The sequence below is a fragment of the Rhopalosiphum maidis genome, chromosome 2, assembly GCF_003676215.2.
Source record: "Rhopalosiphum maidis isolate BTI-1 chromosome 2, ASM367621v3, whole genome shotgun sequence".
Lineage (NCBI taxonomy): Eukaryota > Metazoa > Arthropoda > Insecta > Hemiptera > Aphididae > Rhopalosiphum > Rhopalosiphum maidis.
The window spans coordinates 48,394,178-48,466,266 of record NC_040878.1 but is presented as its reverse complement, the minus strand read 5'-3'; the positions used below and the strand labels follow the sequence as shown (position 1 = coordinate 48,466,266).

At 26.4% G+C, this 72,089-nt stretch overlaps 9 protein-coding genes across 12 annotated transcripts in view; 4 read left to right on the top strand and 5 right to left on the bottom strand.

Annotated features, from left to right (window-relative positions):
* The window catches only part of LOC113553002 (acyl-CoA synthetase short-chain family member 3, mitochondrial), a 14,478-nt gene extending 11,155 nt beyond the window's left edge, over nucleotides 1-3,323 (bottom strand). Inside the window, exons 1-2 of the mRNA XM_026956097.1 lie at nucleotides 3,203-3,323; nucleotides 440-456 (exon numbers count right to left, since the gene is read on the bottom strand). The gene's annotated coding sequence lies outside the window, so the exon portion shown is untranslated. The remainder of the gene's footprint in view (nucleotides 1-439; nucleotides 457-3,202) is intronic.
* An 11,005-nt stretch (nucleotides 3,324-14,328) lies between these two features.
* LOC113553128 (cleavage and polyadenylation specificity factor subunit 4) lies at nucleotides 14,329-18,141 on the bottom strand. The gene is given in 6 exon segments (XM_026956294.1): nucleotides 14,329-14,850; nucleotides 15,417-15,660; nucleotides 16,703-16,892; nucleotides 16,981-17,145; nucleotides 17,148-17,183; nucleotides 17,918-18,141. Coding segments are annotated over 6 exon segments (840 nt in total). The 5' UTR covers nucleotides 18,021-18,141; the 3' UTR covers nucleotides 14,329-14,748.
* Nucleotides 18,142-18,343: 202 nt separating this feature from the next.
* Nucleotides 18,344-21,079, top strand: LOC113554310 (conserved oligomeric Golgi complex subunit 8-like). Its single transcript, XM_026958094.1, has 3 exons — nucleotides 18,344-18,922; nucleotides 20,531-20,649; nucleotides 20,719-21,079. The coding sequence occupies exons 1-3, from the start codon at nucleotides 18,512-18,514 to the stop codon at nucleotides 21,005-21,007; spliced, it is 819 nt and encodes a 272-aa protein (XP_026813895.1). The 5' UTR covers nucleotides 18,344-18,511; the 3' UTR covers nucleotides 21,008-21,079.
* Nucleotides 21,080-30,213: 9,134 nt separating this feature from the next.
* On the bottom strand, nucleotides 30,214-31,877 carry LOC113554385 (small ubiquitin-related modifier-like). The gene is made up of 2 exons (XM_026958205.1): nucleotides 31,524-31,877; nucleotides 30,214-31,413 (listed from the first exon to the last, which is right to left on the bottom strand). Exon 2 carries the CDS (start codon nucleotides 31,408-31,410, stop codon nucleotides 30,991-30,993), a length of 420 nt encoding a protein of 139 aa, XP_026814006.1. The 5' UTR covers nucleotides 31,411-31,413; nucleotides 31,524-31,877; the 3' UTR covers nucleotides 30,214-30,990.
* Nucleotides 31,878-34,533: 2,656 nt separating this feature from the next.
* On the top strand, nucleotides 34,534-43,275 carry LOC113551599 (PTS-dependent dihydroxyacetone kinase 1, dihydroxyacetone-binding subunit DhaK-like). Of its 2 annotated transcripts, none has more exons than XM_026953930.1 (13): nucleotides 34,534-34,895; nucleotides 36,728-36,896; nucleotides 36,975-37,038; nucleotides 38,469-38,576; nucleotides 38,675-38,772; nucleotides 38,840-38,929; nucleotides 39,301-39,504; nucleotides 40,320-40,479; nucleotides 40,794-41,029; nucleotides 42,050-42,206; nucleotides 42,282-42,520; nucleotides 42,890-43,026; nucleotides 43,094-43,275. In XM_026953930.1, exons 2-13 carry the CDS (start codon nucleotides 36,750-36,752, stop codon nucleotides 43,212-43,214), a joined length of 1,761 nt encoding a protein of 586 aa, XP_026809731.1. In that variant the 5' UTR covers nucleotides 34,534-34,895; nucleotides 36,728-36,749; the 3' UTR covers nucleotides 43,215-43,275. The 2 variants fall into 2 exon arrangements, with proteins under 2 accessions (XP_026809731.1, XP_026809732.1); XM_026953931.1 differs by lacking the exon at nucleotides 34,534-34,895 and adding an exon at nucleotides 36,399-36,516.
* A 124-nt stretch (nucleotides 43,276-43,399) lies between these two features.
* Nucleotides 43,400-44,947, bottom strand: LOC113553490 (small ubiquitin-related modifier-like). Its single transcript, XM_026956845.1, has 2 exons — nucleotides 44,663-44,947; nucleotides 43,400-44,581 (listed from the first exon to the last, which is right to left on the bottom strand). The coding sequence occupies exon 2, from the start codon at nucleotides 44,575-44,577 to the stop codon at nucleotides 44,185-44,187; it is 393 nt and encodes a 130-aa protein (XP_026812646.1). The 5' UTR covers nucleotides 44,578-44,581; nucleotides 44,663-44,947; the 3' UTR covers nucleotides 43,400-44,184.
* A 1,483-nt stretch (nucleotides 44,948-46,430) lies between these two features.
* On the top strand, nucleotides 46,431-47,842 carry LOC113553718 (iron-sulfur cluster assembly scaffold protein IscU). Its single transcript, XM_026957203.1, has 4 exons — nucleotides 46,431-46,752; nucleotides 47,047-47,271; nucleotides 47,350-47,428; nucleotides 47,599-47,842. Exons 1-4 carry the CDS (start codon nucleotides 46,678-46,680, stop codon nucleotides 47,679-47,681), a joined length of 462 nt encoding a protein of 153 aa, XP_026813004.1. The 5' UTR covers nucleotides 46,431-46,677; the 3' UTR covers nucleotides 47,682-47,842.
* Nucleotides 47,843-50,160: 2,318 nt separating this feature from the next.
* Nucleotides 50,161-56,144, bottom strand: LOC113551234 (zinc finger C4H2 domain-containing protein). Of its 2 annotated transcripts, XM_026953357.1 has the most exons (6): nucleotides 55,604-56,144; nucleotides 54,898-55,069; nucleotides 54,646-54,824; nucleotides 52,000-52,251; nucleotides 51,448-51,525; nucleotides 50,161-50,600 (listed from the first exon to the last, which is right to left on the bottom strand). In XM_026953357.1, exons 1-6 carry the CDS (start codon nucleotides 55,675-55,677, stop codon nucleotides 50,471-50,473), a joined length of 885 nt encoding a protein of 294 aa, XP_026809158.1. In that variant the 5' UTR covers nucleotides 55,678-56,144; the 3' UTR covers nucleotides 50,161-50,470. The 2 variants fall into 2 exon arrangements, with proteins under 2 accessions (XP_026809158.1, XP_026809159.1); XM_026953358.1 differs by lacking the exon at nucleotides 51,448-51,525 and having other exon boundaries at nucleotides 55,604-56,130.
* Nucleotides 56,145-56,361: 217 nt separating this feature from the next.
* On the top strand, nucleotides 56,362-62,716 carry LOC113551235 (threonine-rich protein-like). 2 transcript variants are annotated; one of them, XM_026953359.1, is made up of 4 exons: nucleotides 56,362-56,517; nucleotides 56,646-56,963; nucleotides 61,940-62,278; nucleotides 62,354-62,716. In XM_026953359.1, exons 2-4 carry the CDS (start codon nucleotides 56,849-56,851, stop codon nucleotides 62,446-62,448), a joined length of 549 nt encoding a protein of 182 aa, XP_026809160.1. In that variant the 5' UTR covers nucleotides 56,362-56,517; nucleotides 56,646-56,848; the 3' UTR covers nucleotides 62,449-62,716. The 2 variants fall into 2 exon arrangements, with proteins under 2 accessions (XP_026809160.1, XP_026809161.1); XM_026953360.1 differs by lacking the exon at nucleotides 56,362-56,517 and having other exon boundaries at nucleotides 56,566-56,963.
* Nucleotides 62,717-72,089: the final 9,373 nt, after the last annotated feature.

Here is a 72,089-nt window from a genome sequence, read left to right as displayed (position 1 = left end):
TTTTAAATTAACAGCTTATAAGAATCTTTGTATTACATTTGAGTATTTTTGCTCAGCAAATAATTTTTCATCAACATATTTTATAAAGAAAAATTTTTTAAAAATATTGGAAAATTCCAAATGTCTATTAATAGTTTAAAGAGATTCAAAATGTTTTGAAAATTATAATATCTATAGAAAATAATAATACAAACATTTTGTGAAAATTTCAAGTACCAACAATTATTCGTTTTCTAATTACACCAAACAAACAAAATCGGATTTTTTTTATTACCGGATTTGGGTAAAATTTCCGTTTTCCTTAATTTTTTGTTTGTTTTTCCCGATTATTTTGATAAATACTAGGAATATTTTACCTCGCTTAAGCACAAACTATATCCAATTTCCTATCCGCAATCACCTTCAAAGTTTAAAATAAAAGCATTTTTCGATTACTTACCGGTCTTATCGTGTACACTGAAACAAAAAAACACACATCATCATTGTAAAATCAATACATTCATCGCTCAGCTTAAAATCTAAAATAATTTAAGAATTTGACTTGATTAATATTAAATAAATAAAAATAATTTCCAAAAATATTCTGCTAAAAAACGTGCGGTAACAAATAAATATAAAATACAAATATATAGAAATTATAATTATAACTTTAGAAAAATAATCTGTAATATTGTAGAATATTATAGAATTTAATAAGCGGATAGTCCACCTTACATAAGATTACTTTATATACAGAAAACGGTTGAAAAAGCCACGAATAAACGAATCTAATCAGCTCTCAATGGTTTATCAGATATAAATAATTATTATGACGAAGACAGTGTAATATCCATTTTTTCGATTTTAGTACAGGTGTACCTAGCTGTATGCGAACGTGTATATTGTATAAGTAACGTTAACGCCACATAATTATCTATATAATAATGCCACATACATTCATAAAATTCCAAAAAGGCATAAATATGCTTATAAATAAAGGTTTTTTTATATAATATTCATGATGAGTATACGAAACAAAAGTAGTATGGTGTTGTATCGAGTATAAAAAGTTGTTATGTAAAAGTTGATGTCACACAACAACAAAATATGAAACGGGTATGTGCTTAAATTAGTATAACAAATTAATAGAAGCAGGAACAGGGTCTCCAAGAAGCAAAACTCAAAATTAATATTCTAGGTGAAAATAACCCTACAAAAATAAAATATAAAAACATAGACCAACGTCTAAAAAATATAGCAGAAAACTATGAAACTAAAAATATCAATACATATTTGAAGGGTATCGCTCATAATTTTAATAACTAAATATTTGTATTCTATATAACTTTTATAATTCCACTACATTATTTTTTATTATTACTCCTTAAACAATAATTCATAATTTATTTATTAACTGATAATTATTTTTTTTACCTGACGTTTTTATAAATTATGAAAATAAAATAATAATTATAATTTCTAAATATTTATATTTTATATTTATTTGTTATCCGACGTTTTTAGCGGGATATTTTGAATTTCCATGTTCATTTTAAGAAAGTTTGTAGGTAAACGAATATACAACACAACAAAAAATGTGAAAACAAAATGTGATTACCTATACAAAACTTATTACAATAGTTATAATAATAATTAACCATGTAGTTTGCGACTAAACGGTAGGAACAACTAGCTGTTAAAATAACCTGGAGGATTAGACAAAAAATCTATAGGTTACTATTAAAAATTTTTTGGTAAGAAATGTATATTCTAAACCTATAGATTTATTATATATTAACCTAAGGATATATTTTAACCGTGAGATGGTAAGAACGGCCCTTAAATAATCACTTATGTTAAATGTACATAAAAGTAAAGTTTATTTAAAAAAAAAAATTATTAAAATGTATTAAAATATTGAAGTATTTCATGAAATTTTCAAATACTTCTCCTAATTTATTTACAGTCGAAAGGTCAAATTTTCCGCTTGTTATGTGCTCATAGTTTGTAATTTTTGAATAAACGAACCATAGTGACATCAAATCGGATATAATAATATATTCTTTATTATTATATAAAAATGTAAATCGTACGTTTTACATCTTTATTGTTATCATCGTTTTTCAATTTTACAACCCGAATCTACATGTAGATATGAAATATCGCCAAGTATTAAATGTATTATGTCAAAACATAATGTAAACGTTTCGAATAGAAGTAAGAGTATATATACATCTACGTTTAAGAAATACCGAGAATTGAATCCGGTAATTTTATAGTGATTTAAAACAATTATTATCAAAGAAATATTAATTATTGACAATTTCACCAATATATAACTGCTAATAAGGAGCGGCATGTATTTTTATTTTGCATCTCAAATTTCTTCTGCATCTTAATATAATAAGCTACCATACAATTTACAAGCACACGATGGCTAATGCATAAAAGTTAAGTTATATTGTGATAACACTGATAACCATAGAACTTAAGTACAATACAATACAATATGTACGTATGTCCTATAGATATTGTTGGCATTTGGTATACATGACAAAAGCTATTTCTAACTTTAAGCTTTTATAATTTTTTAATTAATTAAAATATTAAATGCATAACAGTATAACCATTCAGCACCGTACGTGCGCCACACATACATAAGATACATGTATCTATTGTACCTACTTAGTATGATTAGAAAAAGTGGTCTGATAATAACAAAAAAATGGTCTACTAAAAATTTGGGAACCCCTATGAAAATATATCCAAATGACAGCACTACTGATGATGCTATACACCGTTAAATCTGCGTAAAAACAGGAAAAATTTAGTTTAAAATCATTTAAAATTATAAATTCAATAATACCTATGTAATATATAATCTTATAGTTTTAATTAGTATATACCCATAAAAATCTATGCCAAATTTCGTATACGTGCTAAAAAAATCTGGGCCTCAATAATTGGTACGTACTCCAAAAATCTGGAGCCGCAATTCGAAAGAAAATTTTACCACGGGATACAACTAATAGCTACACCTAATTACGCCAATATCCGAAATGATAAAAAAAAAAATTAATCGTTATAAATAACTTTTTGTATTTGACCATTAGCAATACTGAAGTGCTTTACAACAAATCCGGATTTAGGATTTCTAATTATTTCTACTAAATTATGTACCTACCGCCTTTGTTTTTATTTATATAGTCATAAATATACTTACATTTAGACTTTAACTTTTCCGTATAAACAGATACAAATAAGTAATAACTAATACGCTTGTTACCGTAGAAGATAAAATATTTCAGTGTACGATTTGAACTTATAATCACCGACAAGGTAACAAATGCAATTGAACGAAACAATTTGTTCCGTAAACTAACCGAAAAATAATAAACCACATTATACGTTGCAAATTGACTTTTATACATTTCAGGAGGCCAAAATATAGAACATACAATATTTTGATATCTATTTACGTTAGACGAGTTTGACGAGTAACTAGTAAAATTATAATATAAACGTTAATTTAATGATATAATTTAATTAATGTATGGTGAGGTACGTTCTGTTTTAGATTCGGAGTGGATGCTATGAATTTACAGATTTTACAATGATATATGCATTTACTTTTTTTTATGTTAACTGCACGGTGCCGCGGTGTATTAGTGTTTATTAAGGACCTGCATGGGCCGGGCCGCGCTGGACCTATAAAATTCTAAGCCGGGCCGGACCTATAAAATTCTAGACCGGGCAATGCCGGACATTTTTTTGGACAAAAATTAACGAGCCGGACCGGCCCGGACTTCTATGAAAAATGGAGAATTGTTCTTTAAATTTATTTATAATATATATTATTTAATTTTTTATTCAAAGGACTTAAAGTATAAATAATAAAGTAATATTTGATAGTGAATTTATATATCAATTACCTATATTAAATGATTTTATTATAAATATGTTGTTATAAGTAAATTATAGTTATTGTTTATGAATACAATATTAAAAAAAAATAAACCATAAAAAATTGACTTATCCGGGCCGGGCTAAAAATTATTGGCCTGTGCAGATCCCTAGTGTTTATACTAGAAAAAGTGTTATGATCTTAAACTCTTAAAGTGGTTTCTGATACCAAAATGGATCTATAGTTGGTACATTTGGAAGGTCAAATTTAAAAATTCTAAGTACCAACTTTTCAAAATAATTGAAAAAAATTAAAAAACAATTAAGAAAAATAGAAATTTTTACTCAAAACCAGTATTCAACAAAACTGATTTTGTTTTTATTATTCAAAATTTAAGATTTGAAAAAATTATAAGCACAATCGTTTTTTAGATTTGGAAGTTCAAATTTGGACAAAATTGATATTTTAATAAAAAATAACGATTCTAGTTATTTTATTGTAATTCAAAAATTGTATTGATAGAGACTTGAAACTTTTACGTATATTTCTTTTATAATCAAAAAAGAAGAATAATTGATAATATTCTTTTCACTCGTGTTATAACTCATGCCTCAATTTTATCATTAACATAATATTATTATTTTTTAACAAAATATGATCTTAATATGAGTGAATGCAGCTTAAAGGAGTTATTGTACACACATAAATAAATGATTTAAATTCATAATCTGATAGAATATCAACGTAATCTCATTATTAATTACGTATATTTTATTTATTTTATTTTATACAAAGTATACACAATATACACTGTACACCAAATATACATTCTACTTTACTATAAAACACATAGCCATATATAAGTATTTTACGGTACAGTATATTAAAGTATATACCAATATGTATATTGTATATATATTATATTATAATATTTATGATATAATTATTATCAGTACCGAATTTATAGGTACAGAGACCATAGGCTCTTTTCTAATGTTGGCTATTATTTTACATAGATCAAACATTGGTACTTTCTTGTTATAATATTGTATAGTACCTCTATTATTTTACTACAAAATAATATTTTATTCAAAAGTAAATATTATATTATATTAAAATAATAAATACAATTATAAAGAATAAAATATATATTTGAATAAGTTATTATATTAAATAATATTTAGATTTTTTTAAATTTTATGAAACTACTTACAATTGTATTTTCTATATCATATCAAAAAACCAATTATATTCAATTACTTAACCTAACCTTAATTTTTTAATTTATTTTTCAATAATATTAAAATAAATTACCTTAATAACTATTTAAAATATACATAATGAAATGTATTTAATATTATAGGCTAACCACTGATAGATTGCGGACTTTACTCGGAATCATTTTTCATAATTATAATGAGTTCTCATTTAGAGAATTCAAATTTAACATATATATTATTTCTCCATGGCTCAATGGCAGTTATTTTAGTATTAATTGATTTTTGACGATGTGGGTAATTGGATATACTTGCATTCCAAATTAAATTTTTTTTTCATATATTTTTGAAGATATATGATAATGAACCATTTGTTTCAACAGTTACAAATATAATATAGATATTATACATTAAATTAGGTAATTCATAATTATAAGTATTATTATAGTAATTAATTTTAATTAAAACTACAAGGTGTATTTATTATTACATAAAAAAATATCATTGGAATTTATCGATAAATTATACCTGTAAATGCATGAAAATGCGATAATAACAAATTACCTAATTAAAAATTTTCGACTGTTCTAAAAATGTCAATTTTGAGGATATCAAAAAACTATGAAGATCAAAGTTGCTCAGAAAAAATAATTCAATCTAAATCCAGTATTAAAAATAGTGGTTCATATTTAAAAAAAATTTATTTTACTGCGCATGCGCTGATAAAAATAGTTAAAAATTATAATTTATCAAAAACAGATGTATTTATATGTCCTGTACGAATTAAAATAACTCCGAATCAAGCTCAACGTCATACGTTCGAAATATTTCTTGTTACCTTTAAAATTTATCACACGGTATACATAATAATTTATGTTGTAGTGTATTCTATATTGTGATAAAAAATTTAATTATTTGGATTGTACAGGACGCCCCTTATATAGGTAAATCTATCCATGATTATTTTATAACTATTAATAATATTATTGTACCTATAATAGGCAATATGTTGTTTAATTAGTTTCTAAAATTAAACGGAAATTAATTAACTTTATGTTATTATTTATAACTGTTTTTTTTTATTATTAACTAGTCATTTTTTTTACGGCCAATAATTTATTATTATTTTTTTCTGAATTCTACGTATTTAATTTATAAATATAATAATTATATATGAATAATAATTTTAATATTTTATTACCAAATATTTTTATTTTATTTAAAATAATATTTACAATTTATACTAAAAGTTGCATAACAAATAAATTAGATGATACGAAAAAATGAAAAATCTTATATAAGTATATAATATGTATGAACTATAATAAAGATATGATTAAGGAGTCAACCCATTAGGTATATAGTTATACATTACAGTAGTATAATATACCTACATTTTCTTTTTGTCAAATAGTAATTTTCAAATCTTATTCGATTAATGCTAAAATTCTGGCTTGTGTCAGTTTTAGTTATCGTCAACTTTTTATATGAAAATTCTCAACCTATAATAAGGTTGTTCGTAACTATGATGAAATCAATATACCATTCAACCACCAATTTTGTCTAAAAATAATAATACAATGTATTCAAGTTCTTTATTTACTTGTTTAAAAAGAATTACCTAAAAATATTATAAGAAATCTTCTTTTATGTACATCAATTATTATTTTTTATGTATTATTTAACAATAAAATTATGAATTTAATTCAATTTCAAATAACTATAACTATACGCTTAACAAAATCAAATGGAAAACTCCCAAATCGTTTATTTGATCAAATAAATCATAAATAAAAAATTTTATCGAAAAATCTTCTAATGGGTATTACGTAATATACGATATAGTTACGGGGTCTATTATAGTCATTTTCACCGGGGTATATATAAGTACCTATAATTATAACTACAGATTTCCGTCTAGAAATTTCTAAAAATTTTGTATCTAAAAGCTAAAACATTAGTGGAAAAATGAGCCTACTTAAAACCTACTTAAAATATATCAAAAATAATCCCCATACAATAAAACGAAAATAAACCATGTATGTCAAACATAAAAAGCTTTATTTATATATTTATAATTTAAAAAGCTGCTCACTAACCACAGAGGTACAAGATGTGCCAGATGTAGCACTAAAAAAACGAGGTTCGTTGGTTCGTATTAAATGGATGTGCTCCACATGTTATGTTCCATTGCTTTTGTGAAAAAATAAAAACTACTTTAAACTCTATCATAATACACACCACACAGAAAGGGTAAGATACTTTTAGTAAGAAAGTATAAGTATTTACATATACATATATGTACATATAATCGTTATTATTTAAAATTTTTCTATTCCAGATTTTGTTCAAATTATTCATAGACCCTAATATAATAGTACCAATAGTGGTTTTAGAAGGTATTAAGGTCATCTGACCTACAATTAATATTTATTGATGAAATTGAACACTTTTTAGTTTTTAGGTCCATGAAATAATTAGCCATCATTATTCGTTATTCAATTGAAAATTAATTATAATTTTTGATTATAAATGTAGGAAGATACTATATTATATTATTTATACAATTAAATTATAACTATAATATATAATACTTATTATTTATATATTATATATAATGGCCCCTGTTCTTAGATTACCTTTTCGTAAATAATCATCATAATAATATTAACTTTCGCAAAATCAAAAACCCATTAAGTTTATTAATATATATAAAAAACATACATATAATATCAAATATATATCATATATTTATTAGAAATAAGTTTAAGTTCTGTCACAGAACTTCTGTGTTATAAAAAAGTAAATATTTGGATGTTAAAAATAAAATAAGGTAATAACTTACAGTTTAACCATTTAAACACACTAAAAATAAACCAATCTTTTTTACTGACTATAAAAAATTATCTATTTATAAATTAATTATTAAATTCGGTTAACAAATTAAAATACAATTTTCTTGGAAAACAATTTTTTTATCGATTTAAATTGTATTTTACTATTTTTAATTATTTTTTATAAGTATATAAAAATACATATTACTTATATAGTAAATGTTACCTAATAAATAATATATATAATAGATTTAATCATAAAATAAAAGTTGTTTATAACAAAATGTTATATACATTTTATTTCCTTATTAGAACATAAAGACACACGCCACACCTCCCATCTAAAAGCTAAAATAAATTTATTTCAAAAAATATTTGATTTTTTTCTTAAAAAAGGGGGGTGGAGGTAACTATATTATCGCAGCACAACTCGCTCAACTGTTAAATATTCGTTAGACCTCTAACTATATACTAGAAAGAGACCTACTAGAATGCAGGCTTAATTGTAAAATAAAAAATTGAGTTATACATTTTTGCCCAAGCACAATCTAAATACTATATATAATGAAGAAAGTATAATACTTTTCCCAAATCGGCCAAATAATGCGCGACTATTAACTACACTATATTCGTCGCACCTGCAAATCATGAAAACTATTTTCCCAGTTTTAAAATACACGGTGATACTCGTTTGCTTACAGTACACAATTTTTACTTATAAACTAACAACTCGTTTTCGTAGAACATAAAACGTGAAAGCCCGCTAATACAAATTTTAGTAGTACTAGTAGGTACAACTAATATCATTTCCAATTTAGACTAATATTGTGACTCGCAGTACTTAATGCTATTTAATGATAATATTTATTTTAAACATTTCGATATAAGATACACGTATTAATTGAATTGAGTAGGTTAGGTAATAATCTATTCAATTCCTATAATCAAGTTACAATTTTTACCAATTATAATTTGGCTACGATTTGAGTTATTATACAGAAATATATACCTATTTTAATTTAACGTATGATGTCAACAAAACACGAACGCCAATGCTCTTTAATAAGTTTTTTGAGTTTTGCTAGACATTTTCTATTGTTGATTTACGCAAACGAGTTCTACGTTTTGGTCATTTAAATGCATGTATTAAAAATTTGTGTGCGCAATTGAGTTGTACATTTGTACTCAAACGAGTCTTAAAATAGAGAAATGTACGCAAACGGGTATAATCCAAAAAAAAAAACATCAAGTCAACAACAAACTTACGCTTTTAACGCCAAACAGTCCTATTCAATAATTGTAAATTCCAGTGTCGCATTTATCGGGAGTGTTGGGTGTGCAATTCACAGCGGCCCCAGGTTTTGAGGGGCCCCTAAATTAAAATTTCATGTACGATATTTCTACTATGATCTGTAATATACACATATTATATTATTTGTTTTAATATAATAAATAATTATATCTTTACTCTTTTGAATTTAGAGAATAATTCAAATTATGATTACCTATGTGGGAAACCAGTTAAGAGGATGTCAGCGCACTGTTTGTTTCCTCTCTCTAGCCCACGAGCAACATAAACAAAACGCGTTTATGCAGTCTGAGTAGAACTCACTCAATTTTGGTTCTAGAGTAAATATACTTATTATAAAATTAAATGTTGATAATATTTCTTAGTACGAAACGATGAGTTTTTTACAAAAAATTAAAATTTTGAAAATTTAAAGGTTATTTAAAAATGTTGTAATTTATAGCTATTTCTAAACTATATAACTAACGTTGTATTGGGAATAATGGAAAAAACTCATCGTCTTGTACTCAGAAATATTATCAACATTTAATTTTATAATAGGTATATTTACTCTAGAACCAAAATTGAGCGAGTTCTACTTAGACTGCATAAACGCGTTTTGTTTATGTTGCTCGTGGGTTAGAGAGAGAAAACAAACAGTGCGCTGACATTCTCTTAACTGGTTTCCCACATAGGTAATCATAATTTGAATTATTCTCTAAATTCAAAAGAGTAAAGATATAATTATTTATTATATTAAAACAAATAATTTAATATGTTGCGCGTAAGCTTGAGAGAGAAAACAAACAGTGTGTGACATCCTCTTAAGTGAATCGTAACACATACAATACACTAATATAGCAATATAGGTGCCAGAATGAGAGTATAGCGTATAGAAAATAATTGAAAATTTAAAACTTCTTTTATTATTATACATAATAATTATGTTGGTATGTGTACTCGTGTACTATGTAGTGAGTAAGTCTCGTGACAATATTATGTGTCTGGCGATAATAAGACATAAAATATTATCTATCTATATTTTATATAATTCAATAATTGTTGTATTACTATCTGATAATAATGAACTGGATACAAACAAAATCATTAATGACTAAAACAAAAAAAGTTAATTTGTATGTTTAATTTTATAAAAAAAATTAAATTTAAGTAATAACTATTACATTTGAAAAAACAATATTTTTTAAAGTTATAATAAGGTATAACTGTTTTTAATTTTTATTAGTAGGTAAGGGCCCCGGGTCTGGAAATTTTCACATGGGCCCCTTATTATCGATTTGCGCCACTGAAGAGTTCATTGATATTCTTAGCAGTTTTTCTAAGCAAATGAAAATGAATAGTTTAAAATTACCTAGGTACTTATAAAATATACCTAACAATGTTTTAGCAAAATTAAATCTTTTATTGTCATTAAAAATGTTATAATCTTAATTTCTATACATATATATTTTCAAATTATTAACTGAAGAATAATCATAATGAACAGGTTTTATCAGTTATCGTGTAGTCTTCAAATACAGAAAATATTTCATTGTTTGTAAAAACCAATATAATATACCGTAAAACGGGGTGAATTGCAACAATCTTTAAGTTTTATTTAACTTTGAACTTAATTTAAAAATCAGTCATTTATACTACTATTAAGAAAAACACTTTTTTAGAATTCTTTTTACCTTGTTTATCATTATAAGTATAATTCAGAAATATAACTTGTTAACTTTTTTTTATTGTGTTTTTTTATATGACTGTTGCAATTAACCTTTGAATGGGGTGAATTGAAACATTGGTTTAAAAATCATGTTTTATTCATTTAAATCAATTCATGGGTGAAATATTTGAAACAGTAAATAATTTTGTTTTTTAAAAATAGTCAATTTTTCGAATTCATTGGTATAATTTTCAATTTTTTCTGATTATTTTAGACAACATAATAAATTAATAAGTATCTCAAGTATTATTAACTTAAAAATATCACAAACAAAATTTCCGTCTTTGAAATCACTTTATTATTTAATAAATTATAACAGATCAAGCACGTATACAGGGGTGGTTTGGTGTTCAGCCCCCCCCCCTACTGAAATTTTTTTTTTATACGTGCCTGTAACAGATGTACCTCCTAATCACCATATATATATGAAAGTAAGTAATATAACAAAATTACATCTAAACATCATAATACGACAAATTTAACAAATTTCAGTCCTTGAATTTACTTAATTATTATATAAATTGAAAAATGCATTTAAGCTGTTGTTCTGTAAATTTCAGAAAAATTGGAATATTTTCTATACAGAAAAAAAAATTATTATGATAGTGACATTTTAACAATATTAATGGAGCTATAGGATTTTGGAGGTAATAAAATGAGTAAATTTATAAGCGTGGACAAAATATTTTTCTGGAGAGGTAGAAATAATCCGATCATAATGATTTTTTTTTCAATTGATAACATTTATTAGGTACTATGAATTTAATTCTTATTATATCAAGTTGATAACATTAAAATTGAATATTCATCAACTATAATAAACAGAATACTTGTTTCCATTCGCCTACCAATTGCAATTCACCCCATTTTACGATAGTAGTTAACTACTGGTTAATTGTAAAATGTAATCGCTAAATGACGTAATCAATAAATGACATTATATATCAATAACATTAGAACAAAAAAACGTCCGGTATTAAAAACTAGCTACTAAAATAAATAAACTTATATAACTACTATAAATTTCGAAATTTCTAATTGAATCTTTAAATTTAAATCAGTGATTTCAATTTAATACATTTAAATATTAGTAGGTGAATTACAGTTTAGTTTGATTACGTTTCAAATTAATTATTGCAAATATCATATTTTTATAAAATTGAAACTTTTTAAGACTGATAGATATAAGTGATATATTATTATGTTTGATGAAATAAATTATTGTTTTAGGTATTATTATTTACTTTCGTAGTTTCGTATGTTACTCGTAAATCATAACTCATAAGCAATGCTCAACTAAATATGCCTACCTAAATTTGCATATTTCTTATTAGGAACTTGCACATTCAAAATATAATACGACTCAACGTTATCAACGAGCCAACTATTTCTTTTTTTAAAGAACAGTATCAAATAAGTAATGGTCTTTAGTTCGGGGTACGTGGAACCGCATCGCCTATGCTCAGATTTTCAAAAATAAAATTACTAGAATTAAAAAGAAATGTATCTTAACTGAAATGTGTGACATGCTTTAATATTATACATCAACATTTATGTTCCTAATATTTTATCAAATTATGCAAATTACTAAATTAGCATCTTATCTTTTCTTTTAATATTAATCTAGACCACAGACTCCTAACCAAAGTGCCACGAAATTTATTTAGGTTGCCGCAAAATTATTTGAAATATATTTTAGTCTATAGGCCATAGGGCATAGGGTGCCTTCGGATTTTTTAAAAAATGACTAAGGGTGCCGCGAGTCAAAAAAGGTTGGGAACCTCTGATCTAGGCTGCCATATTTAAAAATAAATAGTATTTTAAGATTAAGTACTTCATATTATATATTATGTGATATACTTTAATTGTTTGTATTGTATAACGTTAAATTGTTATCTATATTTTAAATTTGGTAACAACTTACTACCTGAATATTTATACCGTGTCATGTTGACACCTCGACCGTCGATGTTAACAAAATTAATTTCTCTCTATAACCGATTCAAACAAATATACCAATATATTTAATAGGTATCTATATGGCTATATAACTTACTAAATTTAAAACAACTAAAACGAGTAGTGACTTTTTGCAAAAAAATATCATGAAGGTGATATATTACTTAGTTATAAAAATAAAAGTTTTAATCCTAATAAATGTTGGTACACAACTAAGGAAAAACATAATGGCGACAAACCATTTTGCTTAAATTGTATATTTTTTTTAATAATAATCATATATTAATATCAATCTATATAGCTATCTATTAATATAGTTATATAAACCACAAAAATTAAATAAACTAATAATGACTCAAACTAAAGTAAGTACTTATTTATTAATATAAGTAAATGTACAATAATCATTCAAATTAATTATAAATTGATTCTTTATAGTTTATAGTGTTTATACAAAAAAAATATACATATAATAAAAAATTTTAAATTTATAAAATATTATACATTAATAATTCAATAATATATTTTAATAACTACAGCATAATTCTTTAGTCTATTTTTATCATTATAAAAATAAAGAAAAAATTTAATTAGTTTTAATAGCTTTTAAATACATTTTGGTGACCTTTAAAATGTATAGTGTGGACTCCACAGTTAAAACTAATGTAATTGCTGTAATTACTATTGTAATTTCATTTTTTTTATTTGTGTATTTTAACTAGACCTACCAAAATGTATAGTGTGATGGAGCTTAATAAGATATTGCATGTCTTTCTATCTAACTCACATGTCATACAGTGTACCTATATACATACCAGATTCCTACTATAGCTTATTTATAGTTAATATAAAAGTAAATTGATATATTATCAAATCTATGAAGAATATAAACTGCTTAAGAAAAAAGTTTATTTTTCATAATTTTATTTTAAAATAAGAAATATGAATTTGTAATTAAAAAAAAAATTAATGTATTAGACTACATTTTAAATTAAAAATATAAAAATATACTGTTATCTCAAACACAGTTTATACTCTGTTTTATAAATTTAATATTGAGAAAATTGTATTTAATATTAACTGTAAATAAAGTGTAGTAAGAATTTCATATAAATATATATATAATAGATACGTTATCTTACGCAAGAGCAAGATAGACAAAATGCATTTCTAAATTGTTAATACTTTTTAAAATAATCTTATTTTTACTATATTGGAGCAAACTAAAATTCTATTGTAATATTACACATTTTTAAGTTATATTAGTTAAATTACTTTAATTAAAAACAGATTCTAAGTGAGTTTAACGATTAATTGTAGATTATAATGAGTGTAATTTTATAGATAATCTGATCATTTACAATCAATAATAAAAAAAAAAAAAGAGGAAGAAAAAATAAACTCAGTTATTTAAATACTATTGTACTGTAAAATGTATAAAGTATGTAACTATTACGAGTATTTTTTTTCAGCCAGTTCTATTAAATCACACAAATACATGTCAGTTGAAATTAGTCATATTTTTTAGATTGTATAGAATAAAAATATCAGTTAACAAACCAATGAATTGTGATTTCATAAAATTATCACATATTCGTGTATTGAGGAGTAGGTTCAACATTTATAAAAATTAATTTAAAAAAAAAAACAATCTTAATATTTTTCTTTTTATCTCAGAATCGTCTTTTATAAATGCTAAGGATCTAAATAAAATTATCTTAATTCTTAAAATCATACTTTAATTAACTAAGTCCCTTAAAAAACAAAAAATATACACAAATAATATGTAATCACATTAATTACAACTTTATTAAAGTTTTAAAGTTCACTTTTTTTTATCATGCACCTTGGTTGTTTTGAAGTGCTTGATTCTGTTGCAAAGACAAAAAAGCTAAATGCCCCTTTGGACACTTGTTTGCATAATGACCTTTAAATCCACACTGAAAAAAAAATTGTTTGTCAATTAAATGAAATAATGTTAATTTATTGTTTCTATTATAAATTAATTTCTGATAAAATTTAAAAATTGTATTATTACCTGGTATTATAACATTAATCAAACACTTACATTTTATTACAACATAACATGTAGTTAATAAAGAATCGAAAACTTTTTGATAATAAAATTAGTTAAGTTTAAGAATTTAAAATAAAAAAATTAATATATTTAATAACATAAACAAAGAAATATATTTTTATATTATAATAATTGGAAATTAATGTTTTTGAATAAACCTAATATTTATATATTATTTCTTAACCCTTATCTAAGTATGTTTTTAATACTTATGCAGCAACTATTTATTAATCATAATTAATATTTATAAATACATAAATATTATACAAAGAAACTGTATAAAATTATCTGGAATTTAATATTATATAATTACTAAAGAGTGTATTTGAATGCGAAATCAAATAATATGTAAGTTGGATTTCTCTACAAAATAATCAATCAATTTTTAACTGTTTTTAAAATTTCAGTATTGAATATAAACATTATAACCTTATAACATGTAACTTCTTCTAAAGGTTTCAATTTTCTAGAAAATCCAGCTTGAGCATTTGTTGGCAATGGCTCATTGTTGACCTCCAGCTCTGGCTTAATTTTTACAAGATCTGATACCATTTTATGACAGTACATAGCTTTATGTCCTGTGTCACCACAAAAATGACATATAACTACAAGTTTTTTTGAATCTTTTTGATTAGCATCATATTGTTGATATGCTGGAAGTTCAAATCGAGGACTAAAACAAAAAATAATATGTTAATTAGAAATACAAAATATAAATTAAATTTCAAATTTACTATGAATTATTGTTTTAATACATTGGCTGCATTCTGATGCAAATTGGGATCCTTAGAATTTTTCACCATTTGGTGTCAAATATAAATTTTAAAATATGCATTTTAACACCATTTGTAAATATAAACATATTGCTACATGAGAGTAGTTTTTATTTATTAAAATCTATTATTATACATATAGATATATACATTATACAAAAATATAAAATGTATTATTAAAGGAGGTAGATTTCATTTAGCATTATTTTATTTAATATTAAAAATGTATTGTAATAACAATTCTTAATGTTTGTTAAATTTAAATTTAAGACCTATACATTTTAAAATCTAAACTTTTAAAAGTTAATACTTATTTTCATTCAAGAAAAAAAATACAATTTACATTTTGTAAATTTTTATTTTATTTTAAGGATTTCCTTTCATACAGGGCCAGATTATTCTGGAGAGCTACTGAGGAAAATTATGGGTTGGTCAAAATATGGGCTGGTTTGAGTGTTTGGTCATATTTTTTATTATTTTTGTGATAAATTATTACAAACATTGGTAGAAAATATAATTGATTTGAATTATTTGAACTGTATAGTAGCTGTGGCTGTAATTATACGTTAAAAATTTCTAAAAGTCGGTAGGCGATAGCTTGTCAATCTGGCGGTGCTTATATACGTTTTTTTTTTTTTGTCAATTTATACTATATTTTTATGATATGTAAAAATATAATTAGCACTTTTATTTTCAATATGGTCAGTTTTACATTTTAAATAAAAAAAAACACAAGTATTTTTGAAGTTTTTTCCAACATTTGAAATTTGATTGATTATTAAAAAATAAAATTAATTTTTTATTTTATTCATCAATAAAATTTAAAGAAAAAATCATTAATCTTTAAAAAATGATACATTTTTTTTTTAGAAGTATTAGATTGTGTACTGATTTTATATTATAAATGTATAAATAATATGATTTATTAGTAATAATACATACTGAACAAATTTACAGTTTGGACCATCTGGGCAAAATCCAGACACATAATTCATACAGAGTACTCGGCGAACATGTTTATGTTTACAATGTGGGCCATGGCGACAAAATCCTCGATCATACCATGGACAGTCTTTTAATTTACTTTCAGGATCAATATGTAAAAATGGACATTCCTTGTTATGACATGCATCTAAAGAGATTAAAGTAGCATTAAAATATATAAATATACTATAATAATAAATAAATATAATTTATTAAAAATAACTATTATTTCTTACTAAATCGAGCATAAAAATAACATTCAGGCATTTTAGTCATGTCATATTCATGTAAGAATTCACACTGATCCCCTTTTTTGCACAAACCACGTAACCAATGTTTACAAACAACGGTTCTATCACCTCGTACATGTCTCATTGGACACAATGCTCCTTTAGAACAGATCCCTTGGGATAAAATGAACAAACTGCAGCGATAGATTCTAAACAAAAAATATAAATTTTAATATTTGAGTTAAAATAATTATTTTTCTAAGTAAAAAAAGTATTAACATAATATTAACAATCATATCCTATGTATAGATAGTTCAATCTAAATATGAAAATATTAATTTTTACAAAATAAGTATCATTAAGTCTATTAATAAGCAAATGTTAACAAATATTTTATACATATTTTCTTTAAAATATATATTATTTATATTGTATGATTTCATGATTTTTATTCTAGTAAAGTAAATAAATTATTAGTACCTAGAATTCTTATAAAACATAAATAGCTTATGTAACTTTAAAGTTAAAATTACAAATTACTAATTAGGATTTGACAAATAAATAAAAAGTAAAAATAGAATCACAAAAAGTTTATTGTGAATCAATCTGATACAAAAATGTATAGCAAATATTAGTAATAGGTCAAAATATTGTAATATTGTATATTAGACAAATTTAAAAATACCTTTTTATAAAATATATTGTGTACTTTGTTTTTGTCATACAGTCATACAGATCATCTTTTAAATTCTGTTATAAAAATCTAGTCCAAATTTCAATAAATATTTTAATCATTCCAATTTATATATACTTTTTGAAAATACATAATTAAATAAAAGAAATCTTTATATAGAAACGATTAGTATAAGACTGGCTTTTATACTACCTATATAACAATAAATAATAAACCTTGATCCTGAAAAAAATGTAATTAATGACTTACTGTCCATTCCATTGAACGGCAGAGGTAAAGCTCCATGTTGTTCGTCTAAAGCTATTTCAACATTGAACTTAATGTCATCAAATCCTGCCACAAGCAACTCCATTTTATCTAGGCGATAAAATACGTACAGCTAATTTAAAGAAAAACTTGGCTACTAAATTATACTACATAATATTTTTTTACTGGCAATAATTCTGAATAGTAAAATAATAAATATACTGTTTATTTTCGAATACATATTCTAATGTCGATAAGAAATGATAACATATTTGATAGCCAGTTAACCAATAGATAAGGATTTTGGACCGCGGTTAACGCACACAAATTTTGGTTTTCCCGGTCAAAAATAAAAATGACACACTCCAGTCACCAATTCAAACCAATCAACAGTTCATTCTTAGTTCGTAAATTATATATTATTCAAAACAACAGACAATAATCTTTAGTTTGCCCAGTTGCGTACACGTCTTGTTGTTTTTCTTGCGGCGTCCGGTTGTTGTGATTCTTTTTTGATAATCTGTTATTTACATTTGCTGATCAGTGACTGCGATCAGTCTTCTCGTCCGTAAAACAACAAGTGACGAGCGCCGCACCATGGCCGATTGTCCTCAGTTCCAGTTAATGCCTCAAGTCATGCCCGTATATCATCCGCAGCCGCCATCGACACAGCCACCTCCACCACCGAACGCGTTCCCAATACCGACGGGGCAACCAATGTTTCCAATGCCGCCGCATTTTGGCTATCCGCCTATTGCGTGGTCGCCAATCCATCACTATCCGCCGCCGCCACCTCTGCCGCCGCCAACGCCACAGCAACCGGTCCACGAACACGCTGAAGAGAATGACGACTACAACGCACAGCAAATCGTGTTCAGCAATAACAACAATAACAGCAGCAGCAACAACAAAAATATCAATTCTGCGGAAGACTCGCCAAACGATTTGGAACTGCAGTCATCCCAGCGCCCTAATCGTCAGATGTTCACACGCAATGTGTCCAACAAGGTAAGGACCACAATTGAATTCAGTTGTGTTTAAAGGGTTGAATGCTTTTATATTTTAGTATTTGTATTATATTTGCTTGGGAACATCATGGCGAGAACTTAAGTTTGTGGTAATGAGAGATCTAGTCTTGAGAAGTGGGACTTATTAAAATATTAAATAATTAATATAATTAATAAGAACCTTTTAGAAAATGCATCTTCATAGTATCTAGGTAGGTCTAATAAGAATTTTAAAAATTTTTATCAAAATTTAATATCCCTGTTCTCTGGTGTGAAGATTATGGAGTGCTTTGTTTTATAAGCTGCCTGTAATCTGTATAATTACAATAAATCAAATTTAAAAGGTAGAATGAATTATTTTAGCTCCTGTTTTTATTGTTATTTACCTTTTGTCTACAAGTTTTTTTCAATGAACTTAATATACTTTGAATTTACCTTTTAAAAAGTAAGTTAGTAATGTAGTGAAATAATTCAGAATTGCAAATACAGCAAAACTTCCATTTTATGAAATTTTCTGTTTAATGAAACATTTTTAAGAACTATGACCTTCATTATTAATGAATACATAATTCTATTATACAAATTTCTCCATATTACGAATATTTTTTGTTGCTTATTTGACTTTGTTATATGGAAGTTCACTGTATATCCAGTATTTTTAATCTATGCTATTCTATAATTGACTTGGGGTCACATGTTTTTATAATAAGTTTAAAATTTTACTAACTTTGAATGTAGGTATAGTCAGTGCAACCATATAATTATTGATTTATTTTTAAAATACAAGTTATTATCTATTTTAAGTATAAAAGCTTAATAATTTGGATTTTATATCACTAGTTTTTCTAAACAAGAAAAAAACCTATAACTTCAAACATTTTTAAAATACCTATTTAAGCAAATTTAATTTTTAAAAAAACTGTTAAGATTTTTTTTATTCCTTATGTGACATATTAATTATTATAATGTATAGATTAGAGTATCCATATCAGGAAACAGTTTTTATGCTTATGTTCAGAGGACGTAGTACCCGCATGCGTTGTCTAACACAGTGTGACATACCAAATTTTTGTTCATCTGTTTCAATATTGTGCTGTTAGTTTTGATATTAGAGTGAACTGACTTATTATACAATTCAAAGGTACGATTATTACCCAGGACCCCCTTAACCTTTTATTGATTTTGTTATTTTTAAGTAAGTTATAATTATTTTAAAATGTACAGTTTCAAAAAGATTATAACTTACTTAAAAATAACAATATCAATAAAAAAACTATGTGGGATCTTGGGTAATAATCTTACCTTTAAATTTTATAATAGGTCAGTTCACTCTAATATCAAAACTAACAGCACAATATTGAAACAGGTGAACAAAAATTTGCTATGTCGCATGTGTGTTAGACGGAGACAACACACGCAGGGTACTAAGTCCTCTTAGTTGATCATTTATATATTTTATCATATTATGTATTGTGTTAGGACCTTTCTCGATACACATGTTATGATCAACTCACTATAGATACTGGGATAAGTGTTAATTACTTTTTTCAATTTGATAATATAGGTATACTAATTAAAATTATTTATTTTTAATTATGTTTATTGTTAGTTTGATACACGACATGAAGAATTCAGAAAATACTTAGAAGAAGTAGGTATTTTGTCTACATTCACTAATATTTTATCAGAAATGTACCAAGATCCTTTGCGACCTAATGATCCGTTGGGGTAAGTAGTTTACTTATCAAAATAAATAAATCAAATGAATAATTAAAATATAATTATATTGTGTTAAAGATATATCCGAGATAAATTAACTTCTTCTCGGCCTGAAACAGTTGAACTTCAAAATCTTCGCATTTGGTGTGACCAATATCAAACAAAAACTATTCGCCTGGAAAAAGAGTTAAAGCATGTAATTGAACTGTTAAGGAAGCATGAACCATACATTACTGATGATTCTCTTTTTAATGAAAGTACAAAAGAAAATGACTGCGGTGCCTGTGCATTGGATGTATCAAATCTTTTGTTGGAAAATAAAGAAGAAAAAGTTAAACATGGAATGATAAAAAAATATAACAAATAATAGTTAACATTAATTCTACAAACAACTTAAGAATAAACTATGAAAAATTGAAAGATTTTCAGAATTTGTTGTTATTGTAACTTATGTTTAAATCATTTTTGCAATTGTATTCTTATTAAAGATAATTTTTCAATTTTTCTGTTTCTAAAATTGGACTGTACTTATTAAATTTTAATGACGTTATTTAAATTAATAGTTTTATGTTGGATTTTAAGTTGTTTAATTTCTCTACTTGGAGAATTATTCATTAATAACTTATGTTACAGTTACATTCGTATTTTGAATGTATTTTCTCTTTAAAATGTTGAGAAAATCCATTGTTGAAGTTTATTTTGTGCTCATATAATAATTTTGTTTTTAATATCCTTATTGACTTATTTTGGTTTTTTTTTATTGGTTATCTTTTTTGAAATTGTCTAATTCTAATTTAAAATGATTTATTATTCAAATTAATATGTATTCATATTAGATTGATGATCTATAATTTTTGTTTTTTTTTTTAAACTTTTTTTGTCAATATAGATCATTGTTATTTGATACTATGAGGTACTTAACACTTTATACGTTCATGATAATTATTTTTCAGTTTATATTACTTACATTTTTGTTAATCCATCCAACATTAATTATTATTATTATATTATTTGTATACTTAAAAATGTGTGTATGTATAATTTGTATGTGTTTATAAATATCCATAAATACCTATATATTTATACAACTTTAATTTTTGTTTGCCAAGTTACATTAATTTTTTTGTTAACTCAAAATATTTTTTTTCACATTTTCTTTTTTTAAATTATTTAATTTTTTCTATACAATTATGATTTTAGTATCTTAATATTAATTTTAATATTCAGACAAACATTATATTTATTATTTAATATTAAATACAATTTAATTATCTTAATTTATTATTAGTATTTTTATTCTATAATAAATTGAGTTCCTTGATTTGTAATAAAAATATCAAGAAATTTTATAAGAAATTTGTACTAACTCAAACTTAGAATAGTATAGTTCTATACTTGTTAGAGTATACAACATATTGTTTATATTATAATAATATGTTATTTGATAGTTGAATTAATATACTTTTACACTGTACAGTGCTGAACCTCGAGCACTTAAACCGTTTCTGAGCCACAACAAATTTTGCATCCATCACTTTTTCACTCGTGCGATTCGTATAATTTACGTGTTATGAAACTCTGAATCCTTATAATATCCTAATATTCTTATTAATTGTCTTTTTAATACATATATCAACAATTACTGATTTATGTGTATTATTACATACATATTTCATAAAATGACTAATATGTTATATACTAATGTACCAAATTCATTCAAATAATTACATATTAATTTTCATACATGATCAGTATAATTTCAATACATATATTGTATATCATTAAGTAGATAAATATCTATTTTTTCAACAATATAAAAATATAATTATTTAAATTTAAAACCTGTAAAATTATACTCAAATATTTAATATAATATATAATAAGTTGAGGCCTTAAATTAAAACTTATTGATGATTATTAATTTCATTATTATTATTAACTATTAAGTATTTTATTTACTCTTGAGCAAAATTTAACAAACACGTGGTAGCTAATGAATACTATTTTTAATACTTCATATAATTAACAAAAATACATTATAACGTATATACATTGATTTTTATTAGTTGAGTGTTGAATAACTATTACACTCCAGAAGCCTAATTAATTTACGTAATATAAATCTTACCACAGAAAAATGTTGCATATTATCTAATGTATATTGTATTTGTATTTTATTTGTCTGCACTTATTTTCTATATTATAATACTATGAATGAAGTATACAATAATTGATATTAGGTACCAATATTATCTCCATCCATGATGTTAAATGCTGTAAAAAGAAAAATATCTCAATATTGACAGCAGTATCAATGTTTTAATAACATTTGCATTATTTGGTGTACAAAAACAAAAACATAAAATATTATTGCCATACATACGTACAGTCATTTATTCATATAGCAGTGGGAGTACATTTTTTTAAATAATTATTTTATCATTAAAGTACAGGTCATTCCTTTATTTAATATAAATTATATAAAATACACTGTGACACTGTAATAAATATTGAATGTTATTAACTCGCCAATTCACTTACAAAAAACTTATCATGTATTGTTAAATAATAAATATACACCCAAGTACATGAATACAGTACTGTGCGAAACAAACGTCGTCGAGAAATACTTTTATGATATACAGCAAAACTCATTAAAGCTACCAAGAATAACAGAACAATATAAATACGATAAAATGCAATTTATTGAATCAAAAAAACAGTATTTTACATTGATAAATGCATTTCGAATAAAACATCAGTGCTCTACGGTCTCTAGGTAGTAAGTACGTCATATAATATACGTGTAAATTTAAGTAAAAACAATTGAATTCATTATCGCAATCACTAACGCAAACGGCGAAAAACCCGTATACATACAGCTTTCAAAAGACGCACATTACACAAATACGAAAATAACGGGTTGAAAAAACTGGTAAAGTTAAAATCCTGTGAAAAGTGGAAAATATTCATAATAATAATAATAATTTTAATCGATCGCACAAAAAACATAGAGTAATAATTAATAATAATTACTCTATGACATAGAGCTTTTATCTATGTGACCGCAGTGCATTCTTTACATAGTAAACGAACTATTTTTATATTTTATTATATAAAAAAAAGAAGAAAAGAAGATAATGGTCTTTGAAAAAATAATGGACATGATACATACGGATTATAGGCCGTCGTCTGAGAGATTTTCAGTTTTCTTGTTACAGGACAATATTATAAAAGTTTATTTATGATTCTGAGTCCGAACTATCCGTTCACATTGCACACTTTCAATCATATAACAGTACACAACGATAAAATGGCATCACAAAACATGGGCATCGATAAATTCTTCGATGAATATATAAAAGAACTGAAAGCTTTCGTTGATGACGTTATACAAGGCTTGTTGAATGATCTTTTGCAGATAATGTGTGAACCGTCGTCGAAAATGGCAGTGCAGTCAGTCGAGTCGACACTCGATCAAGGAACGACTGCCTCCATTCCCGATGACGAGCCAGACGAGCTGGTTGATAGTAACGCACAGGCGATGGATATGGACATTGTGCCGGTTAAACTGATGAAAGGAGAAGATCCGTTGCCCGACGACGAGCTGGCTGGTGGTGACGGGCAGGTGAAGGATATGGACACGATGCCGATCAGAGGAGAGGAAGTCTGAAACATGCCACAACTCATCGCTCCTCGCCGTTGAAGATTTTCGACTCTTTTTCGTTCCGCGGCGATTCCGTCGACCAAGTCACTCCTCCGGTCGTCGCCGATTCCACAGCATCATATTTTATTCGTTCAAGCCGTGCATTTCGGTCTCCGCTGTCCGTCGCCATAGTCGTCATCATAATATCTGCATTGTCGACGCGCACCACATCGCGCACTAGCCGCTCGTCGTCGGCCGTCGCTCCCGAAGTCGAAGTTGTCGGGACTAGCCTGCCGCCATGATGGTCGTTGAATAGCTCCCTGGCAAACGCTCCAGCGACACTCGTCCGCCCACGAGAACGCTGCACAGGTAACCAGTAGGCCATATCTTACACGCTTTTTATGCACCCGTTTCACTTTCGCCTTCTAGTATCTCCCTAGTCCCTCCTAGTTTATTGTGTCTTCCGATGTACCCCTCCCCCTTTTTTTACCTGATTTTGTTTTTCCTTTTTTAATAAGCTAATTATTTTTGTTCATGTTAACACGTTTTGTTTTGATTATTGTTATCAATATTCCATACATTTAGGTAGACTCAAAATTATACACTTTTTTCATTTACCTATTTCAATATTACAAAATTTAATATGTTGTCTGAGCCCTTCAGCCACATTTTGTTTTAATTTTTTTCAAAAAATTGATGTTAAAAAAAGTTAATAAAACTAAAAATTATAGTTTTTTCGTATTATTAAATGTATAAATCATTACAAAATTAACAACTTTATATAGTATCATGAAAATGTGAAAATATCATACATTATCCTGAATTCTAATAAACCTAATAAATTGTTTATAATAATTATGTCAGTTGATATAATAAAAATAAATCATGCATTCATGCCTTTAAATGTAACTAACTAGTTAGTAGTTTGAATAAAATATATTTTAATTGATTGTAGGTACGTGCATGTTCTCGTGTACGGCATAAAAATGTGCTCGAGTTGAAGAAATAAAAATACGTATCGTAGGTAATATGAAGTTTTTTCGAATTACATAGCTATATTAGCTTATCTTCAATTTTCGTCTAATCATAGGCGCAACTAGACCTTTAAAACGTGGCGTGCTAAAACTGTTGACAGTTTAACAAATGTATGGTATTTCACTAATATAATTAGTATTAAGTATAAAAAACTAATGGTGCTAAATTCGAACTTGTCACTTGGGGTCGCTAAAGACCTTCTTGCAGTTTTACACCCACCCTAGCTACGCCACTACATCTAATGCTTCTATACATAAATTAATAAATAAATAATAAAATATATTATGCAATGAATATAATCATATATAATCATTGGCAATATTGCAATAATATGTCAATCAACGTCTTTAATCATTTATTATATTTGTACTACATGTACTGGACACATTAGTCATAAATACTTTATTAGTCAAGAAACTCAAGTATTTGGAGTCACAGTATTTGTCAATGATGCCAATGTGATTACGTATTATTTCTTTTATTATTCGGCGCTGATAAGTGTTGTCAGTATTGATTATTTATTTATTATTATATTTGTTTTATATTATTTTAATAATAAGCGGTTAAAACAAGTTGAGTGGTTATCAAAATTGTAAGCAAACTTTGTTAAAACACAAAAAACAACTGTGTTATTAACAAATGTAAAAAAATTCAATCTTATTTCGTGAAAAAGCCTCAACAGTTAAAAGTAAATATACACTATATAACATAAATTATACTTACAAGTTACAATATAACTACCTGTGTATTAATCAGAGCTCTTAACTACACTATAAAGTATAAAGCTTTTAAAATGTGCAAAAATAAATACTTAGTTTAGAATATTTAAAACCTTAAATTGTAATAAACCAAGTATGTACATAATAAAATTTGATAAAATGTGTGTGGATAAATTAAAATTGAATTTGTATTAGAATTGTGTTATCAATCATGTAATTAGTAAGTACAAATGTAGAATATAATAATACAAACAAATAATGAAATAACCCGAGTATTTTACTAATATATTTATTATTTATGAATTAATAGTGTGACTGACAAATCTCATTTGTTTATTTCCCTATTTACCAAAAAATTGAGTTATAATGTTTGAATATAATTTTATTATTAGGTAGGCTGTGAGTAGGCTCTTTAAGCGGGCGCCAATTTTTTTGCACCGGGGCGCAAAATGTCTAAATACTCTAAATACGACACTGGATGTTAACACCTATCAGTGTCTCACGCTCCAGAGAAAGCGACGATGGCGTTATACGATGTCGGGACAAGTCATAAAATCAACCATCCCCACCTCCACGTGATCATGTAGTCTGCGCGCGTTAGTTTCAGAAGAGGCACATCGCACGTCACACATTAATACATTATTAATAAATAATAACTAATAATTATTATTTCACGAATGGTCGTGAACTCGTGAATATTGTTTCTTTTGAACGCATTTAACCGTTTGCGTATTTATGTCCCTGTGTATTTTTCTACGCACGCAGTATGCGCTCACTCCTAAATTTGCACTCACAGCCTAGTCAACCTACACAACCCAGTACCTACTAATTGACCAAAGCCTGTATACTTAATAATAATATGTGTATCTACACGAATTTCAACTTGTATACAGCATGGTTCAATTTACATTTATAGCCTAATTAGCTATTTTTTTAAATGTATATAACAAGTTTCTAATTTATTTATTTTTAAGTATTTAAATATTTATTTTTTTAGTATTTATAAATAGTAGTAGTAGATATAACTAATATTATTAGCTATTTTAGTTTTGGTTTCTTATTGATTTCATCTTGAATTAATTTGGGTTCGAAAACATCAAATTACAAAAACCTTTTTCTGAGTTTCAAATCAAAGATCTCCAATAACAAACAATTGAAAACTCGAAATAAAACTTTTTCACTCTTAATTCCGAAATATGTAATGTGTTTTGGTATAATTATATCATAAAAATTATTTTAAGGATCATATGAATACCTGTAGTAAATACTCAATAATAGTAAAAAATCTATATTTTAAATTAGGGTTGTCATACATTTTACTATAATAAATAAATAAATAATAATATTAAGAGTCCTCATAGACAATGACCGAATGAAATTCGCTTGTACGTCGATCATTACTCATTAGTAGGGTTCGGATTTGAAGGCAATATAATCAATAAAAAAAGCATTTAAAATGTGAAAAAAGGAAAAAAAGGTATTTAATTTTAAGCAATTAAAAAATGTACTACAAAATTAAATATACTAACTAGTTGATATTAAAAAAAAAATTCACTATCATGTACTTTGATAAGTTGTCTTCAATAAAACGTTGGTCTCAAAATATTTTTGTACATGTAAAATGATCTTTCCACGTCCACCTAAGATATCGGGGCGTATAAAATTAATTCATAGGTTGAAAAAATATTTTCACCGAATTCTGTAATATACTTTTTCAACTTAGAATTGTGATTCTGTTGAACTTTTGGCATATAAAAAAAAAACGATATCGATAAATATTGCGAAGAACAAAACTCATTTAAAATAAATTAAACATAACATCGACAATGCACCGTCTTCACAAGCTCTTGTCGATTTGTACTGATAATACGTAAGCTATGTATAAATTTAACACTAAAAAGGCATTTTTAAGTACAAAAGGCAAAAAAAATACATCAATCGTCTTACTGTCTTAGATATTAAATGAAACACATTTTTATATAAAAATTATTTTTCTATTATTATTATTAAAAAAAGGCTTTAGCCTTCAAATCCGAACCCTACTCATTAGTATATATATAAATATATATTTTATATAAAAGAGCGTTTATTGAATGTCTATAATCTGTACAATGAGTACAACTAAGTAAATTTTAACATAATTATAACTGTGAATGGTGTGAAAGAAACGCAGTCACCTTTAACACTGCGAGTGAGTTAAATTTTTTAAATTATTTACTATCTTACATACTATAGTAGGTCTCTGCACCGACTTAATTTGAGTCATATTGCCGAATTTTCTAGAGGTTTCTTCAAGGCTAGCTGGGAGATGAGGTAGTAAGGAGTTTACTGTGAAATGTGAAACTTTTCTATAAATTATGATAGCCGTTTCTTTGATTAATTTCGTTTGAATGTTGTTGCGGAGAAGTTTGTTCGTTAAAAACCAGGGACTTTTACGATGGTGTGCAAGTAGATAGACCGAACAGCCTGAATTTGCTTTTTTAACTGGGCCCTAGAGTATAATGTCCAAGGGGGACGGAGAAGACTATTGTATAACAAAAATGTATTTTTTAATATTAATATTAGACCTGATTAATGGTCTAAGTTATAAGCAGAAATCTACGGTTTAACTTCTTACGTCTGTTTTTGTAGTGAGGACCTAAGGTGAGTCTTCTGTCCAATATAAGATCTAGATAACTAACTTGAGAAAAGTGAAGTATAACAAAGTTGTTCATAAAAATTGATAGGCAGAGTTGTGGTGGTAATGCGGTGACATGTGCGACGTGTGGGCTTGGATTCATTAGTTAGGTTTTATTTTCTAGATTACACCAATAGATATTAATTAAGTAACTTCTGCAATGCAATAGATCAAAAATTATTTGATTTTGGAAAAATTAAAATATCAAATTTGAAAACAGTTGTAATTGTTTGTTTTATTATTATAGCAAATAAGTAAAAACACGTTGTGACTCAAAAAATATTATTTTTTATTTAGTGAATAAAAATTTAGTATCTACTAGGACTAAAAAGTGGTTCTATTGTTCTAATTTACTAAAACAAATTACGAGTGCATGGTATCCTCTTCATAATTAATACACTTTAACAGTAGAGCACACTGGCACACCCAAGTTAGGAGCTTTGGAGTTGAAGAGACTCCCTTCAAAAACATATTTTATATTAAATTAAACATTATTATATGCAATATCGTTTCGTCACAAATATATTACATATTATAATTTTTTTTCTTATTTAACAGACAGAAGAGGAGACTTGGTGTGAACAATACTACTCCAGACCTTTGCCACAAATTACAACCTAAGCTAGAAAAGAAGAATATATTTGTAAACTTCTCCTTTGCCCAAAAAAAATTCTAAGTGCGTAATCTGAGTGTAAAATGTAAATAATGTTGAACTAAATAAATTTTAAATGTAAGAAAGTGGGTTCTAATAAACTTCATGATGAAGTTTCCGAAATTGTATCGGATAACTAGTTTGGATAAAGATTGACACTTTTAGGTAAAATAATTAACATTTTTGACGCGTTATTAACACGTGCATGCACGTGGGGGAGCGTTTGCTATTTCTTTTTATAGTCACATACAAATGATAACAATACATAACTAGGCACAGATGAATACACGACAAACAGCACGTACACACGCGTATATAGGAAAATGTCTTTATATAAACGTTTGGTATCAAATCCTAAACATCCGAACGTACTAAACGAAAACTTTTTTCGAAGAATGAGTATTTATTTTTGAACTATGATTGCATAGTTAAACTATTAGACTTATTTATGGTGAATGGTAATGTTTTCTTTATTTTAAGTTGAAGTAGACGATTCCACATGCAATTTACAACAATTATTATAATTTAAGTATATGTGATTTATAATAAAAAATATATAAATATGATTATGAATTAATTATTAGTAATTTGTGATTAAAAATAAAAATATAAACATTTCTATTTAGTCCTAGTGTGCATCATTCATTGGGTACATTAAAATTTTCAATCTAATTCAATTACACAACTTAAGGATAAACTCATTACACAAATATAGCATTTAAGTAATTAGATGTCAAGCTATTTCTTGAACTTGACTCCAGAATTTAAGATTTATCAAAAATGACAATGATTTATAGTTAATAAACTACACAGGTAATATATAAGTAATACAACTTAAAATAGATTTTGTTTGAGTTTTTTATATTTGTATAAAAAATATTGTCATAATCTAAAAAAAAATTGAAAACACATTTTTTTTTTTTATAAATAACATTAAATTGTTCACTATAGCGTAGGTACATAATAATAAAAATAAGGAAAATAAATTTTAAAAGCATTTTTTAATTTGATTAACATAATATAAGTATTATAGTTACAAAATATTAAGATAAAGGTATTTCATCTAAAGATAAAGAAAGAATTGTTAAAAAAAATGTATAAGTGGTGATAGATCAAAAGGGCTTTAAAAACAATTATTTCATTATTATCCAGTTGTTGATACTAAAGCATATAAATATCATTATTCTAAATGATTGCTAAAACTTTATTATCAGTATAATAATTTAACAATGCACTAAAATAAAATTGGTATATATTACAGGATATTATTCAGAATCGTCCCCATAAGCCACAAGGTGAACACAAAAAATGAGGAAACCTTGGATCATTCTGTATATTTAATTTTATTTAAGATTTAAGAAAACAAATTATAGCTAATATTTTTTTTTATAAAAGTAAAGTTTAAACTTTGTTAACAATTTTAAATTTTGTATAAGTCTGATATATTAGCCTATTTTTGGAATTAAAAAATGCTGTTATTGAAAAACCACCTTCAACATATTATTATTATATTGTTTGTAAAATACATATTTACTTTGCGATAAGAATTCATTTTTAAGACACTTCAGTAAAAAACACATAGATTATAAATTAAAAATAAAATTAACTTTACATGTTTACATCACATACCACCAGTTCTCTCTTGGTATATTTCAATTACATCGTCATTTATCATGCCTAATGATTTTGGGGTATCTTCATCAGTTATTCGATGACCATCAAACACAAAACGTAATTCATCCACTTGAAAACCCAACTTGCTGCAGTATGAACGTTTCAGGCGAACCAAGGCTGTGGCGGCTTTTACACGAAAGTGTACTTCGTTAGTCATATCACTAGTGATGACACGCAGGCGGATGTACTCGTCGGTATTGGCCAAAGACTTGTCTTCAGGTACCTCCAGTGCACCAGCATTTGCATCAGCAACAGACGTGCTCTGACGTTGGTCGTCATCAGTGGCTTTTTCCGTGGAGCTGGTAGCTACATTTGAGGTTTCTGAGGTAGATGGTTCTGTATTTGGTGTTTCCTCGTCGTTCAACATTCTCTACAAACATCAAAAAAACACATTATAACTTATGTATCAATAAACTTATAAGGTAGTTATATGTTAAGTATTTGTCCCTCCAAAATATCGCTAGTTCCATGAATTCTCACCGCTAAGGTTTGTTGATGTTCTTAATTCTAGTGCTGTTTTCGTTTCTGGTGCTGGACTCGGTGTAACACTTATGACTGCCAATCAAAGTTGATTTAGCTATAACGCTATACAACAATTGCAGAATTACAATTTAATGCGACGTCTAACGTACGATAATAGACATACGTCAACTATATTCTACGAGAGAGAGTATAGTATAAGTATTAACAACAGTTTAAAAGCTAGTAGTTACAACTTACAACAAACTAGCAACTACAGTCTACAACTGTTACAAATTACAACGAATGGCATTCAGTAGTAGCTATTGGCGTAATAAGCAATAACGGTAACAACACATGGTATTAGTTTACATGATAAGTATGTAAGTGTGTAATGTATAATATTATTATCAAAGTAAAAGATGGCCGACATCAACAAACATTTTTATTTTTTTTATTCAATCGATATAATATATTTTAAAAATACAACTTGGAGATTAAAAACATCGCAATGAAATGATTTCATTTAAGTCGTGTAAAGTGTTGACTAAACAAATATGGAATAATAGGAACATAATATTGTAATTTTGTATTGTATTTAATTATTTAAATACAATTATTACGGTGAGATATCATGTATTCGCATATGGCGTATCGCGTATCCCATTGTCACGTATATATTCAGCATTTGTGATACACGCGACTGGTGACCACGGTTAACCATATTCCTTCCACTGTGGAAATATACCTAGGTATAACTTTATGGTTTAATTATGGTTGTTATGGTAACTGGTAATTAATCTTTGGTATCTGTGCTGGTAACGTTGTCGCGACAAAAGAAATTTTGATTTAGTCGAAGTACTCGGGGGTACTTTAAGTACATTTTACATGCCTAGTTCACAAATACCGATCAATACGAAATTGTGAACTGTAGTGCGTAGGCTGTAGTAGTTAATAAATTATTAAAATTATTAAATATACATTAAATATTTTGGATACCTACCTACGTAACTATTTGATCTGCTTGAAATTATAAAATTATAAATATATGGTAGTAGGTAAGGTCGAACCTGGGGAGGTTTTGGGAATTCTACCCCCCCCCCCCAAATTATTTTCCAGTTACGGCCTTGGTAGTAGGTATTCTATGAAACAAAAAAATACGTGATAAATGATAATATTATATACTAGTTGACCAAGCAAACTTTTTTTTTTTGAGAGTAGGTGATACTGGTCAGAGTATTCTTGTCATCGTTGCCTTATTGCCTACCTACTCTGCAAGTAGGTATATACAATTTCATTAAATACACGTACATGGTTACTAATTTCATACAAAAATCCCATCGAAAAAAGTAGGTACTTTCAATTTTTTCCCGAATTTATCAATTTTCCGGACAACTTTTTTATATTTTTACTACTGTAAAAACCTTATTAGGACTAGGGGAATCTAGAAAAAAAGCTCCTAACAACATTCATCGAAAAAAAAAAGCCCCGTACCAACTAAATTCATTATTCGTTATTTTATTATGATTTACATAATTATATTATAATACAATAATATTATAACAAGATAAAATAACATGATTAATAAGAGCCAAGAGGCGACAATCCAATACGAAAACGTAGGAAAGCAAAGTATACTGCGTTTCGCGCATGTATGCATAAATGTGTAAAATCATAAACTTTGGAAAGATATAATTTCCAAAATAATGATTTGCGAGAATTTTTATATTGGAATTTTGTATTCAGTCTTTTATAACATGCATTTGGGAAGAAAAAAAATCGAAAAAATCGTATGGGAACTAAACTGCATTTTTTCCAAAGTTATATCAATAGATTTCTTGAGACATGAATATTATTACCTATCTACTTTAGAATGGTTGAACTACCCTCTCACTTCATAATGAGGCAACTGTTTTATTTGATAATTATCTTTGCGCTACCAATAAATTTATCTTTCCGAAAATTGTTCTCCCTCTAGGTTTCTTAAGAGTTTAGACTATAAAAGTTTAATATCAGAAAAAACAAGGTTCATAATACAGTCATTATAATAATTATTATAATAGGGGGGGAGGAGGCTATATTTTGTTGGAAAATATTTTGTCGGAATTGTATTTTGTCTCCATGTCACGAGAGATCACAACTCGGCAGTGAGTACCTATTATACAAAATATCTGCAGTACTATATTATACTAAGTGTCCGTTTGCTTTCAAGAAACTAGACCGTTTTCCATATTCCTTCTCATTCCACTTTTTATGATCATGAAATTAGTTATTTAATATTATAGTTAAGTCTAGTATAAAGTGATGGTAATTACTAATTACCCATAAAACTGCCGCTTGACGTTAATAAGTAAAATAAAATAAATATAAAGTACTTAGATAAAATTATCGTGCATGAGCTTTTTCTATTCACCCGAACACCTATATTATGCAAATATAAAAATAAATTAAAAATACTAATTATAATTTTAATGAAGAACGATTTATATTTCATTCTCATATTTGTTTTTCGTACTTTTTTAGTTAGACACTTATAATAATTTGTTGGTGTGACGTACCTAAATACTATAAATGTATTATAATATATAGTAATAATACAATTAATACATAATATATGTATTATTGTAGGTACCTATAAAATATTACATTTATAACAATAACTTACTAATTAGGTGCCGTATATAGGTACCTAATGTTTTAATGTTTAAGTTTATAAGTCATATCTATGTAAACTAAATAACCATATAAGCGCGTGTAGAATGTAGATACTATTAATATATAGATATAGACCTATAAACATAATCTAATCATTATTATTATAATTTAGGAAATAGCCAATAGTAGGTGGATAATTGAAAAATTAACATATGGTCATATTAAATTGTACTTGATAACCATGTATATTACATGTGTCATGTATAATACACAATCTAAAGGCAGTTGTTGTGCAGTAGGTACCTATATACAATATACGTATTTATAATATATAAGGTATTATACCAATACTTATTATTATCAGTTATCTACAGTAAATACAATTGAGACTACACCTACAAAAGATAAATTTGTTGTACCTTGTATTTTGTAATGTATTTCTCTTCTTGTTTCTTGAATCATGATTATAATAGGTAGGTACATAGGTGGTTAGTATGTGGTGTGATTATAATGACTATAGGTTATTATAGCCTATAGGTAATGTTAATTTCTATTGTGAAGTTCGTGCGTGTGAAGGTTTAGTTATTTTTTTCTCCGATCTGGAATAATATTGTTTTCGTGAGCTTTTATTGTATTATAAAACATATACTATTATTATACTAAAATTATATTGTTAGAAAGCCAAAGTAACTACTTGAAGTTGACATATTTATCACCATCATTCACCATTCATAACTGGTAAGATATTTAAATTAATTATACCTATGGTACAAATCTATTTATAAAATATTAAGTAGGTATATATGTGTAAATACATTATAGTAAATTTATATTATATACAATTTAAATGTCTATTATCAATTATCATCTAAGTACATTATACATTTGTATCTATTCAAAAATCTGTATATATACTATACAATATTAATAACTAGCTACTACTATATAGTAATATACTAATATTATGGTATATCTATTGGCCATTAACTATAGAATTTTGTGTGACTAAGTAGGTACCTGTTATTTGGTTAATTCCATAGGTTGGTCTATAATAAATCCAACAAAAAGGGGCGGGACCCTTTTCGCCCAAAAATTACTCTTCGTTTTTCGCTCAAATATTTTAAAATTTCTTTCTCTTTTCACCCAAGAATATTATAGTAGCACTTTTTGACCAGATTTTTATAATACACACTTTGGAAATCGCTTTATTATTTATTTGTGTAAATTATTTTACAAAGCTATTTAGCATTACCCAGGGAGTACCACGAGGAGGCGGCTTTTATTACTCTCCAAAAATATATTGTGTATTTGTACATATTATAAATTTTAAAAAAAATATTACCAATGGCATTTAATTATTATAAATTTTAAATTTTATAACTATAATTTGACGATTTATATTTTTTATATTAGCATTTTTTTAGATTCTGAACGGAGTGATGAATGTATCTTTGAATTTATAATATCTACAAGTACACAATATATTTTTGTAGAGTAATTAATGCCGCTTACTCTTGTTACTCTCTGGGTAATGCTAAATGGCTTTGTAAAACTAATTTATACAAATAAATAATTAAGTGATTCCCAAAGTCTGTACTATAAAAATGTGGTCAAAAAGTGCTATAATATTCTTGGGCGAAAAATAATCGACCAAAGGCAACCGTTGACAATTTATACCACAATTTCTTACGATTAACCTTATATAGGTCCGTTTAATGGCCACATGAGTGGTGTATCATATGCGCATTTTTTTTTTACATTAACAAACATGTGCGACGCACCAATGGGGGGTTATTAGATCTATAGATATCTAGATAGCATTTTTACGGGAGTATTGCGAAGGCTTTTCCTACGGCACCGTGTGTTCAGAAACGAAAAAATGAAAAAAGTACCATTACCAAACCTATAACCGTTAAATTAACTCGTAAGTCGTTCAGTTATGTAGCCAAGTAGGTCACCATTAATTACTGTTGTTAACTTTAATAATAATTATTACTGATAATAAATAATGGGATGCCTGTTACTAAATTATATAGTATAATATAGGTTATACTAATTAAGTACTAATAAAGTAATAAATTAATTTATTCCTTAACCACAGACTTCAGGTCTTGTTTTCAAAATGTAGGTATGTGGCATGCACTACATTTTTAATAGAACAATTCTCGAGCAGTTAAATATTATTAAATTGTATACGGTACAAACTACCAAGTGTCTAAGTTCATAGTTGGTTTTATTCAGAGACCTGAAGAGTATGGACTAGAGTATACTAGACAGTAAACCGCAACTCGTAAGCCATAAAGATTTGAATAAATTCAGATGATTGTATATTCGTATTTATGACGTTGCCATCTGCCAAGTATAAAATATTTAACATGCATAATTAATATATTATTATTGACAAAAATAATATTAACCTACACATTTATACATTTTTTCATATTTAATTCATAAATCATGAATTCATGTGACTTATTTAATTATTTAAAATATTTATTATTTTAATTAATTTTTGGCTATACCTAATTATGCATGTACTTTTAATTTATCTAAAGAAAAGTATTTTTCAGTCTTAATATATTATAAGTATACATGATGGCTAATCAAAATTCAAAAACAGACGAAAAATACTTATTGAAAAATGGCCGTGTCTTACTAAAAGAAATGTTCGACGGATTAGCTTACACTTATCCAGTATTTGATGTATATCCAGAGAGTAGAATAGTTGGATTAAAATTGGTTAGTTTATGATTTGTATTATTACTTTATTACTATTTACTATTATATCATCGAATAAAAATATTCAAATATTTTTAGAAATCAGAAAAACGAGTTTGCTTACTCGGTGGCGGTGGATCTGGACATGAACCATATCCATTTGGTAAGTAGACAGGCGCGAATCCAAGCGGTAGCTAGGGATGAAAGATCGCCCCCTCGAGGATCAATACCTATATTATATACATTAATTTATACTTTGTTAATATAATTAATCGGGTACCTATTGCTATTAATCATTTCAATAAACAATTTGAATTTATGAGAATTTTTACCCTAAAAATGTTGATAAGTAAAAATTACCTGCTTGCGTTTATTGGAGAATGTGTGATCATACCTATAAATATATACTATTATCTATTTTTAAGAACCTTGTTGTTCAGATATTCTAGCATTGTCATTTTTTATTACATTTTATATAAGCAATACATTTTAAATTGTTTTCTAGATAGATTAATTTTACAATAATCTACGTTGAGAATAATCCATGATGGGTTCTATGATTTTATTCGAAATTTAAAATGCGTACAGTGACTGATAGTCGAGGCGTTAAAAAAAATTAGCCAAGTTAGGTCTTAGGTATATTACGTTATTAATTATAATTAGGAATTAATAATAAATTATGAATACTCAGAACAAGCACGGCACTAGAATTTATTTCCAGGGAGAGCAGAGCGGGGAAAATATTTTTTTTACATGGGCTAAGGTTTTTTCAACAATCAATGAGGTTATTTAAATAAAATATAAATATTTTCGTATCATATAACTTAACATAATATAGCTATTAGCTATATAGTACAAACTTTTGAATAGTTAAAAATGTTTTGCCAAATATTTTTTATGTATCTTATGTAAGAACATTTTTAATCACAGACCTTCAACAATTATATTAATAATGATGTACACAAATTATAATTTATTTATTACATTAATTTATTTCTTCACATACATTTGTGAATGAATTTATGTTAGTAAATAGTAGGTTAATCCATAATAAAAAGACCAAAGATGTTATTTATTCAAAATTCATTAATATTCAATTATTATAATTTATAAAAAATTTAATTAAAAATTAATAAAATAAAAATTTAACTTTATTATATCTAACATATTTTTCAGTAGGGGGGCTGGTGAGGGGGCTGAACTGTTTTCTGGGGGGCTAGAGCCCCACCTTGCCCTCCCTTGGCGCCGTGCCTGACTCAGATTACTAAATAGGTAGATAAATAAAAACAGTATTTTTAGCATTTTATTTTTTAAGGAAACATTTTAATTTTTAATTTAAAATTTAAGTAAAAACATTATTTATATACTACGTTTGGATGTGTAGGTAGTTTTTTCCCATATTTTCTTATCCAAGTAGAAATAAGTAAGTATTATGTGATTTCTTAATACAAAAACGCTAAAAATAGTGTGTTATTTCAGAACGTAACTACTAATTATATATAGGTATAGCTTATAATCATATTATAATAGTTTTCATTTTAATAATAATTTATAATTTTAAATTAATTTATATTGTGTTTACACTATTTACAGGATATATTGGTGATGGGATGTTATCCGCGTCCGTAAGTGGTTACGTGTTTACTTGTTGTTCGTCTCTCAATATTTACCAGGCAATCAAATATTTAAATAATTACAATTGTTAGTATGATATCGTCATTCTAACTTCTACAATATTCTCTATTTTATATATGTACTTAAAAAGTAAAATAATTGTTACCTATGTATTATACCTATAGGTAATGGAGGCGTTTTACTTATTGTGGCGAATTATACTGGTGATGTATTTAATTTTGGATTGGCCTGTGAAAAAGCGAAAAAAATCGACAATATTGATGTAAATAATTTTTGTACTGATTGTTTATCTAGATAAAATTATAGTAAAATAACTGTTTAATTTCCAGGTGGCTGAGTTAATAGTGAGTGATGATTGTTCAAGACCAGGTGGAAAAGTAGGCAGAAGAGGAATGTGTGGTTTATTGTATGTTATAAAGGTAATTTATATAAATATTTTATGTTATCTAATGCAATTATTTAGTTGGTATATGCTAGTATTCCACCTATAATGCCAAATTGAAACATAACTCTTTTGGTGTTAGTAGTTAAAACTGAACTTATAAGTTACTTGTTAAGTCTTAGGTGATATATAAAATAAAATATTTAATAATCAACTATATAATGTTTAAACAGATTTTATAGGGTTATTAATATTAAAATATTTATTGGATTGTTGGAGTATTACTTTATTAAACTAAACATGAAGTAAAAAATATTACTCATTGGATACATTGAAAAATGTATTTTAAATAGTTGTAAAAAAGTATTAAAAATTTAATACTAATGTTTATTTACTTATTCTTGATAGATATTAGGTGCACTGGCTAAACGTGGTAGTAGTATTGATGATTTATTGTGTCTGGGTAAAAACATCAACGATAAGCTAGCGTCGCTTGGAATAAGTGCAACTTCATGTAATGTACCAGGTGAAGATCCATCATTTTTACTTCAACGAGGAGAATTTGAATTTGGAGTTGGATTGCACGGGGAAGCAGGGACTTCAAGAATTAAAGTATAATCAAATACATATCATATATTATACAACAATATAATTAATTAACTAACAATAACTAGATAATACAAATACCCATGTATTGCATGCAAGGCTAAATTAGAACAAAATATTACTCTAGGTAATATTTCTAAGGTAACCTTGTGGCTTATGCTTACTCCTTAAAGTATTATAAATGACCATAGTATTTTTAAACAGATGTCAAAATGTATCTATTTTAAATATATTATTTATTATTGGAAAAAATTAACATATATATTTTTTTTGAATTTTGGGGTTATTAAAATAATTTAACATCATTCATATTAATGTGATTTGATCTTGCTACAATATTTTATAAAAGTATCACATTTAAACAGTCCTCTTTTTTCTTAATCTTTTATAGTTTTTTTTTTTTTTTACCCATTTAAGTACTGTAAAATAGTGTCAGTTTAATTTTCAATAGGTATAGTATTATTTACTATTTATTCTAAATATTATTTCCCAATTAGAAAAAATCTTTTCTTAAACTTCATCCTTGATATGTGTTAACATTTAATATTCTAAAGATTTGATTTTCCAGTTTTTCTCATAAAATTTTTAAATGATTTAGAATTTTCAATGTCTCCTATTTATTATGTTTGACTGAAGGTCTAGAAATTTTTTTTTTTACATTATAGGAAAATATTTAATATGCACCTAAACATTAATTCAGGCCTGATTGCATATATAAACTTCACTTTAGGCATGTCTTGTTGTATAATATATTTAGGTAATAAGGTAACTAATATTTATAAACAATTATATCAAACTAATAATTATGAATATAATTTTAGGCATGTGATGTGAAAGATTTAATCCGTTTAGCAGTAGATAAAATATGTAGTACCCTATGCTTGAAAGAATTTAGCATAATTTGTTTGATTGTGAATAATCTTGGATTAGTATCACATATAGAGTTAGGTGCATTGGCTAAATACACTAAAGAATATTTCGGTATGTATACAATAATATATTGTTCTTTTATTTTTTTAATTAATTTGTATAAAATAGCTCACAACTTTTAATTTTTACTAGAATATAATAATAATTAAAATAGTATTTTTAGTTGATAATGTTGGTGCAAATAAGATAAAAATGTTGTGGATGCTTGGATTTTTAATTTTTCTAACAATCTAATATCATACAGACATAATTATAACTAAAAATTATAATATATTTAGTATCTTTAGCATTTACATTATTATTGAATGTTCTCTATAGTATAGGTATGTTATACAATAAATAATAATTTTAACAATTATTCATAGATGAACTTAAAATAGAGGTTAGCCGTATGTTTGTGGGAACATTTATTGTATCTCTAAATATGTATGGATTTCAATTAAGTGTTATTGATGTGAGTGCCAATCGAGAATGGATTAATTATATAGATGAAGAAACATCAGCTTTTGCTTGGCCGGGAAATCATATGAGCATCAAAACAATCGAACAACAAAAATCAGAAAATATAAAAATTCCAAATATTGATGATATAAATCCTAAAGTAAATACTAATTACCTATATTAAGTTAAATATTGTTATTATTGTGTAAGAATCAAACCTTAACACCAAGTACATAAGAGACGATATAACAGGGATGGCCAACATGACTATGTACACGAGCCACATATATAAATGCAATTATATCAAGAGCTAAATTATCTAATCTGTACTTTTATACAAAAATAAAAAAGATAGCTAACATCCGATAAACATATCAAATTATGAAATAATAATAATAAAAACATTTTTTTTTTATAAATGTATGCAAACAAAAAAAAATATTTTTAGTTTTTGTAAATAAGACCATGAACTGCATACGTCGATGAAGAGAGCTGCATGCAGCTCGCGAGCCACAATTTGGCCACCCCTACGATATAACATTTATGTTAGGTTTATGCATATGTATAATATTTAATATAAAAATAAAATACAGACTTACAATGGTTAGGTTAGTCTGTAGTATTGTATTGTATTGTATTTTATTGTTATTTTTATTTTTTAATATTTTGAGTATAAATACACATCCTATTAAAATATTTACAGATTAAATTCTTAATTGTAAGGTCTTAAAAATTTACTGTATTTAATAAAAATTTACAAAAACTGCTATTTAGTGTTAAATGTTAATTAGTATAATAAAATAAAAATAATTTTTGTAATGAATAACAGATGAGGTGAATATTTTTTTGTTCGAGTTCTAATATTTTATCAAATTATTAAACAGTCTTATAATAAAATGATTTTCAAACTATAGTTAAACTAATTACAACAGAATAAAAATATTATATTATTGATTTTGTTATAATTTATTAGATACTTAATGGTCAATAATTTTCGTTAGGACTGTTATAGGTTAAATAAATAAAATCAGAAATTATTAAATCATTATGTTATAATGAGTGATTTAGTGCTTATTTTAGTTGATAATCAGAATACACTAACTTAATGGACAAATTAGTGCATTATATGTTAGGTGCAAAAGTTTATAAAGATATATTTATAAATAATTTTAATATGTAGTTAGGTGTATGTATATCAGAAAAAGCAAGTTTAATATTGAAAAATATATTGAAACAAATTGGAGAAGATCTATTGAAAAATGTTGATGTCTTAAACAAATTGGATCAGGAAATCGGAGATGGTGACAACGGTTCAACTATTTCACGGTTTGCATTAGGTAAATGATTATAAATATTTACTTATTAAAACAAAATTTTAAAATCTTAAATACATAAATTGAATTATAATTTAGAGTTGCTTACTGTTCTAAAGAATCTTCCATTAAACTATCCAGCCAGTGTTTTGTATTCTTTGGCATTCATCTGTGAAGACAAAATGGGTGGTGCTTCTGGGGCTCTTTATAGTTTGTTGTTGACTGGAGCTGCTGGGCATTTAGCTTCAATGAACTACTTAGACTGGACTGGAGCTTTGAAAAATGCACTAGATACAGCTATGAAATATTCAAGTGCAAGAAAAGGAGATAAGACCATGGTGTTTATTACATTTAAATATAATATATTGTACATATACTTTGTTTCATATAATAGTATGTTCAGGCCAGGACTAATTTTTATTTAGTTTGATCAAACTAAACCTATTGATACATTAGTTTTTGTCAACTTTTGTAGTAATTTTTTGTTTCTGACAATCAGCTAAGGCCAAAAAATCATTTTAATACAAAATACAAAGTAGACAGTTGTTAGTATAGTGAAGTGTACTCTTGAGAGCGCAAGTCTCTGTATGGCGTACACATTACCAACATCTATTACATTTGCCATGCTTAGAAGCCTGCTACCAGGGTTACTTTTTATAAAACAGAGTATATTATCATAATTTTAATTTGTTGATGTTATTTTTTAGTTTGATCCAATAATTGCAGTATACCAAGTGTTCCAAGAATATGGAGATATAAGTGCTAAAGAATATAAAACAGTTTTAGAAAAAGCATTACAGCATGTACATGATGTTTGCGATGATGTAAAACAAATGAAAGCCGAGTTAGTTTAAAAAATTAGGTTTTAAGTTTTCATGTACCTAAATAATATAAATTTAATGTTGTTATAGATTTGGCAAAGCTTCATATGTAGAAAGTGTTACTTCAGTTGGTAAAATGGATGCTGGAGCTTATGGTGTAGCTTTATGGTTTAACGCCATATATACCGCTTACATCAATACATCAAAATAAATACAATTTCATAATAATCATAAATTTGAGTAGTTTTTGTAATATATTAGATTATTTAATGTTTTTTAATATTATATTTAAATGTATATAAAATAATATTTAAGTAAAATAAATAATAAAAATGCAAAAATTCATTGATCTTATTGATTTTATTTTAAATATTTTGTAAATAGAATTATAATAATTAACTGTAAACATAAGTTATGCATCTGATTATTGATTCATATTTTAACAGAAAAAATGTATTGTGATAAATACTTACATACGATTAAAAGAAATTAAATAATATGCAACCTAATAAAATATTTATTTTAACTTAACAAATATAACAAGTGATACAAAAAAATGATTTGAGAGTAAGTAGGTATACATAATCCTTAGCATATACTACATAACCGTTATTAGGTTAACTTTACTTCTGCCACATTTTACATTAAATACAAAATATAATTTATAATCATTCAAAATTAAGTGTAACTATTGAAAAAAAATACATATATAGGAAAGGAACTTAAATTATATTACCTATTTTTAGTTGATTGATCATTATTTGAAGGTTACTACACTATAATAGTAAGGTAACTTTATAACTACTATTATTTTAGACACAGAAATTATGAAATGGATAATTTCATCAAACTTATTTAAAATTAATTTTAATTGTATGTATTTATTACAAATTATTATCCTAGGTTTATGAATTCTAAAAATATGAAAATACATACAAAATATAACACAATACGTAAGGTCTTTAAAATGTGTTTAATTTACATTTTTCAATTCAGTAATTCAAAGTTAGTGTTTTATTATTAGATCTGCTTAATAATTGATGGTCATTTATATGAACTACAGATATTTGGATATAGAAGGATCAATTAAAAATCTTTAATTTTCTGTTTACAATACATGAAGAATTACGATTAAAAAATAAATCATTAGCATTAAAAGAATTAACTTTTACTTAAAAAAATTATATACCACCACCAGTTCTTTCTTGATATATTTCTATGACATCATCATTGATCATGCCTAGCTTTTTAGGAGTGTCATCATCAGTGATTCGATGACCATCAAACACAAAGCGCAATTCATCTACCTGAAAACCCAACTTGCTGCAGTACGAGCGTTTCAGGCGAACCAATGGCGTGGAGGCTTTTACGCGGAAATGTACTTCGTTGGTCATATCACTAGTAATTACACGTAGACGAATATAATCGTCAGAAGCTGAATTTTTGTCATCAGCGACTTCTAATGCACCGGTATTGACATCACTTACAGTTGGGTTCTGTTCATTTGACTCCTCAATATTGTTGGTTTCAGATGTGGATGGCAATGATTTGGACGTTTCTTCATCACCCGACATTTTTCTATAGTAAAATCACAATTAATATAGACAATAGGTAGGTAATTATAGAACAATATTTAAATATTTAAGATATTCTACTTACGATTATAAATTTTAAGCTTTAAAATTAAATCAAGTAGTTATAATTGTTGTAATTATACTTAATAAGCGTATGGAAATTATAAATGACACTTAAATTTTAAATAAAATGAAGTTTAATCGACTAAAAATGGCGTCCAGTATGGAAATATATAATACGCCGGGACCAGCAAAATGACGAACACTACGAGTTCGAAATCGTGGCTGAGATTTGAGGTACAATGCACCAGTACAACACAAAAACATACGACGCTTTCTTTAACAATAACATAACATGATTACCTTTAGTTATGTAGTCTGTTATCATAGAACAATAAAAATAATAAATAATGCTATTATCAAACACTACTGTAGAATGAAGAAACAGAACAACTTACTATTTACCTCCATGAATTGAAACATTATAATTTACCTTCATAACTATATACAACATACATCATATTATAAACACACGCGACTTTGAATTGAAAATATTTTTTATATGTTCAAGGTTTAAATTAAGTACCTACATTGCTAATAGTTATTAAGTCAACAGAAAAAACTATTATTAATTTACTGAATAATACAAAATATTAAGTATTAACTAAATTGTCTTTAAATACATTTTATGTTGGCGGGAAAAAAACTAATTTGAACTCAAATAGCTCAAGTAGCTATTTAAATGTATCTAATATCTATAATCAATGATTTATAATAATATTATCGTTTAATTTTTTTAAAATACATTGCATTTTATATTATTATATTATATTACATTTATTATATTTGTGAATATTAAATTATATGCAAGTTGACATTTTATTCAAAAATAATAAACAAATATCTCATTATTATGTTGATAAACTTTCATTAATTTTATTTTATTTAATCGATAAAACTTATTGGACCAAAATTGGGCCTATAAATTAACGAATCAATAGTGATTAACGCCATTAACGGTCGATAACTTATTGATTCAATAAGATATTATGACTTTGTGTAACGTATTTTAATTTTTATCGATTCAATAACTCAATTTATTGTACCTATACCTATTTATTGAACCAATATAATTGTGTGCAACCGGCTCTAAATCGTGTATAATAGACAAATAATAAAAGCAACTAATAGCAGTGTATGCAATTTCAATTTCAGTATGACAGTGTTCCACGACGGCATGATTCTTTTATTTTTTTTAATTTTTAAAATATCAATCCATTAATAAGAATAAAAAAATCAATCAGAAATGTGATAGTAAATCGGACAGGTCTCTGATCATTAACACAATTTGATGAATTAAATTATATAATATTGAAACATTTACTTTACATTAACATTTACTCGTTATTTAAAACGATCCTAAAAATGTTTACCTATCCCGAAAGACCAATAATTACCTCTTCTACTTTGGCACTTACTAAAACACTTAACAGATTAAAATTAAATTTATGTAAGTACATGCAATTTGTAAGTATTACTGTTAGACTACAACAGATATACGACGCAATATATCACTTGTAAAAGAATACCTAGTGCCGATGGCAAAGGTCTATTCTAAAAGCATAATGAAATGACGATCAGTCGATAAGTCGTGTAATAAATTGTACTCGATTATAATACGTGACATTTATTATTTGATTTGTAGCTTCGGCTGCAGTAGTAGTTGCTGCTTGCTGCAAGAGCCAAGAAAATATTTTATTATTGTTCTGTATTGGAAGGGATAAGCTGTGAAATTATTTTCCTTTTTCTTTTATCTTTAGTAAATATAATTTGTGATAACAGATACTGATTAGTGATAACTAGCTCTGACAACCTGACGGTCTTGCAATTTGGTTTTCATTTTGAATTCCAATTTGTTAGTTACTTTATTCACTTATTCCTATCTTACATTCTAGCCCTGCAGACTGCATTACTGCAATATTGTGCAACTTGTTTTGATCCTTTTCTCAACATCGTATTTCATTGCTGTTTCATTACTTGCATTCGCCATTGCCCATAGTCTATTCATTCAATCAATTACTTATACGAACTTCCGTGATCATGTTTTTAAACAAAATATCTAAGTGTCTGACGACGAAGGCTAAAAGCGTCCCGTGTCTTTTCTATCATAAAAATGTAAGTGTTTAAACTGATCACATAATACATTATTATGTATTTACCTAAATAGAATAGAATAATATAACTTGTAAAACAAAATCCTGTGCTCATTTAATGCAATTTTTTTCATCATCATAGTCTTAATTGTAAATAATAAAAGTAAATTGGCTCTCAATGTCTTTTAAATTGTCTGTTTTGACAAATACAAATAGCTGACCCTTTTATATAGTACTATTTATTTAATCTAATTAAAATGTCAGATATTATCTAATCGTGTTTTATGATATTCATATTATTTTACATTAATTACAGGTGATTGATCATTATGAAAATCCCCGTAATGTTGGATCGTTGAATAAAAATGACAAAAATGTTGGAACTGGATTGGTTGGAGCACCTGCATGTGGTGATGTCATGAAGTTACAAATTAAAGTTGATGATAATGGTAGAATTGTTGATGCCAAGTTTAAAACTTTTGGCTGCGGATCTGCTATTGCTTCTAGTTCACTAGCTACAGAATGGGTTATGGGAAAAACTGTTAGTTTATTTGTATATTTGTTGTTTTATAATTCTTCATATATTTATTTATATTCATTCAAATAACTTATGTATTAGGTTGATGAAGCACTTTCCTTAAAAAATACAGAAATCGCTAAAGAACTATCTTTGCCTCCAGTGAAGCTTCATTGTTCAAGTAATTTGAATTATTGTAGTAATAATAATTTACATAAGTTAAAATATTTAAAATCTGATTTATAGCTTTAATTTCTACATCAAAATACTTTAATTATCAACCAAAATATCCATTTCTTTTTCATACTATACATTATTATATTTAAATAACATTAATTTTTTGTTTTATAGTGTTGGCTGAGGATGCTATTAAGGCAGCATTATCAGATTATCGCATTAAACAACAAGAGAAGAAAAAATCAGATCAGGAATAATGAAAGTGTTAAGTTAGTAATACCACTACACATAATAATAATGCATTACTACTGTGTAATACAAAATTGTATTTGTTGTCCTTGAAATAATCATATTTTTTTTATAAATTATTAAATTGCATAAAAAAAAACAATTGTTTATCATTATATTTATAGATGTTTATTATAGTAATTAAAAAATTATCTAATGTTCTAGCAATTTTAATTTAAAATAAATTATTATTATTAAATATGATTAAAGAATATTTTGTACAAGATAATGTTTTAGGAATATATAGCCATGTTGGGGTTTGATTTGAATATTTTATAAAAAATCTAATACCTTATAGAAAAATGCAAAAATATTTTTGACCTCTTATCAGTTTCTATCCTTAACACACAAGTTTTTATTTAAAACATATTATTTTTTTTAAATTTATAAATCTGAATTTTAGGTATGTAATTATGTGTTACAACCACATATGTAAAATATAATTAAACAATATACACCAGTATATAACCATATATAGAATTAATATTAATAATTGAATATTTTTTTTTTTATTAGAATTAATTTAACTATTTTATAATTTTTATAAACTGTTACTTTTACTTATATTTTAATTATTTTTTTTTCATTTATGCATGTAAAAGATTATTTTTATGAAATTATAAATCATAAAAACATTTTATTTTTAAGTTTTTAAATGCATATAAATATTAAATAAGGTCTCTAATAATGAATATTTTCAAGAAAATATAAGTAATTGTATTATTATTGGTGAAATTGTAGAACAAATTTTAGTTACTTAAAAGTTTATTAAGGTATGAAGGCTTAGATAGTTATGCTTATGACTATTTTATTCATTTAATATAGTATAATTTTGAATTTGTCAAGATTTAAAATTTATTAATTTATTTTGTATCTAATCATATACTTGTATATTAGTCAATTTCGAGCATACAGGCATATACCATTTAGTTAAATAGTAAAATATTGTACTAATTTTAAATTTATACTATAATATTGATACATTATAATTATATAATGATATTTAAAAAAACAATTTTTGAACATATTGCAGGATTGTATTATACATGCATATTTTAATGAAAATTTGATCATCATGTGAATCAGCATGCTAAATTAGGCTTTTTTAGACAATTGCATCAAAATCTAAATGGTTTGGTACCAGTGAAAGAATTTAGTGCGATAACAATTTTTTTATAATAATATTTATGTTATTAAGGAAATAAAAATGTAAATTAAAAGCTGAGGAGTATGGGTGGTCAAATAGTAATTTACTTAGGTCAGAAAATTGTTTAGCATGCTATTGATCTGAGTGATACTCATTATTTTTTAAATATAAATTAAATTAAATGTTAGTGCCTTTAGTATAAATCATATTTCAAGAAAATAAGTTTAAGGTACCACTATATTTTTTGTCTTGTGTCTCAATGTTTTCTAAATCTACCTACAACTATTAGAGAAAAATAATTATACATTTATCTAGATTTTTTGTTAGCATCCAGAAAATAGTCTGTAGAGTTAAGATATGTGATTTTTAACCAATGTGCCACAAGTGTCCTTGAAGTGTGCCAAAAGTTTGTAGTAGATGAAGTATGTCACATTATTAAAGTAGTAGAAAACCATTTAACTACTAGTTTAGACAAAATCAGTCCCTCACCATAACTATATGTTGTTTTACGCAGTATTATTTAACTAAAACTAATAAGGTTTTGCAAAAAAAAAAAAAGAAAGGTAGAAATAGTTGAGGTTTTATTTACTGCCGTCGTGAAATTTTTCTTTTCTTAAAATTGAAACTTACTATTACATAGAAATAATTAAAAGTATGCAATATATTATAAAAATTAATCTGTTTAAAGCATAACTTTTTAAAATGGTAAACAGTTTGAACAACTGAATTTTAATGAAGATTTCTTTCAATAACCTAACTTAAACTCAAAACATAAATATCAGAATTGAACAGACATTCTACATGAATATAATTAGGTATTAACTATAAGAATACTTAATTTAAATATATTATAAATTGACAAAGGTATATTGTAAATCAATGCTCATTAAAATTGATAAAGAACAACTAAAATTCATTATTAACCATTTTCTGTGACATTGCAAAAATAAACAAATCAATAAATACTAGTAAATCAGAAAATACTTTTACACTCATTATTGCTTCTAATATTAAATGGCATTATCGTGGCTAAACATATGTATTTAACCGTGGACATTATCATAATACATAATCATATGTTTATAAAAATCATTTATTTACAAACACAAATTACTTAAGATAATATTTGTTATAATTAACTGAGAAAACATTAACTTGAATTTGAATATACAAAATTATAAATACTTTAATGAAAAAAATTTAATGCAAAGAAATACATTTTTTTTTAAATTTAATACTTATTTTAGGAATGTGGATTCAAGATAATCACAGTTTTGAAAATTTTCATTTTTAATACTGTCATTTTTTTTTTTAATATGTATATATATTATATATTATATACATGATCCTTAAAATATTTTAAAAAATAAAAATACTGTTTAAGTTTAGTTCTCATACTTAGCTCTGCCAGCCTATTTTGAGTTATAAGGTAAGCATCTAAATAAGATCTTATTTAGTATACAAAAAGAAATAGACATTTCCATAATTCTAAAATGTCTAATTTTTAAAAGCCAGTTCAGTGTCAGCAAAGTAGACTTATTTAAATTCTCATATACTTTGAATTCTGATTAAAAGTTTTAATTCAGACTTGTCACTTTGAGTCATTGCTAGTTAATCTTTTTTCTTTGGTTTTTTCGGGTTACGACTCCTGGATTTGGCTTTGCATAATGGACAAATTGGAGCATTACGATGTATTTGTTGATGACACGATAAGCATGATTTCATTGGTGGTGGTTGTTGTCTAAAAAAATAAAAAAAATAGTATAAATAGTGCTTAAAAATTGAAATATGTATTTATGTTTGAACATTTTTTTTATAAGGTTAAGTAATATTTTAGACATAAGTATTTATAATTGTAATATTTCAGACTACATATAATAAATATGTTAGATAATTTCAAATTTGCCATAAATAAAAAAATAAACTATAGTCTATGCCACAATTTAAAATATAGTATATAATTAGTATATTATCTTAAATTGAGGTCTATGCTGAATACCAAATTATATTTATTATAAATAATTTAAGTCGAGATAAATTAATAATTTTAAATTCCTGTTGATTTTAATCATTTTAATAGAAGAAACAATTGTTTATAATAATAAGTAATAACCAGTGGCGTATTTAGACTGGGGTACTCAAGGTATAACAAAAGTTGGGTAGAGGGGAAGAGTACTTAACTTTTACTATGCCACAAAAAAGACGATTTCATTTTTATTCAAGAATTAATGTTAAAAAAGTTGTTTTTTGAGCTCTGTGAAGAATAAAAATTATAGTCATTTAGAAAAATTTAAAATATTGAATTTAACATTTGATTACGGTATTAATGAAATAGAATAGAGATTTCAAAATTTCTGAAAGTTTTAAATTTTTTAGATATATAATCATTTCATTAATTGTACTAAACAATAAGGAACTATAAAACAGCAACAGAAATACTACAAAAAAAATATGACCAAGATATTTCTCCAAATTTTGCCCACCAGACACTATATTGTTTTGATCATATTTCAAGGATATCATCAAGTCTAAGACAAAGAAAGACTATAGAAATGTTAGAAATAGAATTTTCTCCTATTACAACATACCCTGATGTAAGCACTGCTTTTATTTTATACTTGACATTACCCATCACGGTTGCAGCAGCAGAACGATCATTTTCAAAACTGAAAATAATAAAAAATTATTTACGAAATACTATGGCTGAAAAATGTCTGTGATTTATCAATTATTTCCATTGAAAACAAGCTGATACAGCATTTACATTTAGAGAAAGTTTTGGATAAATTTATTTAAATGAAGGCTCAAAAGTTAATTTCTAAGTATATAAAATATTATTGTCTTAAAATAAAAACCAAAAAAATTACAAATAGTAAAACATTAATTTTATTAAATATATTTTTTTAAGACCTTCCTATAGGCCCTGGGGCCCCAGTTTCACAGTACGCCACTGATAATATCTATTATATACTATTAATACTATCTATTTTACTAACATTATACCTTTAAAAGTTTAAACTATGATTAAAAAAACACACATAATACAGATAAGATAAAAAAAATGACATGTTCCACAAAAACAATACATATATTCTACATAATTTGTAGAATACACATACATATCGTTTAAGTATAAGTACCTGAATGTTGGTGGTCCAGGAATTGGAGGTATTGGTCTAGTATCTACAGGTCCACCATTTACCATTTTGCTACTAGTAGCAAGTTGTTGAAGTGGAGCTGCTTGAGATCCAAGAAAAGCCGCCACTGCAGCTTGAGCATGCTGATGTGCTTGAGTAAGGTTTTGTACACTATCACCATTGTGCCAATCTGAATTAGGGGGAGTTGACACAGCAGGTTTAATTTGTTTATCAAAATAGGTCTGCACAAATAGACTGTAATAAAAATAGTTCAAACTAATTAATAACAAATAATCTAAGATAATAAGAAAAGAAATTGTTACAAATTGAAAGGTAATTTTTTATTTTCATGTTTAAAACCATAATTTTAAATGTTATTAAATGCTACATTACATGTTAAAATATAACTATCCAAGAAAAATGTAAAACGACAAATTTTAATCATCAATTTACATTAAATCAAATTCTAAAATAAAAAATTAAACAAAATTAAATTACTGTTAATTTAAATAATATTGAATACAATTATGTCTTTATAAGTATATATTAGAAAGATAATGGATAAATATTAAAGAACAATAAAAATAGTTTATACTATAAATTATAATAAAAAATAACATTAAAGAGATTAGGAATATGGTTGTTGTTCCTTATATGCTGTAAAAAGCAATAAGCATAGCTTGCTAAATTATTTATTTTTTTTTTTTTTAATTATAAAAAGTAAATAAAAATATAAATCATTTTAGTTAAATTAAAACAGAAATGATAATTTATAGTTGACTTGATTAATTACTTGGAAAAATCAATTTAAAAAATAAACGTATCTCAAACCTGAATATTTCTAATAAAAATTATAATTAAAGAAAAGTTGGAAATCAGTAAATTTTGGACATGCAGGTCATTTTCAAATAAGTACTCGACTTTTGAATTACATTCAACTACTTATTTAATAAAAATTAAACTGGGCGACTAAAATAATTTAACAATATTTTTTTTTCATATTATTGTAAACATTTCAAGGTTGATATAATTTAATATTTTATTGCTATTATGTGTGCACCGATATATAATTATTTATTGTTAAACAAAAGTATTACAATAATCATACATTTTTAAAATTGTTTAACTATTGTTTAGGGTTTCATTTTAATTGATGAATTATTATTATATGTGCCAAATAATATTTTTAATTATTATAATAGTTTCTCATACTTATAAATAAATTTATATTTTATTTTTAAAACTCATAATTAAAGTTTTATTCAAATCATTTTTTTAAATTTATATTATTAGGCACAACTTTAAAATTATTAAATGAGATTTTATTTATAAAAATGTCCAATTTGGCTTTAGGAGTAAGCACTCCTTCCTCCATCAACTGCACAGACTAGTTAACAATACCGCCTCATCCCTTGAATAAAAAAAAAATTTGCTCTGGGATTTTTCTTGACGTTGCTCAGGCGTTTGATCGTGTCTGGCACAAAGTGCTATTGTTCAAACTATTATTTTTACCTAACCCGTTATTTCTCTTGCTCAAATCATTCTTATCAAACCGCACATTTTCAGTAAGATGTGAAGACGAAACTTTTGACCCACATCCTATAAAAGCTGGCATTCCTAAAGGCAGTATCCTATCCCCGACTCTCTATAATATATATATAGTAGATTTATCCCAATCTATTGACACTACTCTAGTTACCTTTGCCAACGACACAGCCATAATCTCAACCAACTCCGAAATAGCCACCGCTATTAACAACCTCCAAGACCACCTAACCCAACTACAAGATTGGTTCAGCTTATGGAAATTAAAAATTAATGAAAACAAATCCACTCACATCACTTTTACCTTCAGGCCTAAAACAATCCCCTCGGTTAGTATAAATAACCAAATAATTCCAATGGACAAATTGGTCAAATACCTAGGTCTCATTCATTGATCAAAGATTAACTTGGGCTGATCATATCAAAGCTAAAAGAACTTCACTTAACTTCAGGCTTCAAAAATTAAGAAAACTTCTCTGATCCAAAACCTCTCTCACTAATAAAATTCTAATTTTTATAAATAAATTTTACGTCCCGCAATGACATACAGAATTCTCTAGGGAACCTCGAAAAACTCAAACCTTATCAAATTCCAAGCGTTCCAATCAATAACTTTACGTGTCCTCTCTAATGCTCCCTGGTATGTCAGTAACCCCGCACCATACACCATGACCTCAACTTACCATCAATATCCTCTCTTGCCTCTCATCAATTTAACAAATTCCATAAAAACACCTTTAAGCACTCTAATCTGCTCATATCTAAACTCTCTTATTGCACAATACCTCACAACCCCCTCCGTCGTCTCAAACGCAAATGGCCACATGATTTACTAAATATTATTTAGCACTTTTTGTATAACATTTTATCTCCCATCAAGTTCATAAATTGGAAGTAGTGTCACTGGATGCTCCCTTCCCTCATGTTGTCACGTCTAATAATCTATTGTATCTAATTTACTTATTGTTTTTCTTATACATGTAAACAGATTGTAAATGTCTTTTATATAAAAAAAAAAAAATTAAAATAATTCTATAGCAAATACTAATTGTAGAATAGTCATACACAATAATTTACTGATAAATTTAAAAATAAAATGCTTACTCTGGTCGCACAAGATCACTTTCTTCTTCATGAAGTTCAGGTAATCGTTCTAGTCCAAGTAAATCTCTACGCATAAGGTCAATATCTGTCTTAAGAGGTTTATATTCATCATGGACTTGTTTAGCACGTTCCATTGACCGATTTCTAGATTCTTCAGCTTTTTTTATTACACTTTCCATCTACATGATACAAATAACAATATATATAAAATCATACATTTATTATTCAAAGATTTAAAATTTTCAAACAAACGGCATTTATATCAGCATGTATCTGTCTAAGTTCTTCAACATGTGCCATTTTTTCTTGCAGTAAAAGTTCCAATTCCTTGCGATATTCAATAAGACATTTATCTTCTTGATCACTTGCTTCAATTTCTTTCAAAATGTTCATTTTTAGAGTTTCCAGTTTTTCAGTTTTATCTCTAAAATTATAGTATTGTATATTGTTAATGAATAAAAAAATATTTCAAAAAATAAACGATCTAAATGTAATCGGTCGACTGCTTATTTAAGAAAAAATAAAGATTTATACTAGCAAGATTAAAGATATACCTGCAAACGAACGGTTGTAAATGATTAGGAGAATTACCGATAAGAATGTATTTGTACATTTATAAATAGGTACTCAAGTCTCTAATAATTTGTCAAAATGTTATGGTAAGGTATTGACGTATTGACAGAGGTTAATTTGTGCGCAACGGGTAACCGGTCCAACCACCGACAAACCAACTTATCCATTGATCACCACGTTGTCAAAGGCTGTGGATGACCGAGAGGGACGTCCAAAAACACGGACCTGCCTTATTAGAGACGAGGTTACGAAAACGATTGATAAACGACGAGTGAATCGCCTTGATCAGATTATGAAATTGGAATCATGGGACAAACAAGTAACAGCCCGAACGCTCCGTCGGGGTCTAACTTACGCGACGAGTATGTAAAATATCGTTCCTCACCTGATGTCTTTCAACGCATCGAGCTTTTTGAAAACCTCGTCGCTTTGGACTTCTTCGGTCATGTTTACGGACATAACGGTGTTGGCACGCAGACGACGATCAAAACAACAACAACAACAACAACGACGGTACGATAGGTGCCCTGCAGCGGTGAAATCGATATTTTAATGCACGGCGGGGCGAGCGTCGTCGGTGGTGAAACAGCGGATGGACGGGACGATGACCACCGCGGGACCAGATGTGCGGACATTCACCGTTATCAGTAGAGCGTTATCATTGCGCGAAAAGGGTGTTTGGTGTTAGCAAAATCCATAAAGATAATAATATTCTTCGTCGTGCTCGACTGAAAATACATGATCCAAGGGACATCTCGGACGTTTCAAATCCCCTTGTTATAGTTGTTAATTGTTATTCGTCACTGTCTCATCGACCACCGTTTAAATTTTAGTTGTACGACAGCGAACACAATGAACTGACAGTGACAGTTATCGAACAAATCGGACTATCGGAGTGATAATCATAAATAATAATAATAATAATAATAATACGGCATTACGGCGAGCGATAATAGTTTATTGGCTTCTTGGTCCTGCCGAACGTACGGTTTTCTTTTCTTCCACGGTGCCGCCGCCACCTTTTGACTGTTCCACGGCCGTTTTTGTCATTAAAAATATAACATAATTACAATATTCGTCGCTCGGCGCGGGCCAAGCAGTGCACGCACAGCTGAATCAGCTGATTTCGACGTTTGTTCTGTGGTTCAGTCGCAATAACGTAGCTTCGTCGACGACGTCACTACGTCAGTGTATAACACCATAAACACTGTCCAGAGGTCTTTATTCTGATTACACACACACACGCACACACGCACATACACACACATAAACTCATCAACACAATCGCACGAATCACGCGTAAGTATACAACACACACATATATACGATATATGTACTTGTACAATACACACGTCACACACACGACGATTCTCTACAGTCTATAATAACGATATTCTGTCTATATGCGCTCATTTTATTTGTTGTAGCCGTAACAGCACTGCTGCGCCGCGGACTGTAACGTTACGTGTGGCAATTGATCTCAGTCGATCGCTTTGTGTGCTGTTGTTGAGTTGTTCCTGGTCTCTTCCGCGTTTAGCAACTTCGGCGGTTCCTGTTATTGTGTCAGTGTCTGTCCGCACACGATACCACACCCCCACGTTTTTCACATCGTCATCGTACATCTGACAAAATGGTCTTGTTGAAAACCACCGTGGTCGTCCTCCTGGCCGTCGCGTGCGTTTCTGCCGCCAACACGACGTTCGCCAAACAGTCGCAAGATCACGCCGAGCTGAACCTGCCCGTCGGTGAGTATCCGCCATTCGATCGCATTAACGATTCAGGACGACAATTGCGACAGCGGTGTTAGCAATAATAATATTGACAATCGTATGTTCAAGGTCAACGGCGATACGCGACACGTACGCTTCGCTGGTGGCTTCGATAGGTTTTCTCTCGGATCGCCATTGTTCGACTAGCTCGTCGCACTCGTCTATCCATTACCAGAAAATAAAACTAAAATAACTCGCAGGGTTTTACGATTACACCCACACCACCCACATATTGGAACCACTGGTTCCGTGGCGTTTCGATTATGACGTCTGTACTCCGCGCACGGTCCACCTCCCTCTGCTAGTCACCCACTGGACTTTAGCCGTGGTGTTTACAAATTACGTTGCCGACGTCACATTATTTGTGTTGTGATTTGTAAGCAATGTGAGCGCATAGTTGTCATTGTTCTCTAGGCTAGATTATTTGTTAGTTATTGATTTATCCCAACCGATTATTTTCTATATTGACTTTAGTATCCGCCCCCTGACAGTTTTTCTCTCTTTTTATAACCGTTTTTAAACACTGCTTAGTGCTTACTGTGTTCAAGGTTGAGGAATTAGGCCACAATGGTTTTGACTGTGTCACTGCAACTAGATGATTGAAGAGTTATTTTTGTTTATAAAAATACATTTAATACAATGAAACTGTCTTAACAACATGTAACATTTTCCATTTATCTCAACCGACTGATTGAATTATTAAACAGATATAGTGGCTCATTGTTATTTAACAATAGCCTGTCTTTGATAACTTTTTATATTGTGCAACTATAATTTCTTATAAATGCATCATCATTTATAGTTTTTTTTATATTTTTCTGTTTTTTTTATTGATTGGGTAAATTATTATCTCAATTAGTGTATTAAATATTAATATTTAGATAAATTATAAAAATATTATCTTGTTTTTACAAACAAATAAATTAATTTGTCTTAAAAATAAAAAAATAAAAAAATATATTATATTTGTTTATTATTAAACATAAATTAGTTTAAAAAATATGGTATTCTAGTATTTTACTTATTATGTTACAATTTAATGTTAAACCACATTATTAAAATATTTAAAATCGTATTTATTTCTTCATCGATTCTTTTATCATTAAAATAATATTTTATACAAACAAAATAATGTTTTTTTTATGGTTAATTAATTGTTAGCTATTACGTTTAATATTTTTATTTTTAAACTACCCTAGGCATCTTTATTTAAACAACTAGATTTCCTTATAAATATTAAATAGAATGCATACATGATTAATAAATAATATATATATAATTTAATAATTACTTAAACATATATGTTGAACATGTTTGGTGTTATATCTCTAGTGAGATAGCTCCTTTCCTTACCTTAAGTCATATGGCTTCAAGTGTTTTAAGTACTTATTTACTTAAAGGTTGTCAAGAAGTTGTTTAAAAGTTTCGATGGTGTGCAGCTCTAGTTTTTTTGCATAGTATTAAATGGAAAACTTTGATATTTTGGCCTGATGAACATGAATGAGAAACCATCAATATTACCTCAAATAATCTATATCCATTTTTCTTTGATAATATATTAAATTATTTGTACACTGACCATTGTTATTCATTTAACAAAAAAAAGAATTTAGGATCCAATATTTTCAACAAGATTTTCTATAACTACCCATTGAAGCCATGTTTAAAATTATGTTTATATTGTATTTGTTTTCAAGTACTAAAATAAATTGAACCTATTTGAGATCTTTAATTGCGTAGAATGTTATATCTTCATTTTGAAGTTAATCTTGTAATACTAGATTTAGATAATGCATAATTGTTTGACAAATTTTGTTTAATCTTAGTAACATTTCTTTAACATTAAAAGTTAATAATTAAGTTAAGCAATTAGGTTAATTGCTATTTTCAGTTATTGTTATCACTGTATTATAATATAATGGTAACAATTTTTTTCTGGATTTGTTTATTTGATTGAACTTCAAATAATATGTATTTATAATGACTCTCCAAATTTTGAAATACTTTGTATAATTTTCTGATAGTAAATTTGCATTAAGTAGAATCTATTTTGTTTTGAAAGTTTTAATATTGTTAGTTTTCTTTATTTTAATTTTAATGTTAGTATTAAATATGTAAAAAAAATGGGTACCAAAAAATGTTTATAACTTTATTTATAATTTAATATAACAAAAATATATTAATACTTTTAATACGTAAATTTACTGTAATATTATAATTAATGTCACAAAATAGATTCTACTAAATTCAAATTTTCTATATTGTGTATACAAGATGAAAAAAACACAATATAATATAGTCTGTCTAGCGAGATAACGTGCTGATTTTGGTCGGTCTGTGGCTCATTTTTTCATTGAATGGAGTATAGTCACCATGTTTTCTTAAAATAAAATTTAAAATTTCATAATAATAATATGATAATATTATAATATATTTAATTTTAATAGAATTAAAAGTATATTTATTATCTAACCAACCAATATTTTAAATTAAGTTTTCTTACCTTGTGTATTTTAAAAATTAAAAATATGTATTAACAAATATGTTAATGTAGTAAGTTTATTAAACTAAGAAATTTGTTAGGTTTTTATTTTTTTTGCAAAATAGCACACCTAGAGAATTGTATCTTCTCTGTTATTTTAGATTCTGATTTTTAGAGTATCATAAGATTATGTAGTACTGTTTTCCTTGTTTAAATGTTAAAAAATATTTTTTTAAAATTTAAATACCGATATTAGGTAATGCATTGGTGAGTTTCTAGTATCTATTTAAATTAATTTTAGTATTTATTAAAAAAAATATTTTAGAGTAGAGGTTCCCAAACTTTTTATGGTATAACCCATTTCAGAAAATATTAAAATTTCGACGAGATACTGATGAACTTTTTTATTCGATAACTTTTAGATTGACAGTATCTTGTACACACTTATAATCATCACATATAATCAATGATACACCTAAATTTAAATATCAATGTATAACATAGTTACACAGAAAATACTGTATCATATTTATTTTAATTCATAAAATCTGTTCTTATGTATACATATTTCAGTAATATTATAGTAATTACCACGTAGTAAATCATTGTAAAAACCCAACCATGTATAAGGTTTGTTTAAAGCTTTGGTTGTAGGTTGGGTTTTGTTACTTGGCAACTTCTTATAATTTAGTTAATGTTGTTCTTGCAAGAAATAAAGTCATCTTGGTTATTAATCTAATATTAAATATTTAAAAACTTAATGTGACCCTTGTATATAATGGCAATCTAAAGTAGGGGACACAAAAAATGAGTGCTGACTGTCATGCGCTAAGCGGTTATAGTGGTTGTTAAAATCTTTAAATAAATAGTTCTCAGTTTATTGGATTTGATGGTGAATTTATTAATTAGTTGCTGAGAATCAATTGTTACTATGGTGAGTATGAACCACGGCCGCAGGGACCAGCGCTCATATTTTGTATACCCAACTATAGTTTATAGAGGGTATGGTTTAGCATTTACACAATTATATTTTCAAACTGACCTTTTACTTACCTTTTACGTATGGACTTATTTTAAATTTTATTAGATACTGACAAATAAATATGCTTTATTGAATCTCATATCATATATTATAGCATTAATTTGAAATCTAATTATAGTTGTTGATGTGTTTGCATTTATTAAACAATTTTGATTGAAAAAAATATTATAATCTTTGTTATACATGCTTTAAGATGTTAAATTCCTTATAATGTTGATTTGATAATAAATTATTAATTATATTTTGACTAACTGAAATTATATGTATGTATTCAAATACATTATATAACTGTTTTGTTTTTGAGATTGATAAATGTATGCCTTGTGGATTATAATGTGTAATGAAGAATATCGACATTGCTTTTACATTGAGTTTTTGGTTCTGTAAACATTTTTGGGCTATAACATAAAGAAGTAGAATGTATTATTATTTATTTATTTGTCTATTTATATACATTTGATTATTTGAATCTATTTGATATTTTCAAAAATAAATTTGACATATTAGTAGGTTAAATACATAATTGTATATTTAAATTTTATTACTTATATATACAAACTGGCTAATCTAAATATTGGAAAAAAAGATTCAGTTAATCCATTAGCACAATTAGCTTTAATTTTTATTTAACATACCCAATAATGTATTCTAACTATTGATAACCATACATGGGCCTAATCGAGGGCCTAATAGGTGACTCAAAAAATATAAAAATTAGCTCACTATTTTTCTTTTACAATTTATCTGTCACTTAAATAAATTAAAATAATTATTTGGAACAAGCATTCCTTTATAAAGTGATTATACTTTGGTTCTTGTTGGTGAGTATTGGAATTAAACATTTGAACCTTGAAAAATGCTAAAACGTTAAACATAAAAACTAAAATTGGAATCAAGAATTTGATTAGGTTTTAAGTATTTTTTTCTTTTTGTTAACAACAATTTGGTATTTATTTCATTATATAATAGAGATTACTATAATAATACATTTTTTAAATTATTATAATATATCTCTCTTAAAAGTAAAGCTGTTGTTTAAGTTTGAAGTAGGCGAGTCACAATAAATAAACTTAAATTAATGTACAATATTAATTATTGATAATACAATGAATACCTTATGATATAAAAATATTTTAAACTTATTATTAGTAAATAAACATAATTGATAATATGTATATATTATGTACTACGCTCATTTATTTTAAACATTTTAGTTCAATTGCCAATCGTTATTATTTTGTCTACACATTTTCTATTCCTCTGTTTGTGAATTTTCACATGACTACACATTTATTGTTAAGATTTCTAATATGTAAAAATAATATATATTATAATATATTTATAATATTTAAATATTTAAATTATTTATTTTCAATAAATTATTAGAATTAATTGTTAATCTAAAATATTTTTTTTTGTTTTTTTCAGAACCAATTAAACCATTATCATCTGGAACCAATACCAGTTTAGTTCCACCCACCACTACCACTAGTTCACCACCTTCAACTAGCACATCAACTACAACAAATAAACCTTCAACCACAACTTCTTCAACGACAACTATTCCATCATCAACTACACCTTCAAATGTTACCACACAGGCACCAAATGTCACAACTACTACACCTGTTACACCAACAACTACGCACTCACCAAATGTCACAACGACTACATCGAGTCCAAATGTTACAACTGCTGTACCTCCAACTCCAGAACCATCTCCAGCACCATCTCCGGCTAGGAGTTGGGATGGTCCAAGTTTCTTAGGTATTATTGAAATTAATTCATATTAAAAAGATATAAAAGTAATTTTTATAACATGTTCTTATTAATTTATTTCAGGTGGCATGGTCCTAGCTTTTGGTATTGTTGCAGTCGGATTTGTTGGATACCGATTCTTCTACTTAGGACGTGGTGGTGCCTACCATACTTTGTGAACATTGATAATCTGATCAAATTATAAAAAATATAATATTTTTTTTTATATATAGGGCTATCTAATTTAATTCAAAAACCTATATAATTGTAAAAATATTTTACTGATTAATTATTTAAAAAGTAGAGCACCCTTTCTCAAAATTCAGTGCTCATTATTTATTTTTTAGTGGCATACTTAAATGCTTCAAACAAAATTAGGAATTTGGAAATCCATCGTAGATGATATTAGTATTGTTTATTCAGTTCATATTTGTTTTTTTTTTTTTTTTCAAAGAATGAATAGTTAACATTTGACAAACTGTTCTTATTCAATTTATTTTGGTGATAACTAATGTAAAATTATTTTTAAGTATTTTTTTATATAATTAAACGCTGTAAAGATAATTTTGTCTTTTTTTTAAAATTATGTTTCATGTGACTAATATATATGTATTTATTTGTAAGAAAAGGGTATAAATAAGTGTTAAGCAAATCAAAAATTATTTGATTTTATTTATATCAAAAAGGAATGTTTTGCTTAACATAAAATGACATATTTGGTTGAACATGATTATTATGAATTATGATTCATTTAGATGCTAAATTATCAATAAAATAACAGATAAAAAGTTCAAATGGGTCAAAACTAATTGTGATAAAATTAATTGTATAAGGAAAATAATTTTAATTACATTTTTTTCTATTCAGTCATATATCAGCTGTTTGATAGTAAACTCTTGACATATTTTTTAGTAGTTATCTGTAGATAATTATTAATGTTTAATGTATGTTAATATATTCTTATTTAAAATAGTAATTTAGTAAATTGTACAAAAATATATTGTACTGGTAGTCAGTACATTATATTATTGCCAGATACTTATATTAAAATATTAATCTTAGCATCTTAAACCCTCCCCCCACACTATTCCACTAATTAATACTCTAACACAACAACTATACTTATTTGAATTACAGTTTGTATGTATTGAAATTATTAGGAAAGTTTTTTACTTTGGACTAAAATTAGAAATTTATGGATTATTTTAAAAAGGGAAAACATTTTAAAGTTGTGAAAATATTGTTTTGTACTGAACTTTAAGTTATGTAAAAAATATATTTTTAAAAACATTAATTCTTTTCAAGATAATGGTTAATGAGTGTTTACTGTTGAAATAACTACCTACCTGTATTATTTAGTATTATACTATTATGTACAACATTGATATTAAAAACAGTGTCATAATATAAGAGACTCATTTTAAATACCTAGGATCCATAATAATCAAAGATAATGATATTAAGTTTGATGTGGAAATTAGGATACCTATATGTGGGAAGTAGGTGTTATTGTAATCTAGGAAGTTAATTTGGCTCTGAGGTCTTATCAAGAAAACTAACACCTTGATTATACATGAGTACATGACATTGTTACGACCAGTAGTATGTGTTTTTAGACTTAAACTCTAAGAAAGGCGGAAGAAACATAGTTTGAGTATAAAATTGTAAGAGTAATTTATGGACCCCGACACTGGGGATGGAGTATATGTTACAATAATGAAGAACTAAAAACTTGTTTTAAGGCCAGACTATTGAAATTACGAAAAGAAGACTAATCCGGCCGGTCATGCTTGAAGGGAGTAGGACTCGTTTATTGAGGTGATTATTAAAAAAATATTTTGTAGCAGTAGAACCGAATATCTACATTATTAAAGAGAAGTTGTAGAGAACAAGGAAAGATGGCGGCTAATTTACTTAAAAGGCTGGTTTTAAAGGTCGAAACCTATAAAAAGAAGAAAAATACTTATAGAGACATAGAGTAGGTACCTATACAATATACATTAAACATTTTGTTATTTTAATTTATGTAAGCCCGTATTAAACTGTAAATTGTAATAATAAAATATATAATTTATTCGCATTTAGAGAACTGTAAATATCCATAAATGACAAATTGTAGGTATTTTTATTGCTGAATATTATGTTCCATGCTGACAAGAAGCAATCAGATTATAATCCTAGTTCAGAATCTTTATTTATCACCATATGATGAACATTGACTTTACATTGTCTACATTGGTATCGTTTTTATTTTTTTATATAAAGCACTAATAAACTTGCTTAAAAATAATTATTTTTATGTTTTAAATTTAAATAATAACTTTTTGTATAAATTAAATATGAAGAATAAAACCTATATTTCATAGGTACCTCAAGATTATTGTTTTATAATGAAACTTTAATTTTTATTTAGAGCCTAGATGTACCTACTTACATATTAGTATTGCTGTTATTACGATTTTGAACTGTTCATCAAACCCAATTAATGTGTGTACGTGTCTTCGAGACTGAATTTTTTAAAGGTGATAGAGTCCGTAGAGACCTAACAGACATACAGAATACTTGCGAGTTGCGGGGTTTACTTATACCATTGACTTACAAATTTACAATTCACAAACGGCATTGGACATTGGTGAAAAGCATAATTTATAATATATTTGCCAACATGCCACTACACCAGTGCATGACAATATAGGTATTAGGTATGGTAGGTACTTATTCAAAAATCAATATGCCATAAATTAAAACATTTCAAATAGATAACAAACTTATAAGAAATGTATAGTAAATAATAATATAATAGTATTAAAAATTAATATGTCTATCAATTATAAATTTATAATTCTATTTTATAAATTTTACTGTTTAACATTTGGATACTTTTGTATTTGAGCTATTTTTTTTTACTGAACCTACCAACATAGAAAATTGGTATACCTTATACCTACCTACTTATTTTGTATTTTATGTATTTTCAAAATAGGTACTTAAATTTACAAGAAATATTTTAAATAAGTAGGTACAACTGGTACAAGTATTCAAATTATTGGAATAGCCAATAGGTACTTACCTACTGTACAGTGTACATCTCTGAATATAAAGTTATCTACCTACCTAATACCTTCCGAGTTCCGACTTATAATTTACTTAGACAAATAGTTTTATCTATCTATTCTATCTTTTATCTAATGAGCATTATAGTAAAATAGTTCGCAAAGCATTATGAAAGTCGTGGCTCCTTAGTCCTTATTAAGAAATCTAAGAAAGTAAGAATGCTAGTTTAATCATCTACCTATATAATATAGGTATATATTGGCTGTTGCCATTTACTAAATTTGAAAAAGAGAAAATGTGATTATAGTCTATTTATAAAATATTGTCAAAGGAAACAAAGGAAGTTATGATCTACCTACGAGTAATATAATATACCTATAAAGGTATCTATTATATTATATTATTATAGATATTTAAATAAACTAATAAATTACTATCAGTTTGGATGCTGTTAATATAGTGTTAGAAATGTTAGCAATGTTAGCATTATAAAAGTGTGAATATTGTTGAACATTTATAAAAATAATGTAGATACATAGATCTCATAAGTGGGGCATGGCCGTTTTCGACCAAATTTAAAAAAGACCGGGCTACAAACGAGTTGTGTCCCAAATACTGAATTGTGTCCCGCACTTTTTTTTGGGTTACACAAATTGTGTCCCGCACTTGTTTTGGCGTTATACGTATAGTGTCCAACATTTTTTATAAATTTAAATCGTGAATTTGTTTATTAAAAAATTAAAAATATATTATATGTTATAATATTTTACACGAAAAATGAGAAAGTTCGTGTAAAAGTCATATTATCATAGTAAAAATTGTAACTAATCTAAAAAAAAAATCAACGTTGTTTCGTCTAATAAATATAAATATAAAATAAAAATAACTACATTAATAATATTAATAAAATTACATATTTGGCAAAAATTTAAATGATACCATTTTAATAAATTCAAACAGTGAAATTTGTCCATTTTTATAAGCATTTAATTTTTGGCTAAGAAATAAATGTTTTTCACGTGTTTTTTTTTGATAATTGTCCAGAACTTCTAATTTTAATATAAACATTGCATTGAAAATTTTTTATGCATGATATAATATACTGGGATGACTTGAATAAAATATAGAATTAAATTTCGAGTGAAATGCTTCACAACTATTATTAATTTAATATATGTGGATATTTATACAACACTGAAATGGACAAATTTCTCGATTTAAATTTATAAAATCTTTTAGATTTCAATAAACGTAACAACATATTTTATTCTTGTTACCTAATTTGTGTAAAACTTTATAAAACAGTTGGAACTCAATTCGTGTATCCCTCTTTTATCACGGGGACACAACTCATGTACCCCATTTTTATCATTGGAACATAACTCGTGTACGAGAAATTTCGTCGGGACACAACTCGTTAACTGCGAAAAACCGATTCCCCTTTCGGCCAAAACAAAAATTATAAACAAAATAATATTTATACATATAATTTTTGTAAAATTATAGCAGTTATATAATTTTGAAAATGATTAAAAATATAAGTTGCCTAAAATGTTGTAAAATAAAATATAGAAAATTATTTAAAATTTAAGCATATCTATGTATTAACATTATTTTTATGTCAATATGTTACAATATGTATTATATTATATAAAAACATAAAATAATAATATACAATTTTTGTCAATAATAATTAAGTATAATAGTAATATAAAATAGGTAATTTTGAAAATTACACGATACAAAAAGTTTAATGTATTACGTTTTATGTTATACAAATCGAAAATGATTAAAATCTATATATAATATTTGTCATTAATTATTTGATCGGTGATCATCGTGTTTGATAGCAACTACTATAATATATAGGTAGTATATCTATTAATTTTTTTTTCAAATAATTAATGACAAATATTATGTATAGATTTTAATCATTTTCGATATGTATAACATAAAACGTAATACATTAAACTTTTTGTATCGTGTAATTTTCCAAATTTCCTATTTTATATTATTATTATACTTAATTATTATTGACAAACATTGTATATTATTATTTTATGTTTTTATATAATATCATACATATTGACATAAAAATAATGTTAATACATAGATATGCTTAAATTTTAAATAATTTTCTATATTTTATTTTACAACATTTTAGGCAACTTATATTTTTAATCATTTTCAAAATTATATAATTATATAATTGCTATGATTTTACAAAAATTTTTTATAAATATTATTTTGTTTATAATTTTTGTTTTGGCCGAAAAGGGAATCGGTCTTTTTTAAATTTGGTCGAAAACGGTCTCGCCCCATAAGAGTTAGGTACTTATATATAGGTATTAGGTATACTTACTTTAGGGTACTTTATACGCGAATGGGAAAATATTATATTATTGTAATATTGTGTAAACATCATCAGCGTATGCAACATTGCGTGTAGGTACTCATCTAATTATAGTAAATAGCCGTAAAAAAAAGAATGTTTTTCGAGTGACGTGAGAATTTTACTAGATTTTAACAATACATATTTTGTTTCAAAGCCACGATTTGATAATAGCTAGGTAGGTAGGTATAACTATGGGTTGTTATTTGTGGAATATTGTTTTTGTCAAAGTTCAAATAAAATGCAAATGATTTTATGTACCAACTCGAATTTCGTATGGTTGAAAAATATGAAGTAGGTATCGTAAAATTTAATTTGGCTACATAGCTATATGGTTAGTTATTAAGATTAACTACTTATGAATTATCATTAATAATTTTAAACGGTGTAACTTTTGTAGTATTAAGTGATATAGACATCCTAACTAAGTAGTAAGTATTTTTACTGCAATTTAAAAAAATAAGAAATTTCGCTTGAACTCACATTACATTTTTATGAGCGTTATGACGAAATTGGATATCCAGTATCTACATGTAAAATAATAACGATTTCTCCTCAAATGATTTTTTTTAGTTTGTTATAGATTACCTATTTAAAAAATATTTCAATAATACTTAATTATCATTTTCTTTACAGAATTAAATATTTAAACTAATTTTAAGACATGTTACCTATTAAACTGACAGACCGGTCTTCGTTTTTTATATTCAAAATGATTTATCACTAAATTCAAATTTAACACATCCATTATTAAAGTGACTTAACTTATGCCTCACACATACGTTAAAGAGCAGAGCTAATTCACCGGTTTTTAATATAACGTTTAAATTGTATTTAATAATTTTGATTCTGCTCTTGTTTATATTGTTGTCCTAATCTACAAAACGGTCGTTTGTTATAAACTATACCTATCATAGTCTTATCAAAGCAGCGCGTTTTATAATGTTTAAATACTATTTTTTTCTCTTCATTGCAGTAATATCAGTTATACTTATTATAAAAAATATACATAGGCAGCAGGTAGGTACGTCGCCGCGTACAGGTATATAAAATTGTGTATAAATCTACGTAGGCTCCATAATAATATGATTGATGTGTTTTAATTAAGTTTTAACCGCAGTCGGTTAAAATTATTTACGGCTTACGGTATACGTAATTACAATCTTCCGCACGGCAGGTAAATAGGTGTGTACACTGTAGTACACGTCTTTTATTATAATTAACAGGTAGGTAGGTATAATACTGCCGAACTGCTGCAGTGCGTATATTATAATTGTGTGTATCTAGAGGTATAATATTGAGCGTATGATATTACTACTGCGAGATACTTACTTGTAATTTAGGTATAGTCCGCGGAAAATGGGCGTTCGTATACATATATTTTAATAATTTATACGCACCTTAATATTTTTTCAGAACCCACGAAAAGATTGATTTTAATGGTTCACGTGTACGCCTTTACGACATTTCGTTTCGTCCGAGTGCATATAATATACCTATATTTTATCATTCTGTACGAGTAGATAGATATTATTATTACCTAGGTATAGGTATAATCAGCAATATTATATGTTCACTAGACTATTAATGCGGTGGGTCCGAACGTGATTTTAAATTATTGATGCTGATTGGTTTGTAAAAAAAAAAAAGTATATTTCTTCAACGGTTAAATAGGTGCTCAGAGATCGGTACCTATTTATACATTAACGTTATTATATTATTATTATACTATAACGCACCATATATTATATTATTTATATTACACAGATATTATGTTTATATAGTAAGTTGTTTATCTCGACTTGCGAGTTACGGTATACGCGCAATTACAATTTCGCACGCCTACCGCGGTGTATTTAATATCGTAGACGTAGCATAAAACGTTTATGAATATTATTTATCACGATAAGTTAGTGCGTACGGTATATCTATTGAAATGTTGAGAATTTATCACCCGAATTGTAGTGTATAGTAACGAGTTATTATTGTAGCAATAATTGAGATATTGGATGTATGTAGTTATTGGGGGTAATAAAATTATGTTATTTTATTAGAGTCGTTTTTCAGATGGGTAGATAACCTAATAAAAATATAAAGTGTAAACTGGTCTCCGATTTTTTAAATTAACGGTTCATAGGTGTACATATTAATAGTATACATATTATTATACAACGCTTATACGCCGAGTCCCAATTCCCGAGAGTTAAGAAGAATTATTTATCATATTACGTTTCTCTTTTTACAATATATACTACCTATATCTACACAATACAATTTGTGTTGTTAATATTATTTTAGACTCTTATACAAGTTATACAATACTCATAAGTCATAAGTTATAACGTTTAATTTATATAAATTAGTTACCCGCCTATATGTATTAATATATTATACTGCTTTAACCAAACACAACCATCACGGACTTGTATACGACTTTAAAATGCTATACATTTGAGATTATATTCAATTAACATACAAAACTATTAATTTTCGTCAGCGGGTATTGTATATAGTATCAAATGACTACATATAATATGCACACAGTACACCTACTGTTAAACAGTCATCGGTGCCCTATAATGATTTTTTTTTTTGTTTTTGTTTGTTGTAACAATTTTTTTTTTGAGCGAAAACATAACTTCATGTTTTGCGCATGATGGTTATTCATTATCTAATGCATAATACAATAGTGTATTATTATATGTAGGCCTACCTATAAAGATAAAAAACAAAACAAAACAGTTAAGTGCATTTTTTCTGTTATGGTTTTTTAACCGTATAAAACGGCAAAAAAACAAGCGAAGTGATAAAATGTAGATTAGGTACTATTATATATATATATATATATATACCTCATAACGAAAACAAGTTATTATTCTACATAAATCACTAAATCATTGTACAATCGTATACTAGCTATTTCAAGCATTTTTGTATTTAGCACTGCAAGCGGCAGTAGTTATCTTTTTGACGACTAGCGCGTTTTATATTGAAATATATACTTTAAAAACAATTACAGTTTAAAAACATTCTAATCTATTAATTACTTCTGATGTGTACTACAGCAGATTTAAAGATTTTGATTTTTTTTTTATATAGCAACGGCCTTAGCTACAAATTCTGAAGTTCATCTGTTCATCTCTTGAACAGATGCCATAGATTAGTAGGTAGCTGCTTAATTATAACTAATAGTATAATTTTTATGTGATTTAATTATATTATAATATATAACAATTGTTTTAATGTGTTGGTGGAATGGTCGATGATGATTAGAAAATAATATGTATACATAGGTACATATTTAAGTGTTAAAAAAAAAATATTTTTACTAATACTATAGTATCATAATGTGTTATAGAAGTTGTGGAGTTTTTGGTGTCACTATACCGCAAGGAGTTTAGGCTACATAATGATTCCTTAACTTTTAGCGATAAACAAACAATTAGGTTTATACATAGATATTAAATTTTATATTTTTCAGAACAGTAAATCAGTTTTAAGAATTTGTAATACTTTTTTCATAATCAACATAAGAAACTACCGTGTAGATGTTTCAATCCTTAGTAATTCTTTTTTTATCAAATTACAAAATGTGCAATATCCTTCAGGGGTTTCACAAGCTCTAATCTTTTAATACAAGTCTAACCTAAGAATATTGTGAATTTTATGTACCTAGTTATATGTTTTATAGTCATGATGCTATAAAGTTGTGTAAAATACGACCTTAACACAATGTGTTTGATTGTATAATTTTGTTTAACTATTCAAACTTTAGGATTTTACTATACTAATCATTAAGATAGAAACATACATTTTTCCAATCAATGCATTCCAAGTTTATCTACTTATTTTAAAACTCAATTATGTACTATAATGTTTCTTACTGATTTCCTAGTACAAGTACTGGTATTTGCAATTTACTTTATTGTTTAATAAATAACAATAATCTGCGGTAGTATATATATACTATATATATAAGCTATAATATATATATTATATTGGATGAGTAATGGGTAAAGTTTAATTAAAAGTAAGATTTCAATACATATAATATAACACCCGTATGTGATGTCTCCGTATATATACAATATAGCAAATTTGCGTTCTGCAGAATCCATTTTATGTTATTAGTTTTAATATAAGAATACATTTACCTATTATCAAACTTAAAGATAAGAATATTACTAGAGTATCACGTAGACTTTTATTATTATTTTAATTTTAAAGTGAGTTATGACTTGTGAGAATTTTAAATTTTTAATATTTTACAAAGCAATAAATTTAAAAAAATTAAAATATCAATAAAAGCCTTGTGATATCCTAGATAATATTTTTATCATTAGATTGATAATATAGGTAAATTTACTCTAATAT

What these genes read in the sequence shown, in the direction of transcription:
- LOC113551234 (XM_026953357.1), bottom strand. Translation starts at nt 55,677, where the DNA reads ATGTCCGTAAACATGACCGAAGAAGTCCAAAGCGACGAGGTTTTCAAA. An exon ending in AGTGATCTTGTGCGACCAGA is followed by an intron (nt 52,252 to 54,645) that starts GTAAGCATTTTA and finishes TTTTTATTACAG; the next exon opens with TCTATTTGTGCAGACCTATT. An exon ending in CCTGGACCACCAACATTCAG is followed by an intron (nt 51,526 to 51,999) that starts GTACTTATACTT and finishes TATTATTTTCAG; the next exon opens with TTTTGAAAATGATCGTTCTG.
- LOC113551599 (XM_026953930.1), top strand. Translation starts at nt 36,750, where the DNA reads ATGATGGCTAATCAAAATTCAAAAACAGACGAAAAATACTTATTGAAA. An exon ending in ATACACTAAAGAATATTTCG is followed by an intron (nt 40,480 to 40,793) that starts GTATGTATACAA and finishes AATTATTCATAG; the next exon opens with ATGAACTTAAAATAGAGGTT. An exon ending in TTGATGATATAAATCCTAAA is followed by an intron (nt 41,030 to 42,049) that starts GTAAATACTAAT and finishes TTTAATATGTAG; the next exon opens with TTAGGTGTATGTATATCAGA.
- LOC113554310 (XM_026958094.1), top strand. Translation starts at nt 18,512, where the DNA reads ATGGCCGATTGTCCTCAGTTCCAGTTAATGCCTCAAGTCATGCCCGTA. An exon ending in CACGCAATGTGTCCAACAAG is followed by an intron (nt 18,923 to 20,530) that starts GTAAGGACCACA and finishes GTTTATTGTTAG; the next exon opens with TTTGATACACGACATGAAGA. An exon ending in CGACCTAATGATCCGTTGGG is followed by an intron (nt 20,650 to 20,718) that starts GTAAGTAGTTTA and finishes ATTGTGTTAAAG; the next exon opens with ATATATCCGAGATAAATTAA.
- LOC113554385 (XM_026958205.1), bottom strand. Translation starts at nt 31,410, where the DNA reads ATGTTGAACGACGAGGAAACACCAAATACAGAACCATCTACCTCAGAA.
- LOC113553718 (XM_026957203.1), top strand. Translation starts at nt 46,678, where the DNA reads ATGTTTTTAAACAAAATATCTAAGTGTCTGACGACGAAGGCTAAAAGC. An exon ending in GTCTTTTCTATCATAAAAAT is followed by an intron (nt 46,753 to 47,046) that starts GTAAGTGTTTAA and finishes CATTAATTACAG; the next exon opens with GTGATTGATCATTATGAAAA. An exon ending in AATGGGTTATGGGAAAAACT is followed by an intron (nt 47,272 to 47,349) that starts GTTAGTTTATTT and finishes CTTATGTATTAG; the next exon opens with GTTGATGAAGCACTTTCCTT.
- LOC113551235 (XM_026953359.1), top strand. Translation starts at nt 56,849, where the DNA reads ATGGTCTTGTTGAAAACCACCGTGGTCGTCCTCCTGGCCGTCGCGTGC. An exon ending in CGAGCTGAACCTGCCCGTCG is followed by an intron (nt 56,964 to 61,939) that starts GTGAGTATCCGC and finishes TGTTTTTTTCAG; the next exon opens with AACCAATTAAACCATTATCA. An exon ending in GGATGGTCCAAGTTTCTTAG is followed by an intron (nt 62,279 to 62,353) that starts GTATTATTGAAA and finishes AATTTATTTCAG; the next exon opens with GTGGCATGGTCCTAGCTTTT.
- LOC113553490 (XM_026956845.1), bottom strand. Translation starts at nt 44,577, where the DNA reads ATGTCGGGTGATGAAGAAACGTCCAAATCATTGCCATCCACATCTGAA.